This window comes from Macaca fascicularis, chromosome 10, assembly GCF_037993035.2.
Source record: "Macaca fascicularis isolate 582-1 chromosome 10, T2T-MFA8v1.1".
Classification (NCBI taxonomy): domain Eukaryota; kingdom Metazoa; phylum Chordata; class Mammalia; order Primates; family Cercopithecidae; genus Macaca; species Macaca fascicularis.
Window position 1 is genome coordinate 51396244 of NC_088384.1, and position 71669 is coordinate 51467912.

General features: G+C 45.7%; 2 protein-coding genes across 2 annotated transcripts; one reads left to right on the top strand and one right to left on the bottom strand.

Moving 5' to 3' along the window:
- Positions 1–9761: 9761 nt before the first annotated feature.
- LOC135964366 (kin of IRRE-like protein 2) lies at positions 9762–14678 on the bottom strand. The gene is given in 10 exon segments (XM_065521793.1): positions 9762–9877; positions 10162–10294; positions 10381–10508; positions 10744–10892; positions 11007–11112; positions 11734–11884; positions 12498–12658; positions 12805–12954; positions 13838–13987; positions 14153–14678. Coding segments are annotated over 10 exon segments (1770 nt in total).
- A 4635-nt stretch (positions 14679–19313) lies between these two features.
- Positions 19314–44317, top strand: LOC102120468 (NPHS1 adhesion molecule, nephrin). Its single transcript, XM_065522586.1, is given in 32 exon segments — positions 19314–19620; positions 19728–19943; positions 20016–20138; positions 20309–20437; positions 20952–21033; positions 21751–21854; positions 22041–22168; positions 22257–22428; positions 22613–22770; positions 23007–23151; positions 23238–23362; positions 24574–24760; positions 24988–25117; positions 25242–25414; positions 26774–26914; positions 26990–27130; positions 27639–27788; positions 28679–28846; positions 28945–28971; positions 28974–29097; positions 29367–29473; positions 29476–29517; positions 31223–31334; positions 31422–31603; positions 35031–35087; positions 39007–39083; positions 39086–39131; positions 39246–39270; positions 39378–39450; positions 39600–39693; positions 39776–39888; positions 44080–44317. Coding segments are annotated over 32 exon segments (3744 nt in total). The 5' UTR covers positions 19314–19559; the 3' UTR covers positions 44212–44317.
- The last annotated feature ends 27352 nt before the right edge of the window (positions 44318–71669 follow it).

The following is a 71669-nucleotide window of genomic DNA, read 5'->3' on the forward strand; positions in this document are numbered from 1 at the left end:
AGAATGACTAGAATGAGGAGGACAGAAGAACACAGAAAGGGAGGAGGCCAGGTCGTGGATCAAGGCCAGGTCTGAAGGGGACAGCTGGTGGTACACATAGAAGCAAGAGGAAGGTCATCATGAGAAATTCTAGGACTGCAGAAGGAGGGTGTGTTTAGAGGTTCTGATTCCTCCAACAGGGGGAAACAGAAAAAGTCCAGAATCTTAAATAATGGGCTTGGGTCAGCCTCATGTATTCCATCAGGTCAGAGGGAGACAGGGTGTGTGTCTGAGGATCCAGGCAGAGTTTCAGGTGATGTAAATCAAGCCCAGTTGATAGTAGTTGAAGAAGATTCTAGAGAAGGAAACAGGAAATTGCATCTCTTGGTCAGAAATGGGCAGTCAGGTCTTTACTACTATACCCTCAAGAAATGACTGAATTCCAGAACGGCGTCTTCCTACCTCTGCCCTACCCATTACTTACTCTCTTGCAATGTATGAGATACTTCCTGTGCACCACCCCCCGTGCTCTTGGCTTTGCCTCTTACTTAAATGGCTGCTGCTGTGGCAATCAATCTATGCAGGCTTTGACAAGCTTCCTGCAGCCTGGGCCTCAGGAATTTTTGTCACACAGCGTGGCATGCCCAAAGAATTGCTCAATACTCACAAATGCTCAGCTGTGAAATGCAGGGGAGCTTATGTCTCTTGGGGGACCCCTGGACAAATGTGGGACAGGATCTGATCAATAAATGTCTTCCTTCCCTTTCTTACTCCAGAGACTTTGTTCTGACTTCTCAGGTGATTCCATGAGATGTAAGTGGTCCGAGTGAGGGCCCATTGAAGAATGCAAATGTATCCTGGTATTGGCTTGCTTTCCCTCCTGCTCTGTCTGTCCTCAGCCCTGCTGCCTAGAATCACCCTTCCAAAGAAACTACTGTCACATAAGCCTTTATCTCAGGCTCTACTCTGGGTAACCCAGGCTAGAAAAACAACAGACCAAGAGAGTGAGAAGGAGATGGGGATATCTTCCCTGGAGGGCTTCTTGAATTCAGCAAGTCGCTGCAGGGACCAGGGGCTTCTCAGAACAAATGGTGAGACTTTCCCCATCCTTTGCTTTGGAGGGTAGTGAATACCTGGGGCAGGTACCTCTCTGGCTAATGATACTCCTTTTATAGGAGACATTTTTCTGCTTTTCAGAGATCATTTCACATAAAACTCAGACTTTGGGACTTAAAGTCCTACTCTCTTTTCTAGAACAATGACTCCCTAATTCTCCATGGCTTCATTGTAAGATCCAGAGTGCACATTTGCCCACTGACTTGATCTTCTGCCCCTGAATGTGGATCTATTCTTTATTATTCCCCTGAAATCAGTTTCCTGAGAACTGGCTGCCCCAACCCAGGTGTGGCCTAACTGATGCAAATATAGGGGAATTCTTGCCTCTCGTAGTTTGAGATTCAGTCCTTGGTCAGTTAATGGGGACCCAGATTATAGAATGCAGGTCTTTGCTTTCAGGAAATTCAATGACTGTGTTGGAAGCACTAATTACCTGCCTTAAAAACTAACATTATTAGCCAAGAATAATTATTACTGCAAGGAAAAGGAAGACAATCAGGAAGGAGCACATCTTTAAAGCCACTTTCAATTTCAACTCACCTTCTAGCGGAGGGGGAAAGGTGCAAATCCTTATTCTCCTCTCTATTAAAAAGGAAGCCTTCAACTGTAAGCAATCTGCCACTGAATCCCATTTATATTTTTTACCTTTGGTGTGAATAGCAATTAGATGTAGTGACAAAAACACAACATGTGGAGGTTCATACAACTTTGGTATTTGTTATTTTAAGTTCCTTTTCAGGATATAAATGATTATTGGAGTTTGAGTGAGTTATGGTTGGTGGGTGAAGCGTGTGAAGTGTGTGTGTGTGTGTGTGTGTGTGTGGTGGGGGGTAGCATAGGGAGGCTTCATGGTTACTATGGCTACACCACACAACTCCCCTGGCAACTTGAACAGGGTGTAAGGGCAACAAACAGGGGGAGTTGGAAAAGCATACAAATGAAATCAGAGGGGGTTACAAATTTCCAAAATGGAAGACTGTATTTCCTTGAATACCTCTACCATCTGGGCACGTTCTCTTTTAAGATTCTGTACTCCAGATGCATTTTTGTCAAACAAAGCAGAGTTATCTTTAGTAATATAAAATTCAGGGAGCAATGGCTGAGCATAACAATTCTAAAGAAACCTTGGGATCGGCCGTAGAGTGATGCCTGATTTAACTGGCATTGTTGGGTCTCGGTGCTACATAAATAAAATAACCCCTGTAATGGGAGCTACCTTGTTGAACTAGGATGGATGAGTGGGTCAGTGGGAAGATTCTCTTTATTATTCTCCTTTAATCTGCCTCCAACGCTGCACCTGCCACATCTCTTCTAGGTCTGCCTTGGCCCCCAAACCCACCAAACTCTGTAGGGAGATAACAAAAGGAAGGATGTGAGGATGAAGGGTAACCTTGATGACTCTAATTCTGTTTTCCACTCTCCTCTCTCCTTCCATGCAGGCCTAGCTCGTGGGTAATTGGATGGAGGAGAGGATGAAAGCAAGTGAAACTTCCTCCTTCCTTCAGGCCACAACAGCCAGATAATCTCTTGCTTATGTGACATACAGTTTGTGGTTAATTCACTGCTTACCCCTCTTTGTCTATTGCTCCATCCTTTTCTCAACTCAACAGAGACTTCTATTTTTGTCTCTGTTTTTTAAAGTCTTAATTTTTAAAAGTTTTGTGGAGGTAAAATTCACGTAACATAAAATGAACCATGTGAAAGGACAGGTTGAGTATTCCTTTATTTGAAATACTTGGGACCAGAAGTGTTTCAGATTTTGAATGTTTTTGGATTTTAGAACATTTGTATGTATACAATGAGATATCTTGGGGATGGGACCCAAGTCTAAACATTAGATTAATTTATATTTCATATACACCCTATATGCATAGCCTAAATGTAATTTTTATAATATTTTTAACAATTTTATACAGAAAATAAAGTTTGTGGTAAGTACTTTATGTGTAGAATTTTCCACCTCTGGTGTCAAGGTAGCACTCAAAAAGCTTCAGATTTTGGAGCATTTCAGATTTTGAATTTTTGAATTAGGGATGCTCACCCTGTATAGCTTTCAGTTGCGTTTAGTATACTCTCTGTGTTTCACAATAAACATCTCTATTTCATTCCAAAACATTTTTACCACCTCAAAAGGAAGCCTGGTACCCGCTGAGCCATCACTCGCCACTTCCCCCCTCCTCCGCCCCTGCCAACCCACTAAAACTTTTAATTGTAGTATAAAATACGTGCAGAAAAATGTGCAGGTCATATGTGTGCAGTTCAGAGACTTTCAACAGGTGGTCACACCTGGGGTCCCCTGAGCTCAGATCAAGATGTAATCTTAGCAGCTCCTCCTGTGGCCCCTCTCACTTCTAGCCCAACTACCAGAGAAGCCACTATCCTAATCATGGATTGTGTGTGTGTTTTTGAGCTTTCATCACATGGGCTCCAACCTTATGTTCTCCTTTGAATCTGGCTTCATATCTTCATCAGTATGTTTGTATGGTTACGGTTTGCTTATTCTCTTCACATCTTCATCAATATGTATGTATGATTGTGTTTTGCTTATTTTCATTACTGCATTGTATTTCCTTGGGCAAATTTACTCTAATTTGTTTGCTGGGTGAATATGCTTCACTTTACTTATCCATTCTATTGTTTCGTGGTGCCTAGTTTCCCTCTTTAGGACTGCAGGACAAATTCCCCTGCTGTCTCAGTGGAGGAGAGCTGCTTTGCCCAGGTCACACTCCTTTGCTGGGCAGTCCACATCCAGTGCTGATTGACATGTGGGGTATGAAGGCCTAGCCCTGTCACTCTAACTTGGGACAACTAGGAAGCGCTATCCCAGATTCAGAGCTCTCCCGTGGGGGTCAGCTGAGGCCACGATGACCTGCATTGCAGCCCACCCGGCTTCTCTCTGCCCAATTCTACTCCCTCCCCTCCCGCCATGGATGACGATTCTTTAATTAATGTCCTGCATGTGAGCATTGCTTTCTGGGTAGGAGTGGGCTTTGGATCATTTGTAATGTTTTGCTTTCACGAAGTGGTGCTGCTATGAACATTCTGGTACAGGTGTTCTGGTGAAGATGTGTGTGCATTTCAGTGGGGTATGTATCTCAGAGTGGAACTGCTAGGTTTTAGAATTAGCACTCACTCAGCTTTAATAGATAGTGCCAAAGTGGTTGCACCAATTTACCTTCTTTTCAGGAGTCCTAGTTGTTTCACATCCTCACCAATATTTAGTTCTCTTTTACATGTTAGCTAGTATAATAGGGGTCATGATATTTCAATCAATGCGGTATTTTTTTTTTTTTTTTAGATTGAGCCTCTCTCTTGTGACCCAGGCTCGAGTGCAGTGGTGCGGTCATGGCTCCCTGTAACCACCACCTCCCAGATTCAAGTGATTCTCCTGATTCAGCCTTCCTAGTAGTTGGGATTACACATGCATGCCATCATGCCCACCTAATTTTTGTATTTTTAGTAGAGATGGGGTTTAGTTATGTTGGCCAGGCTGGTCTCAAACTCTTGACCTCAAGCCATCCACCTGCCTTGGCCTCTCAATGTGCTGAGATTACAGGCTTGAGCTACAGTGCCCCGCCTTCAATGTGGTTTTAATTTGCACCTGCATTGCAGCCTATATACTTTTTAGGTACCTCTCTTGAGCCATTGGGCAGATACCCCTTTTTTAAGACTATTTTTTAAGAGCAGCTTTAAGCCCACAGCAAAATTGACAGGAAGTATAGAGATTTCCCATATAACCCCTGCTCCTACATCTGCATAGCCTCCCCCCATTATCAACATGCCCCAACAGAGTGGCACATTGACACATCAGTATCACCCAAAGTCCACGGCTTACATCGGCATTCTCTCTTGGTGTTGTACATTCTATGGGCTTGGACAGATGTGTAATGACATGTATCCATTATTATAATAGCACGCAGAGCATTTTCACTGTCCTGAAAATCCTCCTTGGTCTGCAGACACTCTTTACAATGATCACATCCCCCTTTATCCATGACAGGCATACATTTTCTTGTGCACCATTGGGACCAACATTTATTAAGTTTTTTTTTATTTAGGAAAACTATAAATATAATTTACCACAATTATCATTATAAGTATAGAGTTCCATGGTAATAAATACACTTAAATACTTTTTTCCCCTTCATTCCTCCAAGATATTTATTAATTTTAATACCTTTCTACCTACTGGGTACAGGTAAGACCGGTATGGTTTTATAGTGGACTGGAATATTGTTGCCTTATTACATTGCAGCAGCTCCCTGTAGTAAGAAGCAGCTGAAGAGGCTGGGCGCGGTGGTTCACGCCTGTGATCCCAACACTTTGGGAGGTTGAGGCAGGCGGATCACGAAGTCAGGTGATCAAGACCATCCTGGCTAACATGGTGAAACCCCATCTCTACTAAAAATACAAAAAATTAGCCAGGCGTGGTGGCAGGCGCCTGTAGTCCCAGCTACTTGAGAGGCTGAGGCAGGAGAACCTGGGAGGTGGCTTGAACCTGGGAGGTGGAGCTTGCAGTGAGCCGAGATCACATCACTGCACTCCAGTCTGGGTGACAGAGCAAGACTCCATCTCGAAAAAAATAAAATAAAAAAGAAGTAGCTGAAGAGTAACAGAAACCCCTGGGGCATGCTATCCTAGAGCAAGAGAGGTATGGCTAGTACTAGAAAGGGGCCTGGGGCCAGGGGACAGGGTAAAGATACCAGAAGTTGGCTGAGGCAGAAGAAGGTCAAGGTTGATGCAAGAAAAAGAACATGAGTATACATAGAAATAGATGTAGGTCTACTAATCAGCTTGAGCCACTGAATTTAGACCTCAGTTTCTACATGTATAAATTAGCAGGTTTGGTATAAAAAACACTTCCAGATTGTTTGCTTCTCATTTTACATGTTCATTAATTACAAAAGTTATATATATAAAACTAGTAATTAGAGTCCCACTTCTGGCATGACAGCATAAGGAACTCCAGTGACCTGCTCACCAGTGAAAATCATCAAAAAAAAAAAAAAAAAAAAAAAAAGCCAAGCAAACTAAAGCCTCTATAAATGGTCCTAATGGCAAATGAAAAGAAAAATATCTTCAAGCAAGTCTATGAAGATTCAGCAGGAAAGGAGCGAGTCTCTGGTATCTGCCCCAAGACCTCTTCCTTCCTCTCCCCTCCCAGCTCAGTGAGGCTCTTTGCCTCATCCCTCCTGCTCAGCTGAGTGCAGAGACTCCACTCCAGATGGCTGCGGCCAAGAACACAGGGTTCTCTCTTCCCCCAGCTCCCACTGCTTTCTTCCTGGGAGGAGCAGGATATCAGCATTTCTCATCTTGCCCTCAGCTGCCTGTTGCCCAGGCTTAGTTCCAGGCAAGTGCTGGTGAGAGGTGAGGGCTCCCTTCTTCCTCTCAGCCTGTGCTATGCAACAGAGGAGGCTGAAAATACTAGGGTCCTGATCACTCTTGTGCCACCGCAGCTTGTGGGCTGATGGTTCCATATCAGAAGAGGTAAACCAAGAAGACCCCAGTCTGATGTCACACCCTTGATCCCCCAACTCCACTGAGCACTCAGCTAGAGCAGAAAGAAGCTTGTCATCATCCTCACCTCCAGCTTGAGAGCTGTCTCAGAGACTTTGCCTGGGGGAGAAGCAGGCCATACAACAAGTAGCTCCTAATCTCTTCCCAAAGGAACTGACTTCATTTGCGATAGAGAGTGGAGAAATTCAAACCTAAGGGCCCTCTCTGGTGAGAGGCAATTGATGCATATGGGTCTAGGTCTTAAGACAATACTGTCTACGTGGTAGGCCAACTTGTCTGCAGGAGAGAACTGGAGAATAAAACAGCTGGGAGAAATCCTGTTGGGGTCAGAACAAATCTCAAACATGAACCTCGGGAACTGTGTCTCCAAAGGAGTCATAATTTGATTGGATTACTTTATAAAGAAATTTATGCCCCAGGGAATTGCTGAAAACAACAGAATGATCAGCAGGCAATTAGCAGAGTTAAACAGCTAGGAGTCAACAGGGAAAGAAAGAGAACTGAACCAACATGATTCATCCTACGGTCATCTCAGGGTGACTGTGGTCATACCCAAGTCTGTATCTCCCTAAGGAGCAACATCAGAGGTTTAACACTATGGAGCAGGGATAGGGAGTAGGGGGTGGGAGAAATAGACTTCACTCAAATCTAATCACTGAAAAATAAACAAGAAAATAACAAACAAGTCTTAGAGGGGAATTCCAGTACCCAGCACTGCTACAATATATTATCTAAAATGTTCAGTCTCAAAAAATATTGCAAGCCACACACTGGAGGAACACTGGAGCAAAGAAGGCAATAGAAACTGCTTGTGAGAATAACCAGATATCGTATTTAGTAACAAAATACTTTAAGATAGCCATTATACAAACATGTTCACAGAACTAAAGGAAACTGTGATTAAAGAAGTAAAGGAAGGTAGCATGACAATGTGACATCAAATAGAGAACGTTAATAAACAGAAATTACAAAACAGAACCAAAAGCAAATTCTGGGGTTTAAAATTACATAACTGAAATAAAACATTTACCAGAGTGGCTCAACAGTGGATTTGAAGTAGTAAAAAAAAAAAAATTAACAAACCTGAAAATAGATTATAATTCTTTTATGTTCAAAATCTTATATGATGTTGGCCAAACTGATAACATTTAAACGTGAAGACCACAGCAAGACTTGTATTGGAACAGGTTTAATAGACTTTACCGTCATTTGTAGGGCATGGACCAGCCTAATTTGAATATTTAGGTGTGGGAGGTTATAGTGGGAAAGCAAGAAGCATGAAAAAGACTAACTTGTTCAATATATCATTTGGTTCAGCCTGATTGCCCATGTATCAAGTGAGATTTTGAAAAAGTTTTAGACTTTGATTGTGTTACTCAGAAAAATAGACTATGGATTTTGAGGTCTGGGTTTGACTTCTAACTTAGTCACTTTTCAGTTTACCTTGGCCAGAACCTAGTGCTAGGTAGTAACCAATCACAAAATTTCAGTGGCATACAACAGTAAGGACTAGTTTAGCTCGTGTGTTGGTGCGGCAGCCTGGGAGTTTGTTGGGTACGGGATAGATTGATCTAGGCATGGCTCAGTGGGGGTGGCTCTGTTTTATGTGTCTTTTTGGGACCGGAAGGCTAGACTGATGATGGCAGAGGGGCAAGAGAGCAGGTCCAACTGTAAAAGCACATTCTAAGCCTCTGTTTGCATCCCATCTGCTAACATCCCGTCAGCCAAAACAAGACACATAGCTAAATCCATAGTCAAAGGGGCACTGTGAATTTACACAGCAAAGAGTATAGACAGATGATCCTATTACTGGGGGAAAGTAAAGACTTGGAACCATATGACAGTCTACTGTAGTCAACTACTAGCAAGTTATTTTGTGTTATCTGAAAGAAGGAGATGATACTACCTAACCTTATAATTTTGCTGTGAGGGTTAATTGCAATATTTTATGTACCTCCCTTGACATATCATACATAATCAATGGCTATGAATTTCCTTCCTATACAAAAGCCATAATGGCCGGGCGCGGTGGCTCAAGCCTGTAATCCCAGCACTTTGGGAGGCCGAGACGGGCAGATCACGAGGTCAAGAGATCGAGACCATCCTGGCTAACACGGTGAAACCCCGTCTCTACTAAAAAATACAAAAACTAGCCGGGCGAGGTGGCGGGCGCCTGTAGTCCCAGCTACTCGGGAGGCTGAGGCAGGAGAATGGTGGGAACCCGGGAGGCGGAGCTTGCAGTGAGCTGAGATCCGGCCACAGCACTCCAGCCTGGGCGACAGAGCGAGACTCCGCCTCAAAAAAAAAAAAAAAAAAAAAAAAAAAAGCCATAATGGATATTATAATTCTTTTATGTTTGAAATCTTATACGACGTTGGCCAAACTGATAACATTTAAAAGTATGAAATAATTAATACATTATTTTTGTAACACGCTAATAAAATAATGGATTTCTATCTATTATGTTCCCACTAGGTTCCACTTGCAAAAATATTTTGGCATTGTTGAATCCAGAGTGTATGGCCATTCTGAATATTGCTATTTTGAATTTTCTTACATCAAAACATTATCTGAAGCTTCTACACTGCTTTTCTGTGAATCCCTTCTTGTGGTTGTATGAGAGTTTGTCATTTGTTGGACCATAATGGGGCAAACTATTTCATGGAGAGGTTTCAAGGCCTCTGGGCTGGGCATCCATTACCTGAGCTGGTGTCCTGTTGGTTTTAGAGTGTTGGCACCTGCTGAGTGATTGAGGCAAGGATCTTAGGGTGCAGGGCTCTCGAGCTCCATAAATCCTCTCTTCCCTGAGAAGAAAAGCTAGCATACTGGAAAAGCAACAAAGTCCTCCATGTTTTATTAGTGTGACTGCTGCCCGTGGGAGGAAAAACAAAGCCATCTGCAGGTGCTGTCAGTGTCAATGACACATGACACCAGGCTCCAACCCCACTGAGTTGATTTGGTGGTCTAAAATATTTTGGCCAGACATAGGACTGCATCTGTGGCTTTGTATATTTGTTGAAGGAGCTACCTAAGCTCATTTGTTAAATTTTTAAAAAGCAAATGAAGCGGACCTAGAATTGGTTTAATGAAGATGTGGCTCACAAGGGCAATGAGCAGCAGGTGGGCTCTGCTATCTGGGCAGGGTTAGTTCAATTAAGAAAAGCTTTGTCAGCAAGCTGTTGATCTCTTTGGGACCCAGATGACAACCCACTGTTGTCGAGACTAGTTCCATGGCTAGACTCAAGGGCTGTCACTACTGGGGGAGCTGGGATGGAGACGGTGGGTCACTCAGAGGAGAGGCCTTGCTCTCCCCAAAGGCTGTAACAAAGCCTGGTCTGGCCAGCGCACTCTCCGCTAACCTTAATCAATCAGGCCATGCTGCCTCCAAACTCTGATTCCTCTAAAAGCCTCGCCTTTAATAGGTCGGTCTCCAGGCCCCGCTGGGTGTAAGGCTCCTTCCAGGCCACTCCCACTGCATTAGCCCTTGCCCCCTCTGTCCACTCCCTATCCCAGGACGGGCTAGATCCCCTAGAAGCCCCGCCTTCTCACCGTTCACAGTCAGCGGAGCCTCCGCGGCGCTGCCCCCCTGGCCCGAGAGCCCAGGCTCAGCCCTGCACACATAGTCTCCTGCATCCTGTGGTCCCACCGACGGAAGGCGCAGTGCGTCTCCAGAGCCCAGCACCTGCGACAGGGAAGGGGCGTCAGAAGCCGGATTTGCAAGGAAGCCTGGTCCCCCGCCAGCCACCGCCTCAAGATTTAGGGCTGCACCTGCGCGCCACAGCGGCGGGTCCAGGTTACCCGTGGAAGCGGGTTCCCGCGCCAGGCACAGCTGAAGGAGGCGTCTTCCCCCACGTCCACGGACACGGGCTCCGGCTTTGCCTGCAGAATCGGCCCAACTGGACGAAGGAGATGAGGGGTCACAAGGCCGGAGAGGAATGCAGTCCCTGACCCGGGATCAGCCCCATAGAAACACCACACCCTCTAGGGGGCAAGAATATGCCCCAAGTCCACTCTCTTCCTCCTAATACCCCACGCCCACTCTCCTGACCCCGCCCCTCCAAGCCCCGCCCCTCAGCAACCCTGAAAGCCTCGCCCACCTTTGACCACACCCACAGCCCCGCCCCAGCTCACACAGCACATCCAGCGCAGTGCTGCGGTTGGCGCTGCCCACGGCGTTGCTGACCTCGCAGGACACGGGCTCAGTCAGGAACGAGGCGCCTGCCACGACCTCCAACCTTGGCCCGCGGGTCCCGAGCACCGAGGAGCCCCCTTTTGCCCACCTGAGGAAATGGTGGCGCTGTTACCGTTGTCCCTGCTCTCTGGCACACCTACTCAGGTCCCAGCCCTTCCCAAGCTCACTCTTGGGGCTAGGGAGAGGTGGTCTTCGTCCTCACCTGTAGCCTGTGACTGGAGGCTGGGCTGTGGCCTGGCACAGGAAAGTGACCTTCTCTCCCTCCTGCACAGTGCGTGGTGAAGCAGACAGAGTCACCTCTGGGGGGTCTGTGAGGGTGGGACAATGGTCAGGTGGGCAAGGACCAGGAACACCTCTGTCACTGGCCTAGGGGTCCAGTGCCTGATTCCTCCACCCCAGGAGTCTGGGCCCCTAATCCCCTTCTCCCTTTGAGTCAGGAGTCTGGGCTTTCAGTTCCCAATTCCCCCAGTTAGGGAGTCAAGGCCCAGCTTCCTCTTTCCCCAGGGACCCCCAGCCATCTGTCGTCTCCTGCTCGGAGTCTCACTCTGTTGCCGAGTGGCAGGATCTCAGCTCACTGCAACCTCTGCCTCTGCGGTACAAGTGATTCTCCTGCCTCAGCCTCCCAGGTGGCTGGGATTAAAAACGTGTGCTATCATGCCCGGCAAATTTTTGTATTTTTAGTAGAGATGGGTTTCGACATGTTAGCCAGACTGGTCTCGAACTCCTGAGCTCAGATGATCCGCCCGCCTCGGCTTCCCAAAGTTCTGGGAGTACAGGCATGAGCTACCATACCTGGCCCTCTCCTGCTCTCTTAGATCCAGGAATCCAGGTCCCAGTTTCCTCATTCCCCAGGGGCCACAGTCCCCTCCTTCCTCATACCCAGGAGTCAGGGCCCCACACCCCTCTTTCCCAGGGCCAGCTGCACTCACACTGCAGGCTCAGTGTGATAGCTGTGTCCCTTCCCGCAGGCAGGGCCTGGCTCCAGGCCCTGCAGACCAAGGTGGCTCCATCATCATGGCTGGAAGGGGTCAGGGTTAAGGTGCTCTCCACTGATCCAGGGGTCCCTTCCTTCAGCAGGGTCTGGAGGGATGGATAAGAATAATAATGCCATCTACCCCTTACATCAGGGGTGTCCAATCTTTTGGCTTCCCTGGGCCATATTGGAAGAAGAATTGTCTTAGGCCATACATACTAACACTAATGATAGCTGATGAGCTAAACAGTTACAAAAAAGTCTCATCATGTTTTAAGAATGTGTATGAATTTGTGGTGGGCCACATTCAAAGCCGTTCTGGGCTGCATGCAGCCCACAGGCAACAGGTTGGATAAGCTTGCCTTACTTATATAGGGTTCACTATGTGTTGGGCACTCTTCTGGGCATTTATAGGTATTTATTTATTTAATCCTCACCATACCCTATGACATGCATGCTATTATTATTCCAATTGTATAGATAAGGCAACTGAGGCACAGAGAGGTTAACTAAAGATCAATCAACTAGCAAGTGGCTGAGACATGATTTGAACCCAGGTAGTCTGGCCCTAGAATCTTGACCCTGCATCATATTTCAAGAGTCCAAACCCTTGAACCCCTGCCCTCCCATGTCTTCTTCTCCTCGGGATGAGCCTGTGGTCAGAGTGTACCCCAAGTTTTCCTGAATGGGCAATGGCTAGCACAGGAATTTGGACCTGACCTGATGGAAGGTGGTTCCATCCAACCAGACCCCATCTCGGAACTACAGCAATTCAGGGGTAGGGCGGGCATCCCCAAGGCTCCGACATGTCAGGTTCACAGGAACTCCAGCAATGAGAGACACAGAGGGGCCGCCCAGCACCTGGGGGACTTCTGGGGGGACTGCAAGGTGGATTTGGGGTCAGAGATGGATCCTGATCCTCTCAGCTCCAATTGACCACTCCCCTGGGCTCCCTGGACTCTGCTACTCACAGCTAGTACTGGCTGCCCCCTTGGGCTCCCAGGGGACAAGTGGGTGAGGTCCTTACCCAGCACGTGAAGTTGGGCTGGTCTCAAGCGGAGGCCTGCTTGTGTAGCCTGACATTCATATGATGCTTCATCCTCTAGCTCCACGGGCCTAATGTGGAGGTCATGCTGGCCATTGGCTGCATTCCCTGATATCCAGTACCGGGACCACCCTGGAGTCAGGGAGGAGGCAGCATGCCATGGTTCTGACCGGTCCACACATTTGGTGGTAAGACACTATTAAAGAGTGTGTACTGGGCCCATAGAGACTCTAACTCCCTCCCAACCCAGAGTCACTGCAAACTTGGTGGTAATAAATTCAGAAAGGAAAGCAAGAAAATGATTGCCATGAAAGTTAGGTTAGATACTACTTCTGGAGTGAGGGGGAGGGGGGCTATGATAGGGGAAAGGAATACGGGGGCTTCTGGGGAGCTGGCAGTGGACTTGGGTATTGGCTGTGTGAGTGTCTATATTATTTGGTAAACCTTCCATTTATGTTTACTGTAATTTTTGCATTTATGTTCTCTTTCTTTTCCTTTTCCTTTTTTTTTTTTTTTTTTTTTGAGACAGGGTCTCACCATTACCTGGAGTGCAGTGGCTTGATCATGGCTCACTGCAGCCTTGAACTCCTGGGCTCAAGCAATCCTACCACTTCAGCCTACTGAGTAACTGGGACTACAGATGCACATCACCATGCCTGGCTAATTTGTTTAAAATATATATATTTTTTTCTAGAGATAAGGTCTTGTTATGTTGCCCAGGCTGGTCTCAAACTCCTGGTTTCAAGCTATCCTCTGGCCTCAGCCTCCCAAAGCGTTGGGATTCCAGGCGTGAGCCACCGCACCTGGCCTGTTTACTATTTCGCAATAACATAATAATTCCAAAACTCTATGGGTCACCCTCAAAGCAGCAGCTCAAAAATCAGGACTCCTAAATGTTTACCCAAGCCCATCAATTTCCCAAACTTAAAATGTCAAAATAGAAACTGCAGGTACAGCCGAGCCCAGCAACTCTACCCCTAGCCAGCCCGTCCCAGCGTGGAGAGAACCGTCTTACCTCGCGGGTCCCTTTGGCCCCCTAGGGCCAGCCCACTCTTAGTCCACTGAACTAGCCCCCAGTAGGCGCCCAGAGCACACCGCAGCCGGGCTTCCTCCCCCAGCAGCACCACCAGGTCCTCTGGCTGTTGCAGGAAATGGGGCGACGGGTCTAGGAAAGTTGGGGGCAGCAGGGCTGAGCTTAGCACCTTCAAGAGCCCCCTCATTCAGGACCCAGGGGTCCCAGCCCCCAACTCCCTTCTCCCTAGTGAAGGGGCAGCCCGCAAGCAATCCCCCCACACCCACCCCATATTCATCCGCTCCCTTCGTGCGGTACCTGCGCTCCCTCTGAAGCAGAAGAGCAGGACGAGGAGGGCGGGGATCAGCATCCTGAGCGTGTGTCCCCCAAGGTTCACGAGATTTGCAGTCCCACGGGCCTCCCTGTCAACTTCTTCCTCGGAAGCACTCCTCCTGTCACCCTGGCCCGGAGCCCCCTTCGCGCTCGACTCTTCGCCCCAGCCTAGAGAACCCCTGTCTCTGGCCTGGAGTCCTCCAAGTGAGCTCATCCGCAGCCTCTGACGCTCTGAAACGCCTGCCAGTTCCGCGCCCTGGGTCTCTGAGAGACCCCAAGAGGGCCCAATCCAGCTCGCCCCGCCCGGGTCCGCCTCCTGGGAGCTCCGCCCTCTTCCCATTGAGAAACTCCCGGGGCTGGACGCGGATGAATGGGGGATGCAGGGCGGGGTCCCCCGGCGGGTGGACGCCCCCAGTTCAATTGGGGTCTGGGAGCCAGAACACCTGGGTTCCAGGAGGGGGTCCGGGCTGGGTTGGACACCTGCGCCCTGCCAAGGTTGAGGGGCAGGCATGGGGGTGAGGAGGAGGGAAGGGAAAGAGTGGAAGAAACTTGCTCAGCCCAGGTCCTGGAGGGACTGCGCTCAGTGGAAACCGAGCTATAAATGGGGGCCTCTGGGGCCTCGCCACTTTCCGCGCCCTGGGGAGGCGGGGTTCGGGGCTCCTCTGGCCTGCGGGTCGGGAAGAGGGCACGCCGATACCTGGGGGACAGTTGGGACCCCTGCCTTGACTCCCCCAGCCTCAAAACCCCTCCTCAAAGTGGGGAACAGAGGGCTGTTCCCTTGTTATGGCTGCAAACGTCCTAAGACCGAGGAATCCAGGACCCCGGCCCCTCCTTTCCCAGGACCCCGCAGTCCCGGCCCAGCCCCTCTCCCCACTCCGCTGGCCGGGCACCTCGGCCTGGTTGCCTGGCGACGGCTGGGAGGCGGCGGTGCCTGGCCAGGGCAGGCAGGGAGGCTGGGAACCGCGCAGCTTGTCCTGACGCTCCATGCAGCCCAGCTGGGGCGTTCCCACGCTGCGCAGCTGGCCAAGCAGGTGGGAGGGACCCCGAGCAGCCTGAAGGAGGGCTGGGGAGCTGGGACCCTGATCTGACATTCCTGGACCTGTAAGAACTGGGGGGTCCACATTCAAATTCTACGCTGTTCTTAGGCTCAGACTCTGTGTCCCTAAATGGCGGGGTGGGGTTGGGAGTAGGGGTTGGACTTACAGGATTGTAAGGGACTGGTGGTTGAGGCCTTTGCTGGCTGAGACGCTGATGGCCTGATCTCCTGGTTCCTTGAGAGGCTGGAGACTCAACTCCTAGGTCTCCTGCTTGCAGCATGGTGCACTTGGAAGAGGGTGACAGGGGTCAGAATATCTGGTCTTAAGTCTTAAGAGTCGGTGGATTTAACTGCCAATCTCTACCCACCCCCACATGGGCCCAGGAGGATTTGGAAATCAGACGGTGAACATCTGTCCTAAGTCGTGTGTGTGTGTGTGTGTGTGTGTCTGTGTGTGTGTGTATGGGGCTGGTGGGGGGCGGGGGGATGCAGGGGCGGGTAGGGTGGCCAGGAGGATCAGAGGCCCAAATTCCTGAGTCCTTGGAGAGAAGGGACTGAGACCCCAGGGTCTGAGAGGGGAGGGGTCTGGGGGCCTACACTCCTGGCTTCTATGTGGCATATCTAGTGCATGGATTTTGAAATAGGATGGCATGGGCCCAGAACTCCTGAGTCTTGGGGAGGAACTCAAGTAGTGGGACTGTTTTTCCAGGCACTTGGTGCAGCTTCCCCTTCCTGGCTCTCTGGGGCCATGTACATGGAAAGATGGAGAGCCCAAGGTCCCAAGAGCACTGGGAGAAGGAAAACAGACAAGGTGGAGGGTGGAAGGTTTGTGCTAATTAAAGGCCCCAGCAAGGGACAGCTCCATGCTCTGGCCCCTTGGGACACCATCTGGCAAGGGCCCCCAGGAAAGAGCCACCGCCCCCCCCAGCTCGGCATCCAGCCCATTTCCCAGGGGGTGTAGGGGGCAGTTGGGAGAGGGGAGGTGGGAGCAGGGCAAGGGGTCAAGCATGTGAGGGAAGAGGGAAGGCCAGCATGGAGGATGAAGCTGGGGGCTGGGGCCAGATGCCTCATCTGGTTCCTGGGGAACGAGACGCAGGTGGGGCCGAGTTCTTGGGGAGGCGGGGAGAAAACTAGCATTTCCGATTCCCGCAGGAGATAAGCAGGCAGAAGAAGCTTATCCCAGGCGAGTGTATGTGCACGCGGGGAGGGCAGGCCTACCAGCATATGGTTATAAAATCCAGGGATGTGATGAGGGGAGCCACTCAGAGATGGAGAGACACATAAGAGAAAGAGGCGTGGTCAGAGTGTGGCTAAGAACAAATATTTATGGAGCTCCTGGTGTGTGTGAGACAGAGTGTGGGGTGAGGGGAGTGACAGAAGTGAGAACAGAGACAGAGAAACAGAAGAACAGAGACATGTAGAGACGGAGAGACAGTGAAATAAAGATTGACTGAGACTTAACCACTTAATACAGAGAGAGAGAGAGTCTCAAACAGATGGAGAAACATAGAAAGATAAATCGGCTGGACACGATGGCTCACACCTGTAATCCCAACACTTTGGGAGGCTGAGGTGGGCGGATCACTTGAGGTCAGGAGTTCAAGACCAGCCTGATCAACATGGAGAAACCCCGTCTTTACTAAAAATACAAAAAATTAGCCAGGCGTGGTGGCGCATGCTCGTAATCCCAGCTACTAGGGAGGCTGAGGCAGCAGAATCACTTGAACCCAGGAGGCGGAGGTTGCAGTAAGCCGAAATCACACTACTGCACTCCAGTCTGGGCAACAAGAGCGAAACTCCATCTCAAAAAAAAAAAAAAAAAAAAAAAAAAAAAAAAAAAAAAAAACAGAAAGAAAACAAAACAAAACAAAAAGAAAAAAAGAAAGACAAATCAAGGGCTGGGTGCGGTGGCTCATGCCTGTAATCCTAGTACTTTGGGAGGCCAAGATGGGAGGATTGCTTGAGCCCAGGAGTTCCAGACAAGCCTGGGCAACGTAGCAAGACACTGTCTCTGCAAAAACATTTTAAAAAAATTAGCCAAGTGACCAGGCGCAGTAGCTCACACCTGTAATCCCAGCACTTTGGGAGGCCAAGGCAGGTGGGTTACCTGAGGTCAGGAGTTTGAGGCCAGCCTGGCCAGCATGGTGAAACCCCGTCTCTACTAAAAATACAAAAATTAGCCTGGTATGGTGGCTGATGCCTGTATTCCTAGCTACTCGGGAGGCTGAGGCAGGAGAATCGCTTGGACCTGGGAGGCAGAGGTTGCAGTGAGCCAAGATCGTACCATTGCACTCCAGCCTGGGTGACAGAGCAAGACTCCTTCTCAAAAAAAAAAAAAAAAAAAAAAAAAAAAACAAAAAAAAAAAAACAGAATGGTGATGTGGGCCTGTAGTCTCAGCTACTCAGGAGGCTGAGGCAGAAAGAACACTTGAGCCCAGGAGGTTTGAGGCTGCAGTGAGCCATGACCACACCACTACAGTCTAGCCTGGGCAATAGAGGAAGACCCTGTCTCTACAAACAAATTTTTAAAAGTTAGCTGGAGTGGTAGTGCGTACCTGTAGTCCCAGCTACTCAGGAGGCTGAGGCAGGAGGATCACTTGAGTCCAGGAAGTTGAGGCTGCAATGAACCAAGATCATGCCACTGCCCTCCAGCCTGGGCAACAGAGCAAGATTCCATCTCAAAAGAAAGGAAGATAAGTCAAGATGGATAGAGGGAGGAAGAGAGAGAGACATGGAGAAGGAAAGAAGAGATGGGGGAGATGGCAAGAAAAAGAGACAGAAGAAAGCTCATGCAGTCCTTGCCAAAGGGCGTCTACTCTGGGCTCACACTGCACCCATACTGGGGGCCGGCAGAATTGGACTCTGCCTTTTACTCCTGCCCACACCCTCTGCACTCCCATGTAGGACTCTACACACACACACGCTCTGTCACACACACACACGCTCTCCATGTGCTTATTACAGATCACAGTTCACTCTAACCTTCCCCACTCTCACACCCATGTACACACACGGATATCTTCCCTCTCTCCTACAGTCTCCCAGTCTCTCACACTCACTCTTGCATACTCCCCAGCAGAGATCCCTGACATCATTTAGTCGCTAATGTCTACTCAAGAAAGGAAGGGAGGCTAGGTGCGGTGGCTCATGCCTGTCATCCCAGCATTTTGGGAGGCCGAGGCAAATGGATCACCTGAGGTCAGGAGTTCAAGACCAGCCTGGTCAACATCAGGAAACCCCATCTCTAGTAAAAATACAAAAATTAGCCAGGCCTGGTGGTGTATGACTGTAGTACCATCTACTTGGGAGACAGAGGCAGGAGAATTGCTTGAACTTGGGAGGTTCAAGCCATGGGAGGTGGAGGCTGCAGTGAGCCGAGACCATGCCACTGCACTCCAGCCTGAGCAACAGAGCAAGACTACCTTGAGGAAAAAAAAAAGAAAGAAAGGGACTTCCCAAGGTCATGTATCAGGACAGGGAAGAGCTGGGGGCCCAGCTGGCTGCTCCCCTGCTGAGCTGGGAGACCACCTAGGTCTGACTTCTCCCATCCTCCCAGCCTAAGCCAGGCCCTGGGGCCATGGAGGCTGGGGAGGCACCGAGGAACACGCCTGGCCTGTGCTGACAGGGGATTTTGTGCTCCAGCCCAGCTGGCTGGGAGGAGCCTGCTGGGCAGAGGCCAGAGCTGGGGGCTCTGGAGGGCACCTGGGGGAGGTTGCACTGTGAGGATGAGCTCAAGTTGGGTCAGAGAGCAGGGCCAACTCTGCCAGTGCCTGCATCAGCCTCATTGCTCTCCTGGGCTCCTGGCCTGCTAGACTCTGGGCTGCAGGTCCTTCTTGAGAGGCCGTGAGTAGTGAGACAAGGAGCAGGGGTGATGGGTGGCAGGAGAGAAGATAGAGACTGAGAGAGAGAGAGAGAGAGAACGAGACAGAGAAAAAATGAGAGAGAATGCCTTAGACAAAGAGAGAAAGATGAAAAGATAAAGAGACAGTCTAGGGACACTGGCTCATGCCTGTAATCCCAACACTTGGGAAGGCCATGGTGGGAGGATGGCTTGAGGGAAACAGTCTGAGATCAACCTGGCCAACATAGTGAGACCCTGTGTCTAAAAAAAAAAAAAAAGAAAAAAATTATTTTAAAGGGACAGAGAAAGAGACTCAGAGATTGAGACTGAGAGAGCAAGACAGAGATAGAGAGACACTGACAGGAGGAGAGGAAAACAGAGAAAGGGAGGAGAGTAATGGAAAGAGAGATTAAAAAAAAGCAGATGGCAGAGACACAGAGAGAGGGACTCAGAGAGAGCCAGACAGACGCAGGTGGCTGGCTGTGGGCACTGTGGGGGTAACAGTAGGGGGACCCATGATGGCCCTGGGGACGATGCTCAAGGCTCCTCTCCTGCTCCTGGGGCTGCTGACTGAAGGTGAGTGGGATCCCAGCCTTGTACCCAGTGCCAAGTGGCCCCCATTTCCCACTTACCTTCCCTAGACAAACCCTCTGCCCTTTCCTTGCACCCTGCTGTGTCCCCAGGCCTGACACAGTTGGCGATTCCTGCCTCCATCCCCCAGGGCTTCTGGGCCCTGCCTGAAAACCTGGCAGTGGTGAAGGGGGCCTCGGTGGAGCTGTGGTGTGGGGTCAGCACCCCTGGCAGTGCGGTGCAATGGGCCAAAGACGGGCTGCCCCTGGGCCCCGACCCCAGGATCCCAGGCTTCCTGAGGTACCGCCTGGAAGGGGACCCTGCTAGAGGTAAGGGATCAGAGCCTGAGACCCTCAGCCACCAGCCCAAGTTGCAACCCTGACCTCCGGCTCCCCCTGCAGGTGAATTCCACCTCCACATCGAGGCTGGTGACCTCAGCGATGACGTGCAGTATGAGTGCCAGGTCGGCCACTCCATGATGGGGCCCGAGTTTGTGTCTCCCAGAGTGATCCTCTCCATCCTGAGTATGGGTGACAGACCCCCAGGACCCACGAGTCTGGGCTTCAAGCCCTCCCTTACCCCAGGACCCAGGAGTCCAAGCCCCCGGTTTCTCCTCTCCCAGACCCTTGGTACCAAGCTCCAATCTTCAAATCCTTCTCAGTGCTGGAAGCTTACCCCAGACCCTTCTCACCAGTTCCTCCCACGCTGCTCCACCTGACCCCGGAGGCAGGCACCATGGTCCCTTGGGTAGCTGGGCAAGGGTACGTGGTCAGCTGTTTGTCTGGGGACGCAAAGCCAGCACCTGACATCACCGTTCTCCTGAGTGAGTGAGGGTGAACTGGGTGGCAGGGGGCAGCATGAAGCCTCTGGAGTGGGAAGGGTGTGTGTCCCTGACCAGTGCCCTCCTAAGGGCCCCAGAAAAGATGTCATCCCTGGGATGGGGACCCAGGAGAAGGTGTGAGGAGATGCTGAGGCCAGTGTGGGACACAGTGGATGGGAGGGCACATTGAGGAGGCGGCATCCAGCACAAGACTGAGGACCAGATAGAGATATGGGCAGTAGCGCTGGTGCAGACATGAGAAGCTGAGGGATGGGGTACATGGTACAACCCAGCAAGGAGTTGAGAGGAGTGGGGAGGCCCAGGACCCAGCACTGAAGATTGCAGCCTTCAGGCAGTCCAGAAAGTCGGGAGGGGATCCAGCTGTGCCCCAGGCCCTTGTCCTCTAGAACCAGGAAGGAGGGGGCATCACATCCACTCTGAGGACTTCCAGGCCATGCTCCCCAGAATCTATCTTGTGGGGAGCCCAGAACCCCTCTAGCCCTCTTGTTGCCCCAAGGTGGACAGACAATATCCGACATCTCTGCAAACATGAACGAGGGCTCCCAGCAGAAGCTCTTCACTGTGGAGGCCACAGCCAGGTGTGGAAACTGAAAAAAAACCCCAACCATGACCCCTAATTTTCCCCATGGGAACCACAGACCCCAGGGATGAAAGCATGAAGCTTGGGCTACGTATGAACATCTGCGACCCAATGCTTCTTCGTGGGGAACTCTCAAAGCTGACTCTCAAAACTTCTTCACAGGGAACAGGGGTGGTGGCTCATGCCTGTAATCTCAACACTTTGGGGGGCTGAGGTGGGTGGATCACCTGAGGTCAGGAGTTCAAGATCAACTGGTCAACATGGTGAAACCCTGTTTTCACTAAAAATACAAAAATTAGCCTGGCGTGGTGGCACATGCCTATACTCCCAGCTCGTCAGGGGGCTGAGGCAGAAGAATTGTTTGAACCCAAGAAGTGGAAGTTGCAGTGAGCTGACATCGCACCACTGCACTCCAGCCTGGGCGACAGAGCCAAATGCTGTCTCAAAAGACAAACAAATAAACAAAAAAACTTCATGGGAACCTCAGTTCCAGAGTCCCAGGCACTAAAGTTTGATCAGATGTGGGTCTCTCTAGGCTCCAGTTCTCGCTGCTCACTCCCAGAATCTCTCCCATGGAACCCCGGATCCCAGAGGAGATCGCCATGGGGACTTAGACCAGGTGTGGGGACCAGAGGTGGCATCCCCGCCTCTTCTCCCTGACTCCCCAGATTTCGGATGATGACTCTGACTCCAGAACCATGAATTCTCATCCCAGGGTGACACCCCAGAGCTCGGATAATGGGCAGTTGCTAGTCTGTGAGGCGTCTAGCCCAGCACTGGAGGCCCCCATCAAGGCCTCATTCACCGTGAATGTTCTGTGTAAGTGGAGAACTGGGCCAACTAGGGCGCTGAGGATGGGGAGCAGGCACTGGGGGGTGTAGGGGAATCACAGGAATTATGGAAATTCAGGCACTCAGAGAAACATGGGGTTTCAAAAGCAGGTTGTGGGGCCTGGAAAGAGTGGATGGGCTACTCCAGGCCCATTGAGTGACTGATATCTCCCAGTCCCTCCAGGACCCCCTGTCATCGAGTGGCCAGGCTTAGATGAGGGGCATGTGCGGGCAGGACAGAGCTTGGAGCTGCCATGTGTGGCCCAAGGGGGGAATCCCTTAGCCACACTGCAGTGGCTGAAGGTGAGGGCAGTCGCGGGCATGGGAACTGTGGGGAGAGTGGAGGCCGGGAGCTGGTCCTGAGCTGGCCCAGGCCTGTCCCTGTCTCCAGAATAGCCAGCCGGCGTCCACAGTGTGGGGCACAGAGCACACCCAGGCCGTGGCCCGCAGTGTGCTGGTGATGACCGTGAGACCAGAAGACCATGGAGCGCGGCTCAGCTGCGAGGCCCATAACAGCGTGTCTGCAGGGACCCAGGAGCGCAGCATCATGCTGCAGGTCACCTGTGAGTCCTGGTGCCAGCTGCCCACCTGTCGGTCTGTGCCTCAGAGAACCATCTATGTGTGCCCCCAAATTATGCCTACTGGATGCCAAAGATCTCAGCATGTGTCTCCAGTCCTGTTGTTCTCTCTGGGCTGGTATGTGAGAAATTCAGCTCAGCTTAATGTCTTCCCTCTCTGTCCCTGCAGTTCCCCCTAGTGCCATTACTATCCTGGGATCTGCATCCCAGGTTGAGAACAAGAACGTGACACTCTCCTGTGTCAGCAAGTCCAGTCGCCCACGGGTCCTGCTACGATGGTGGCTGGGCTGGCGGCAGCTGCTGCCCATGGAGGAGACGATCATGGATGTGAGGCGGGGGCCAGGCTCCTGGGTCTGAGCATGAGGGGTGCAGGGCATGACTCGTGGATTGGGAAGGGGATGGGTCCAGCAGCCTGGGGGCTTTCTCCTTGAGGACCATGGGTCCAACAGAGGGGTGTTAGAGATGGCTCATGTGTCCCTGCTGGAGACTGAGATGGACTCAGGCCTCTAACACAATGGATGGGGGTGCTGCAGTCCCCACATCTGAAGCTCATTCCCTGCCAGGGATTACATGGTGGTTACATCTCCATGTCCAACCTGACATTCCTGGTGCGGCGGGAGTACAACAGTCTGACCCTCACATGTGAGGCCTTCAGTGAAGCCTTCGCCAAGGAGACCTTCAAGAAGTTGCTCACCCTGAACGTAAAATGTGAGTGTCTGCCCTTACCCAGCAATGCCCCCAAGCCTCAGGACCCAGCCCAGAGAAAAAGTCACTCTTCCTGCCTCTCCTCTCAGATCCCGCCCAGAAACTGTGGACTGAGTGTGCCCCAGAGGGGCAGAAGCTCCGGGCTGGGACCCGGGTGAGGCTGGTGTGTTTGGCCATCAGGGGCAACCCAGAGCCCTCCCTCACATGGTACAAGGTTGGTGCCACCAGGGCTATGGGGGTGGCCAGGAATGTGGGGGAAGGACGAGGCCCCCTTCTTTCCTTCAGAATCTTGGGCAATCTTGGAAAAAGATTAAATTTCTGGAAAAGTACTAGAGATTCTGAGGTTTGGCAGGGAATCAGGAAAGACAAAAAATGCCATGAGAATTAAATGGAATCCTAGGAAAATTCTGGGGAAACAGAGTTCTAGGATAAAAATTGGAATTCTGAATCAAGATTAGGTATTCTAGAGAAAAGGTAATTTCGTTAAAATTAAGGAAAATTCTAGTGAAAAATCTCAGAATTCAGCTGAAATGTCAGGAATTTTAGGGAAAGACTTGAATCCCAGAAAAAAAGAAAAAGAAAAAGAAAATTTGGAGAAAAGCTAGTAATTCCACAGACTATCGAAAACTCATTAGTATTAAATCAAATTCTTGGGATTTGGAGGTAAGAAAATGAAATTTCGTTAAAATGAAAGAGAAGCCTAATTCTAAGAAAATCCTGAGAAGTTAGGGAGCTGGTTGAAAATGTTGGGGGGAATACTAGGAATTATAGAAATGACAATGGAATTTCATTTTAATAGGATGGAATTCTGGGGAAGTGCTGAGAATCTGGGCAATATAAAGGAATCTGTTAAAAGACTGGGATTATAAGATATAATAGCGGGAAATATTCAGAATCTATGGAAAGTTTAATTTGTGCAGCAGCAACAATAAAAAAAAAAGAAAGTAATCTATGGAAATGCACTGGAATTAAGGAAAATTTCAAAGGAAATCTTTGGGGACAGTGGGAATTTTAAGAAAAGGAATTGAGGCATTCTGGGAAAGGCCTGGGAATTTCAAGGGAGTTTCCTGCACTTGGTGTTGGGTAAACAGAGCAGAAATAGATTTTGAGGAGTGCGCTGACGGCCCGCAGGTGGCTGCAGAGGCTGAGCGGGGGTTTGGGTGTGGTACAGAAGAGGGATTCAGATCCCCAAAACTGCCGTGCACAGGGATCCGGGGAGGCGGGAGAGACTCCAGGGCAGGGGTTACTCAGTTCCACTCCCCACTGCTTTGCCCTAGGGGGGTGGCGCTGATGGGGGTGTTTCTCCGTATCACCAAAAGGCTTTGTCTGGGCTGGCAGCACCAACCCAGTGGGCAGGGTGCGGGAGTTGGGGGTTGGTGGAAGCAGCAGGGCTGCCTGTGGCCCCCAGTCACTCCCGCCCCATAGGACTCGCGCACTGTGACTGAGTCGCGGCTGCCGCAGGAGCCGCGGTGCATGCAGCTCCGCAACGTGGAGAAATCTGGGAGCACCTTCTCCCGAGAGCTGGTGCTGGTCACAGGGCCGTCGGACAACCAGGCCAAGTTCATGTGCAAGGCTGGCCACCTCAGCGCGTCCAGGTAGCTGGCGGTGCAGTGTGAGGGCGCGCACGGCTGAGGCCCGGGGGCGGACTCCGCCGGGGCAGGACAGGGTGGAGGACAGAGCCAGGTGGGGCAGGGACCCAGCCAACCCTGGACTCGGGGGGTGCGGGCGGGGGCGGGGTGGGGCACCCGAGACTGGACGGAGCCTGGGGTGCAGGCGGGATGGACGCAGACCAGGCCGCCCCTAACCTCTGAGTCTCGCTCCTCCAACCCCCTCTCCCAGTTCCCCCAACTAACGTGACCATCCTGGCCAACGCATCCGCACTGCCCCCAGGGGACGCCTTAAACTTGACATGCATCAGCCTTAGCAGCAACCCGCCGGTCAACTTGTCCTGGGGCAAGGAAGGCGAGAGGTGGGAGTGTGAGGGACCCCGACCCTCTCTGGCCTCGCCCCGCTCCACGCATGTCCGGCCGGTGCCTAGCCCCTCTCCAGCCTCTGGCTCTGCTCGCAGCCCTGGCCTCACCCCGGGTCCACAGGCTGGAGGGCTTGGCCGTCCCGCCCCGGAGAGCCCCGTTCAAAGGTTCCGCCACGGCCAGAAGCGTCCTTCTGCAAGTGTCATCCCTCGATCATGGCCAACGCGTGACCTGCCGCGCCCACAGCGCCGAGCTCCGCGAAACCGTGAGCTCCTTCTATCGCCTCAACGTCCTGTGTATGTGCCCCGGCTGGAAAGGTCCTCTTGATGCCTTCCTGACCCTAACCTACTCCTTGAGTCTCCGCCGCGCCCCCTGCCCCCCGCCCCGCCTTTTTTTTTTTTTTTTTTTTTTTTTTTTTTTTTTTGATGGAGTCTGGCTCTGTCACGCAGGCTGGAGTGTAGTGGTGCGATCTGGGCTCACTGCAAGCTCCGCCTCCCATGGTTCACGCCATTCTCCTGCCTCAGCCTCCCGAGTAGCTGGGACTACAGTCGCTTGCCACCATGCCCAGCTAATTTTATTTTTGTAGTTTTGGTAGAGACGGGGTTTCACCGTGTTAGCCAAGATGGTCTTGATCTCCTGACTTGGTGATCCGCCCGCCTTGGCCTTCCAAAGTGCTGGGATTACAGGCGTGAGCCCCCACGCCCGGCTGGCTGGCTGGCTGGCTTCCTTCCTTCCTTCCCTCCCTCCCTCCCTCCTTCCCTCTCTCCCTCCCTCCTTCCTTCCTTCCTTCCTTCCTTCCTTCCTTCCTTCCTTCCTCTTTCTCTCTCTTTTTTGATGGAGTTTCCCTCTGTGGCTGGGGCTGCAATGCAGTGACGCAATCATAGCTCACTGCAGCCTCCAGCTTCTGAGCTCAAGTGATCCTACCTCAGCCTCCTGAGTAGCTGAAACTACAGGTGTGCACTACCACTTTTGGCTAGTTTTTGTTTTTTTTTTTTTTTTTTTTTTTTGTAGCAACAGGGCCTCACTATGTTGCCCAGGCTGGTCTTCAACCCCTGGGCTGAAGCAATACTCCTGCCTTGGCCTCCAAAAGTGCTGGCATTACAGGCGCATCCCACTACACTAGGCTGATTTTTTGTACTTTTAATTTTAAATAGAGATGGTATCTCTCTAAGTTGCCCAGGCTGATCTTGAACACCTTGACTCAAGTGATCCTCCTGCCTTGGCCTCCCAAAGTTCTGGGAGCAGAGGCGTGAGCCACTGAGCCTGGCCTGGAAGCTTTGACACTATCACTCTATCATTAACCCCATCCTGAAACTTGAAACTCCCTACCTTCATCCTGACCAGTAGTCCTGGGCCAAATCCTATCCTGTCCACTCCCATATTGCCTTTGTCCTCTCTCCTAACCCCGATCCCTATCATGACCCCTCTTTCCATCCTTCAACCTGATGCTGGCTTCTACTCTTTTCCTAAACTGTATTCTAATTTCTATCCCAAACTTTACCCTTGAATTCAGTTCTGAACTTGTTGCCTTGTCCACAACCTTAAACCCGTAGTGATCTCCCCACTTTAACCCTTGAACCTGTGCCTGATCTCCAATCTGTCCTTGATCCTGACCTTGACAACAATCTTGACTCCCTGTGGCGCCCCCTCTGAAGACCGTCCAGAGTTCCTGGGGGAGCAGGTGCTGGTGGTGACCGCGGTGGAGCAGGGTGAGGCGTTGCTGCCCGTGTCCGTGTCCGCTAACCCCGCCCCCGAGGCCTTCAACTGGACCTTCTGCGCCTATCGCCTCAGTCCAGGTGAGGGAAGTGGGCATGAGGAGGGGTCCCGGGAATGGGAGGGCCTGCCAGATCCTTTATTCTGGCCTTCCCCAGCGGGCGGCCCCCGGCATCGCATCCTGTCCAGCGGGGCTCTGCATCTGTGGAATGTGACCCGCGCGGACGTCGGCCTCTATCAGCTGCACTGCCAGAACTCCCAGGGGACCTCGGAAGCGCTGCTGCGGTTGGACGGGCACTGTGAGTCCCGCCCACCATGGAAACCACACCCACCAAAGGAACCTTGCCCAATGTGGAGTCTCCTCCTTGTGGGAGCTCCGACCATCCAGGGATAGCCACCCATCCTGGAACCCTCCCGCTCTGGCTCTGGTAGTCCCCGCCGCGGTGTAACCACGCCCACGGCGGAACCCCTTCCACTAGAGAGACCCAGTGTGGAATCTCTGCCCAGAGAGGGGGCCGACGTAGACTCGGAAGCTGCTCCCGTCAGGAATGGGAGCCCATTGTAGAAGGCCCCCCCTCACAATTCTGGAAGCCCACCCAACCCACTCTATCACAGAGGCATAGTGGAGGGTGGAGACAACCTCGCTAACCTTGAGAACTCTCCTCCAACTCTTTCGTATTAAGGGCAGATTGGGTCCACATCTATAACTTTCCTGGAACTCCTAAGACATCCCTCCCACCTGGGGCCCTCTCAAACGGAGACCTGTCTGGTCCCAAGTGCCTTCCCTAAGCCTCTGCCTTCCACCAGATGCTCCCACCATCCGTGCCCTCCAGGACCCCACTGAGGTGAACGTTGGGGGTTCTGTGGATACAGTCTGCACGGTTGATGCCAATCCCATTCTCCCAGGCATGTTCAGCTGGGAGAGACTGGTGAGGACCCAGCCTTTGGTGAAAGGAGGTGGGGTCCAAGGGTTGTGGTTTCTTGACTGTGAGTTCCTTGGGAGTGGGGACCACCTACATCTGTATGATCCTGTATAACTATATACTCGTCAGGGAATGCTCCCAGAACGAATAACTGTTGGTGGCAAAATGAATGGATGGATGAATGGTAGACAGTCAGGCGAGTGAGTGGGTAGATGGATAGATGGGTCGATAGGTAGGTAAGTGGATGAACAGGTGGATGAATGAGTGAGTGGATGGAGGAACAGATGGACAAATGAAAGGATGGATAAATGGGTGAGTGGATGGGTGAGAAGATGATTGAAGGAGAAAAATCAGTGGATAGAGGGTAGATGGATGAATGGATACACCAGCAGAGGAAAGATATCTATGGAAGGATGATGGATGAATTGATGGATGGATGGGTGGAAAGATCAATGGAGAGATGAATAAATAAGTAGCTGGGTAAATATCTGAACAGATGCATGCATTTATGGGTGTGCAAGCATGAGTGAATAGTTGTGTGAATGGGTGCAGAGCTACAAGGGTGGATACATGGGTGCAGAGAAAGAAGACAAATGGGCGGAGGAATGAGTGAGTAAACCGATGAGTGGATGGAAAGATAAATGGATGAATGGATAGATAAGCAGATGGATAAATGGATGGATAGATGGTTGCAAGCATAAGTGGTTGGGTGAATGGATGGGTAGGTGGTTGCCTGGATTGGTGGATAAAAAGATGGATTGGGTAAATGGACAGATGGATGACAGGAGAATTTTTTTTTTTCTTCAGTACCTCTGTGGAGGGTGATTGTGTCTAGGAGAATGAGGCTACAAAAGGGACAGTTTGGGCAGTGATGGATCTGGGGCTAGACTGGGAGGACAATTCTTGACTCGGGCCTCCGGGGAGAAGAGGAGGAGGACCAGAGCCTGGATGACATGGCGAAGATATCCAAGGGACCCACGGGGCACCTGCAGATTCACCAGGCCAAACTGGCCCAGGCTGGTGCTTACCAGTGCATCGTGGACAATGGGGTGGCGCCTCCAGCACGAGGGCTGGTCCGTCTTGTTGTTAGATGTGGGTATCACCCAAACACCTGACTTTAAGACCTGCCACTGAACCCACAGCCCTCATGCCTCCCACATAGCTCATGTTGACCTCCCATCCCCTCCCAGTTGCCCCCCAGGTGGAGCACCCCACTCCCCTAAGGTGGCTGCAGCTGGGGACAGCACCAGTTCTGCCACCCTCCACTGCCGTGCCCGAGGTGTCCCCAACATCGTTTTCACTTGGACCAAAAATGGGGTCCTTCTGGATCTCCAAGATCCCAGGTGAGCCCAGGCCCAGCCAGGCAGCACTCCAGCCCCAGGTCTGGACCTCCAGCCTCATTTCCCCTCCCTGAGTCCCTGCAGAGAAGGGTGCAGAGAAGGAAGATTAATGCATGGAGGAATGAGTGAGTGAATGGATGAGTGGATGAAAAGATTAATGGATGAATGGATAGATAGGCAGATGGTTAAATGAATGGATGTCTGTATAGATGATTCCAAGCATAAGTGGTGGGGTGAATGAAAGGATGAGTGGTGCCCTACCTTCTCTCTAGGTACACAGAGCACACATACCACCAGGGTGGTGTCCACAGCAGCCTCCTGACCATTGCCAATGTGTCTGCAGCCCAGGATTACGCCCTCTTCACACGCACAGCCACTAACCCCTAGGCTCGGACCAAGCCAACATTCAATTCGTCAGCATCAGTATGGAGGGGCTGTGAGGGTGTTGGGGAGGGGGTGCTCCTTGGATCCATTCTCACATCCCTGATTGGCCCTGGGCTGCCCATGTTTCTGAAACCTGAGAATATGTGTATATGTGAGGCTGGAGTTTTTGCCTGCCCTGAAAATCCTAGTGGAGACTGGATCTTCAGGGAGACCCACAACAAAGGCAAAAGAAAAAGAAAAGAAAAGAAAAAAAAAGATGGAGAGGGGGTACTTATTAGCTCAAGTAACTGAAAAATAGATTTTCAGGGGTTTCTGGAGCTAGGTTCAGCTGTCATCAGCAACTCTCCATTCTTTGTTGTTGTTGAAACAGAGCTTTACTCTTGTCACCCAGGCTAAAGTGCAATGGTGCAATCTTGGCTCCTTCTGGAGCCAAGCCTACCAAGTAGCTGAGATTACAGGCGCCCGCCACCACACCCAGCTAATTTTTGTATTTCTAGTAGAGATGGGGTTTCACCTTGTTGGCCAGGCTGGTCTCCTGACTTCAGGTGATGTGCCTGCCTCAGCCTCCCAAAGTGGTGGGATTACAGGTGTGAGTCATCACACCCAGCCCTCTCCATTGTTATGTTTGCATACCTCTGTGTTGGCTTTATTCTAAGGGCCCTCATAGTGGTCTGTTAGATTCCCAGAGGAAACAGAATTCTTTCTCTTCCTAACAGTGGTATAAAAATACTAGGATTAGCCAGGTGTGGTGGCTCACGCCTGTAATCCCAGCACTTTGGAAGTCTGAGGTGGGCAGATCACAAGGTCAGGAATTTCAGACCAGCCTGACCAGTATGGTGAAACCCCGTCTCTACTAAAAAAAAAAAAAAAAAAAAAAGCTGGGCGTGGTGGCGCGCACTTGTAATCCCAGTTACTCGGGAGGCTGAGGTAGGAGAATTGTTGAACCTGGGAGGTGGAGGTTACGGTGAGCTGAGATCAGGCCACTGCACTCCAGCCTAGGCAACAGAGCAAGACTCCATCTCAAAGAAGAAGAAAAGAAACCTAACCAAGCCAGGCGCGGTGGCTCATGCCTGTAATACCAGCACTTTGGGAGGCCAAGGTGGGTGGATCACCTGAGGTCAAGAGTTCGAGACAAGCCTGGCCAACATGGTGAAACCTCATCTTTACTAAAAATACAAAAAATTAACTGGGCATGGTGGCGGGCACCTGTAATCCAGCTACTTGGGAGACTGAGGCAGGAGAATTGCTTGAACCCAGGAGGCAGAGTTTGCAGTGAGCCAAGATTGCACCACTACACTCCAGCCTGGGCAATAAGAGTGAAACTCTATCTAAAAAAAAAAGAATGAAAAAAGAAAGAAACCTAACCTTCATTTTCCATAGAAGCAACCATTCGGTCTTGAATTTTTTTTGCTGTTTCTTTTGGTTTTGTTTTCACTTACTTCTTTTTAACATTATTTTTAATTGTAATGTTTAATTTGAGAAAGAGTCTTGCTATGTTGCCCAGGCTGGTCTCGAACTTCTGGGCTCAAGCAATCCTCCAGCCTTGATCTCACAAAGTACTGGGATTTTAGGAACAGTTTGATGTTTGCCAGAGGAGTGTTCACAGTGACCTTATAGAACATGACTATACCGTGAACAATGAGAAGCAATTGTATATTTAAAATCATTCCTAGGGAAAACTTGGACAGAATCTTCTGGGATTCTTCTGTATCCTCTGACTGCTTTCCCATCTTTCTCCCCATAGGCCGCCCTGACCCTCCATCAGGATTAAAGGTTGTGAGTCTGACCCCACACTCTGTGGAGTTGGAGTGGAAGCCTGGCTTTGATGGGGGCCTGCCACAGAGGTTCTGCATCAAGTGGGTCCTTGTCGAGGCAGGAAGGAAGGGGAGGCAGCCAATGGGCTGGGGCACTTCCCTGAACTTACTATCCCCCCTGTCCTGCAGGTATGAGGCCCTGGGGACTCCAGGGTTCCACTATATGGATGTCCTACCACCCCAGGCCACCACCTTCACACTGACTGGTCTGCAGCCTTCTACACGATACAAGGTCTGGCTGCTGGCCAGCAATGCCTTGGGAGACAGTGGACTGGCTGACTAGGGGACCCAGCTTCCCATCACTACCCCAGGTGGGAAAGAAGGCTTGAGCAGGTTGGAGTGTGCCTCAGAGGATGTGTAGGGTAGTACAGTGAAGTCAATACAATTCCCTTTTTATGATGAGTTACTGAGGCCTAGAGCTGTTAAACAAATTGTCCAAGGTCACACAGCTAGTAAAAGATAAAGACGAGACTGAAACTCGGGCAGATGAACTGGAGACCAGCCGTTAACCACAACCCATACTGTCTGAATGTGATTAATGACCAAGGGAAATTAGAAAACAGTTTGAATTAAATGAAAATGAAAACATATAAAAATTTGAGGTTGCAGTTAAAGCAGTATTTAGAGGGAAATATATAGTATTAAGTGCTTATTTTAGTTATTTATTTTTTATTTATTTTATTTTTTTGAAACGGAGTTTCACTCTTGTTGCCCAGGCTGGAGTGCAAAGGTACGATCTTGGCTGACTGCAACCTTCATCTCTCGGGTTCAAGCGATTCTCTTGCCTCAGCCTTCCGAGTAACTGGTATTACAGGCATGTGCCACCATGCCTGGCTAATTTTGTATTTTTAATAGAGACGGGGTTTCACCATGTTGGTCAGGCTGGTCTCGAACTCCTGACCTCATGATCCACCTGCCACGGCCTCCCAAAGTGCTGGAATTATAGGCCTGAGCCACCACGCTCAGCCTTATTTTTTATTTTTGAGATGGCGTCTCACTCTGTCACCCAGGCTGGAGTGCAGTGGTGCGATCCTGGCTCGCTACAACCTCCGCCTCCCTGGCTCAAGCAATTCTCCTGCCTCAGCCTCCTAAGTAGCTGGGATTACAGGCATGTGCCACCACGCCTGGCTAATTTTAGTATTTTTAGTAGAGACGGGGTTTCACCATGTTGGCCAGCCTGGTCTTGAACTCCTGACCTCAAGTGATCCACCTGCCTTGGCCTCCCAAAGTGCTGAGATTACAGGCATAAGCCACCATGCTTGGCCAGTTTTTGTTTGTTTGTTTTTGTTTTGAGACACAGTTTTGTTCTTGTTGCCCAGGCTGGAGTGCAATGGTGCCATCTCAGCTCACTGCAACCTCCGCCTCCCAGGTTTGAGCAATTTTCCTGCCTCAGCCTCCCAAGTAGCTGGGATTACAGGCATGCGCCACCACGCCTGGCTAATTTTTGTATTTTTAGTAGAGACGGGGTTTTACCATGTTGGCCAGGCCAGTCTTGAACTCCTGACCTCAAGTGATCCACCTGCCTTGGCCTCCCAACGTGTTGGGATTACAGGTGTGAGCCACCACGCCTGGCCTAGTTTTTTTTTTTTTTTCTTTTGAGAATCACCTCGAATGCATATTCTAAGTTTTCATCTTAAGAAAGCATGGCTCATGCCTGTAATCCCAGCACTTTGGGAGGCCAAGGCGGGTGGATCACCTAAGGTTGGGAGTTCGAGACCAGCCTGACCAACAAGGAAAAACCCTGTCTCTACTGAAAATACAAAATTAGCCGGGCGTGGTGGCACATGCCTGTAATCCCAGTTACTTGGGAGACTGAGGCAAAAGAATCACTTGAACCTGGGAGACAGAGGTTGCAGTGAGCGGAGATCATGCCATTGCACTCCAGCCTGAGCAACAAGAGCAAAACTCCATCTCAAAAAAAAAAAAAAAAAAAGAAAAAATAAAGAAAGAAAGAAACTAATAAAAACAAATTAAACCCAAAGTAAAAAGAAAGAAGAAAATAATAATGGTAAGAGCAGAAATGAATGAATTAGAAAACAGAAAAACAATTGGGAAAAATCAATGAAACCGGAAGCTGGTTATTTGAAAAAAAATCAGTAACATTTATGAAGCTGATTAAGACAAAAAAAGAGAGAAGATACAAGTTACCAATAACAGGAATGGAAGAAGGGATATTACCACAGACTCCACAGACATTAAGAGGATAATAAGGGAATATTATGAATGACTTTATTCCAATAAATTCAGCAAGTAGGATAAGAAGGACAAATTCCTTGAATATGATGAATATGTTACAATTCTGATAGGTACAGTATTGCAATGGTTAATCCTTACAGAGCCTGGTTCAGAGAAGCTTGGGTTCAAATCCCCTCTCTGCTACCTCCTAGTTGTGTGACCATAGGCAAGTGTCTCAGTTTCTAAAAATATATTATATAGCACAGATCTTTGTGGCTCAGTTTCTTTTTCTTTCTTTTTTCTTTCTTTTGTTTTTTTTCCCTTTCTTTCTTTCTTTTTTTTTTTTTTTGTGTGTGTGTGTGTGTGACGGAATCTTGCTCTGTCACTCAGGCTGGAGTACAGTGGCATGATCTCCGTTCACCGTAACCTCTGCCTCCCAGGTTCAAGCAATTCTCCTGCCTTAGCCTTCCAAGTAGCTGGGATTACAGATGCATACCACCCCACCTGGCTAATTTTTGTATTTTTGGTAGAGACGGGGTTTCACCATGTTGGCCAGACTGGTCTCAAACTCCTTACTTCAGGTGAGCCACCTGCCTCAGTCTCCTAAAGTGCTGGGATTACAGGGGTGAGCCACCACTCCCGGCTGCAAGCTTCTTCTTTCTGTTTTCCTCTTCCTGACAGAGCAGGCTTTTTCTCAATGTAAGGAAGGACACTTTCTCATCTCTACAATCTTCTCTGCTCTTCCCCCTACCCCATTCCTGTCTTCCCTTTGAACACTAAAACATAAAGTATGACACTTGCCTCCTTTGCTTTAGAACTTATACTTCTATTAAGGGATCGAGAGCCCAAAGTCTTTTTTGGTTAACTCAACAAATTGATAATTCAGGTGAAAAGGATCTTGTACACTGAAAGTGCTCATCAACAATTAATTTTTGGGCCAGGCGTGGTGGTGCATGCCTGTAGTCCCAGCTAGTCAGGAGTCTGAGGCAGGAGGATAGCTTGAGCCCAGGAGGTCAAGGCTGCAGTGAGCTATGATCATGCCATTACACTCAAGCCTGGGCCACAGAGTGAGACTCTGTCTCTTTAAAAAATAAAATAAAATAAAAAATAAAAAAATCGGCCAGGCACAGTGGCTCATGCCTGTAATCCCAGCACTCTGGAAGGCCGAGGTGGGTGAATCACAAGGTTAGGAGTTCAAGACCAGCCTGGCCAACATGGTGAAACCCCATTTCTACTAAAAAAGTTAGCCGGGTGTGGTGGCGGGCGCCTGTAGTCCCAGCTACTTGGGAGGCTGATGCAGGAGAATTGCTTGAACCTGGGCGATGGAGGTTGCAGTGAGCCAAGATTGCGCCACTGTACTCCAGCCTGGGTGACAGAGCAAGACTCTGTCTCGGGGAAAAAAAAAATTATCTGGGCGCAGTGGCTCAGGCCTGTAATCCCAGCACTTTGGGAGGCTGAGGCAGGCAGATGGAGTCTTGCTCTGTCAACCAGGTTGGAGTACAGTGGTACAATCTCAGCTCACCGACTTAGTGTTAAGTTGTAATCTCTATATCCACCCCCCAGGTCTGGACCAGCCTTCCAGAGAACCTGAAGACCAGTTGCCCATAGAGCCGCCTGCAGGCAAGTCCTCTGTCCCCTGATCCCTCCCATCTCCCCAAAGGAGACGTCTCTTTGTCTTTGACCCTACCTGCTCTGCTCATAGTCACAGCTGCTTAACAACTTAGTTCTGGCCGAGCTCAGTGGCTCATGCCTTTGGGAGGTCAAGGCATGTGATCTCTTGAGCCCAGGAGTTGAGACCAGCCTGGGCAACATGGTGAGACTCCATCTTTGCAAAAATAAAAAATAGCTGGCTGTGGTGGCATGTGCCTGTAGTCCCGACTACTCAGAAGGCTGAGGTGGGAGGATTATGTAAACCCAGGAGTTGGAGGATGCAGTGAGCTATGACTGAGCCACTGCACTCCAGCCTTGGGAACAGAGGGAGACCCTATGTCAAAAAAATAAAATAAAAAAGGCTTAGTTCTCTCCCTGCAGACTTGCAGACCCCTTAGAGCTTCCTCTTTTTTCTTTCTTTCTTTTTTTTTTTTTTTTTGACACATAGTCTCGTTCTGTTGCCCAGGCTGTAGTGCAGTGGCAAAATCTTGGCTCACTGAAACCTCCATCTCCCAGGTTCAAGCAATTCTTTTGCCTCAGTCTCCCGAGTTGCTGGGATTACAGGCACCCGCCACCACACCTGGTTAATTGTTGTACTTTTTTAGTAGGGACAGGGTTTTGCCATGTTGACCAGGCTGGTCTCAAACTCCTGATCTCAAGTGATCTGCCTGTCTCAGCTTCCCAAAGTGCTGGGATTATAGGATTACAGGCATGGGCCATGGCACCCGGCTTTTTTTCTTTTTTTTTTTTTTTTTTTTTGAGACCGAGTCTTGCTCTGTCACCCAGACTGGAGTGCAGTGGTGCGATCTCAGCTCACTGCAACCTCCACCTCCCAGTTTCTTCTCTTGCTTCAGCCTCCTGAGTAGCTGGGACTACATGCATGTGCCACCACAGCCAGCTAATTTTTTGTATTTTTAGTATAAATGGGGTTTCATCGTGTTAGCCAGATGGTCTCTAACTCCTGACCTCGTGATTCGCCCACCTCAGCCTCCCAAAGTGCTGAGATTACAGAGGTGAGCCACTGCATCTGGCCACTTTTTTTTCTTTGATCTTTCTCTTGCCTGGAGTGATACATTTTTCTCTCTTCCAAATTTTGTTTAATTCTGAAAAAATTAGCTCACTCCATGTCCTGTAAGAAGCCTGCATCAGTTAGCATTTGCTGTATAACAAACCACCCCAAACATGGGTGCTTATAGCAACATTCTTTCTCATGATTCTAAGAGTCTGGCAGAACGGTGCTGGTCTGGGCTGGCTTAAGTAATCTCTGCAGTCAGCTGGCAGCTCCACTGGACTGGGTGGTCTAGGGTTGCCCCCTTCCCACATGTCTGATGGTCATCTGGCCTCTTGGTTGGAACAATGGAGATAACTGGGCACGTGTCTCTTCTTGACTTTTTCACATGAAGGTGGTCACAGGGGTCAAAAGCAGCAAGAGAGTACATTCCAATTTACTAGCTGATTCTGTCCCAGTTACTATTGTCTCATTGGAGACATGGCTCAACACAGAGTCAGTGTGGAAAGGCCCTGTACTCAAGGATGTGACTACCAGGAGAGGATTGCAACCGTTTGGCAAACAATCCCCTTCAGAGCCTGAGAAAAAGGTTGCAAGTGACAGAAATACAGCTGTTTTGTTAACACATAAAAGAATGACTTGGCTGGGCACAGTGGCTCATGCCTATAATCCTGGCACTTTGGGAGGCTGAGGCAGGTAGATCACTTGAACCCAGGCATTGGAGACAAACCTGGGCAACGAGGTGAAACCCCATCTCTATAAAACAAAAACAAAAAAATTAGCAAGTCATGGTGGTGCACACTTGTAGTCCCAGCTACTCAGGAGGCTGATGCGGGAGGATTTCTTGAGCCCAGGAGGTTGAGGCTTCAATGAGCCGAGATCACGTCACTGCACTCCAGCCTGGGCAACTGAGTGAGACCCTGTCTCAAGGGGAAAAAAAAGGCTTGGTACATGAAATAAAACTTCCAAGTGTGGCCACTTTCAGGTGCTCAAAAATCTCACCAGCGATCTGTTTTTCACCCTCTCTCAACTTTGTCTTCATCTGTGCTGGCTTCTTTCTGAGTTTCTTCAATCAGAGGGGCAGAGAAGCCCTCCCCAGCCTCTGTCTTCTTGACAGCTAGTAGAATTGTCCTAAACGTTTTGTTAAAAACACACGTTGGGTCAAATGCCTGTGTCTAAACAATCACTGTGGAGAGAGGAATGGAGACTCTTATTGTTCAGGCCAGGCCATGTGCCCACTATGGAGTCCTGCCTGGGCCCAAGACTGAGAGTGGTGAGTGGCTGTTCTCCCCAGGGGAAAAAAGTGCTGTTAGTAGAAGATAGGGGAGATGGCCACCTAACAGATGCCTACTTAGAGGGATTCAGACTTGTCCTCAGGGATACAGCAGCCAAGTCAGCCTGATATTGACTGGGATGGAAGTTAGTGGAAAGAAGTCATTTGAGGCTGGGCGTGGTGGCTCACGCGTATAATCTCAGCACTGTGGGAGGCTGAGGTGGGCAGATCACTTGAGCCCAAAAGTTCAAGACCAGTCTGTCCAACATGGCGAAACCCTGTCTCTACTAAAAATCAAAAGCAAAACTTTAGCTGGGTGTGGTGGCATGCGCCTGTAGTCCCAGCTACTTGGGAGGCTGAGGGAGAAGAATCACTCAAACCTGGGAGGTAGAGGTTGCAGTGAGCTGAGATTGTGCCACTGCACTCCAGTCTGGGTGACAGAGTGAAACAAACTCTTTTTTTTTTTTTTTTGAGACAGAATCTCACTCTGTCACCCAGGCTGGAGTGCAGTGGTGTGATCTCGACTCACTGCAATCTCCACCTCCCTGGTTCAAGTGATTTCCCTGCCTCAGCCTCCTGAGTAGCTGGGACTACAGATGCCTGCCACCACACCTGGCTAATTTTTTGTATTTTCGTAGAGACGGGGTTTCACTGTGTTGGCCAGGCTGATTTTGAACTCCTGACCTTGTAATCCACCTGCATCGGCCTTCCAGAGTGCTGGGATTATAGATGTGAGCCACCACGCCCAGCTAACTCTATCTTAATTAAAAAATAAAATAAAATAAAGAAGTCCTTGAGATGGGATTTTTTTTTTTTTTTTTTTCCAGAGACAGGGTCTTGCTCTGCCGCCCATGCTGGAGTGCAGTGGTGCAATCATAGCTCACTGGAGCCTTGAGTTACTGGGCTCAAGCAATCCTCCTGCCTCAGTCTCCCGAGTAGCTGGGACTATAAACATGCACCACCATGCTGCTAAACTTTTAAATTTTTTGGAAAGAAGTGGCCTTGCTATGTTGCCTAGGCTGGTCTTGAGCTCCTAGGCTCAAGCGATCCTCCCACCTTGACCTCCCAACATGCTGGGATTACACGCATGTGCCGCAGCGCCTGACCTTGAGATGGAATTTGAAAGGCAAACAGAAGTTTGCTTGAGAAGAAAGGACATTTGAGGACAAACACTTAGCTATTCCAAAGCTCTAAGGTGCGAATTTGCTTCAGTGATTCCGGAAACAGCTAGTGGTTGGTTTGGTTTGTGTGGCTGGACAATCCAGTACCAGGGTCTAAGTTCAGTGGACATGGCTGGAGGCGTTGGAAGAGGCTGGACCACAGAAAGTCTTCAGTGCCCAGCTAAGGAGCTGAAGCTCCCTCCTGAGTCCGGAGTTCAGTTCTGAGTTTGCAGAGTTCAAGCAAAGGGAGGACATTTTGTTAATGGCTTGACTTAAGAGGCCACCTGCCCTTGGGTGGCAGAAGGGTTGGACACAGAGACCCCTCCCCATCTGTTTCTCTGACCCTGGGGGAGGGACTTGGTTCAGGGGTAGGCTTTCTCGGGGAGACCCACTCCTGGCCTACAGCCTGTTGTCTGGGATTCACTGAGGGGTATCTTCTACCCCTAGGACCCTCGGGGCTGCCCCTGCTGCCTGTGCTGCTTGGTCTTGGGGGACTTCTGCTCCTCTCCAATGCCTCCTGTGTCGGCGGGGGGGGGTCCTCTGGCAGCGGAGACTCAGGCGTCTTGCTGAGGGTGAGGAGAGACCTTCCCTGCGGGGGTGGAGACCTGAGGGTGATGGGGAACTTCCTGGGGCCAGGGGAGGGGCTTGTATGGGGTCACTGAGCCCTTTATTCCTGTTTCCTTCAGGCATCTCAGGGAAGACAGAGGCAGAGTAAGTGGGGATATTTTTCTGTAAAGAAGGCTCTGAGGGAGGAGGTTTGGGGGAGATGGGTGGCGGGGGGCAGCACTCAACTGCCCTCCACACCTCCATCCTGGAAGGTCAGAGGACCGAGTCAGGAACGAATATGAGGAGAGCCAGTGGACAGGAGAGCAGGACACTCGGAGCTCCACGGTGAGTGGGGGTGGCCCTGGAGACCCCACAGTCAGGGCACCAACGGTGACTGAAACCCTGCCGTTAGCATCAGGTTGATCACTGCCCTTCCTGGGACCGTGGGGTCAGAGGATGGAAAGGGCTTTGTCTGTTTTGCATGTGGGGAACAGGTCAGCACAACAGAGGCAGAGCCGTATTACCGCTCCCTGAGGGACTTCAGCCCCCAGCTGCCCCTGACACAGGAGGAGGTGTCTTATTCCCAAGGTGAGTTAGGACCCCACTCAGAGGTACCCCCAACGCCTGGACCGGGTGCCTTGATCATGTCTCCCTTCCACTCCAACTCCAGGTTTCACAGGTGAAGATGAGGATATGGCCTTCCCTAGGCACTTGTATGTTGAGGCAGAAAGAACGTACCCCCTGTCTGGAGCCTGGGGACCCCTCTACGATGAAGTGCAGATGGTGAGGAGCTTTGCATCAGCAGCCATCCTTCCTGGCTAGTGCTGGGAGCCTACCTCCTACTGCTTGTATTAAGTTAGGGCCAGCTAGCTGCTGTAACAAAGAGGCCTGACCATGATCCAGTGGTTTAAAGAAGACAGTTGGCTGGGCATGATGGTTCATGCCTGTAATCCCAACACTTTGGGAGGTCAAGGCAGGAAAATCGCTTGAGCCCATGAGTTTGAGACAAGCCTGGGCAATATAGTGACTTGTCTCTACAAAAGATTAAAAAAACGAGCCAGGCATGGAGGTGTGCACCTATAGTCCCAGCTACTCAGGAGGCTGAGCCAGGAGGATCCCTTGAGCTCAGGAGTTAGAAGCTGCAGTGAGCCATGATGGCACCACTGCACTCCAGTCTGGGCAACAGAGCAAGACCCTGTCTGTGAAAAAAAAGATGGCAGTCTATTTCTTTTTCATAGTCAGACACAAGCGGCCCTGCTCAAGTCATCTGAATCTAAATGAATGGGCTAGTTCACTGGGGGTTCAACCCATGGGAAAAGGTGAAAGAATGTGGAGAAGGCACAACCTTGCCTTGTGGCCCAGGCCCAGAAATGGTGCACACCACTCTGCTCTCACTCCCCTGATGAGAAGAGAGTCACACGGTCACACCTGATGGCAAAGGAGGCTGTAAAATATGGTCTAGCTTGGCAGTGATGTGCCTTGCTGCAATTCTGCTGCTGTGGAAGGAAGTAGACATGAATATTTTTAGATAATTAGCCGTATCTACTCCACTGATTAAAGGGAGAGAAAGAGAAAATTTGGGGGCCCATTCAACTGAAAAATCAAGGCATACAATTGTCATCAGGCCCAGCTGGGCCCAGAATTTTCCTCCCCAAAAATGCTATTATGGCTAGGCATGGTCACGGCTCACATCTGTAATCTCAGCAGGCTGAGGTAGGTGGATTGCTTGAGCCCAGGTGTTGGAGACCAGCCTGGGCAACATAATAAGACCCCATCTTGAAAAAAAAAAGAAAGCCGATCATGGTGGCTCACGCCTGTAATCCCAACACTCTGGGAGGCCGAGGCGGGTGGATTACCTGAGGTCAAGAGTTCGAGACCAGTCTGGCTAACATGGTGAAACCTTGTTTCTACAAAACATGCAAAAATTATCTGGGTGTGGTGGCACACACTTGTAATCCCAGCTACTTGGGAGGCTGACGCAGGAGAATTGCTTGAACCTGAGAGGCGCAGGTTGCAGTGAGCGGAGATCATGCCACTGCACTCCAGCCTGGGCAACAGAGCAAGACTCTGTGTCAAAAAAAAAAAAAGTTTAAAAAACTAACTGGGCATAGTGATGCATGCCTGTGGTCCCAGCTACTCAGGAGGCTGAGGTAGGAGGAACGCCTGAGCCAGGGAAGTTGAGGCTGCCGTGAGCCCTGACTGGGCCACTGCATTCCAGCCTGAGAGACCATGTTTCAAAAAAGAAAGGGAAAAAATGTTCCTAGAAAATCTAGATTTGTATCCTACGAGATTAGAAATCTTCAAAGAAAGAGAACGCCTATTTTCCAGTGGCCCCAAATGCCCAATGCTGACACTTATTGGTCTAGTTTGGGTCACATTCTCATCCCTGAACACATCCCTGAGTCAGGGGATGGAATATGCTAACAGGAGAGGCCTGGGTCAGTTCACCATGCGATCAGGGAGTAGGGGCCAGCCCCACTCAGTTCACTGGGCTGAGAATGGGAGAGGGACAGAGAGCTCGCAGGGAAGTGAGGATGGTGGCTGTACAGGCAAAAACAACAGACAGGCACTTTGACCACCAGCCAACCCCCACCCATTGCTGCACAGTTAGGGAGATGGGACAGAACCCCTGATTTCTTGTGTGGCCTTGGCTGATGCTCTGGCACCTCTGGTCCAAGGATTTCCTTCTGTCTCTGTGAACGACCTCCGATACAAGGCACTGTTATCAGATCCTAGCTCCTCACCAGCATGGTGCAGAGCGCTGTCCATGGTGCTGGACCATATGCGCTCTCTTTAAGAGATCCGCAGATGGAGGCTGCAGGCTTTTTTCGAAAAGGGCCAGATAGTAAACCCTTTGGGCTGTGTGAGACATACGGTCTTCCTCAAACTCTACACAAACTCTGCCACTGTAAAGTAAAAGCAGCCATAGACGATGCATAAATGAATGAGTGTGGCTATGTTCCTACAAAACTTTATTTTTGGACACTGTAATCTGAACTTCATGTAATTTTTCTGTGTCACAAATGTTATCTTTTTTCATTTTTCCTCAACAATTAAAAAATGAAAAACAGGGCTGGGCACGGTGGCTCATTCCTGTAATCCCAGCACTTTGGGAGGCCGAGGTGGGCGGATCACTTGAGACCAGGAGTTTCAGACCAACCTGACCAACATGGTGAAACCCCATCTCTACTAAAAATGCAAAAAGTTAACCGGGCGTTGTGGCGGGCGCCAGCAGTCCCAGCCACTCGGGAGGCTGAGGCAGAAGAATTGCTTAAACCCAGGAGGCAGAGGTTGCAGTGAGCCAAGATTGCACCACTGCACTCCAGCCTGGGCAACAGACAAAGACTCTGTCTCAAAAAAAAAAAAAAAAAGAAAAGAAAAGAAGAAAAGAAAAAAGAAAAATAAATGAAAACCATTCTTAGCTCTTGGGCAGTAAAAAAAAAGCAGATGGCAGGCCATATTTGGAGTATGGGCCAATTTGCTCTGAAGTCTGCTGAACTAAAATAATCATTTTCTCCCAGCCCTAGAACAAAACACATCCCCAGTTAGGGCCACCTTTCATGTTTTTGGTTTGTTTGTTTGTTTTGTTTTGTTTTGTTTTTCTCTTCTATTATGATTAGGGAACTGTTTTGGAAATTCATAGGACAATAGAATCATAACTTACATTCCATAGTTGCCATAGCTGATAACATGGACTTTTAAAGTGTTCATTTTTAAAAATTTTAATGGAGGCTCGCTCTGTAACCCAGGCTGGAGTGCAGTAGCACAATCTCAGCTCACTGCAACCTCTGCCTCCCAAGTTCAAGCGATTCTCCTGCCTCAGCCTCCCAAGTAGCTGGGATTACAGGTATGCACCATCATGCCTGGCTAATTTTTGTATTCTTAGTAGAGACAGGGTTTTTTTGCCCATTGCCCAGGCTGGTCTTGAACTCCTGACCTCAAGTGATCCGCCTGCCTTGGCCTCCCAAAATGCTAGCATTACAGGCATGAGTCACCATCCTCAGCCTAAAGGTTTTATATTTCTGACATTTACATTATTTTTCTAACATGAAATCACTGGATATCTTGGGCTTGCTTCAAAATAATCCAGTTAGTGTGGGAGAGGAATAAGATAGAAATATAGATAAATCAATTGAGCAAGGGTTGCTACTGGTTTTTTCTTTTTTCTTTTTTTGAGACAGTCTCACTCTATCAACCAGGCTGGAGTACAGTGGCATAATCATGGCTCACTGCAGCCTTGACCTCCTGGGCTCAAGCGATCCTCTTACCTCAGCCTCCTGAGTATCTAGGACTATAGGCACTCGCCACCACACCTAGCTAATTTTTTTAAAAATCTTTTTTATAGGCTGGGTGCAGTGGCTCACAGTTATAATCCAGCACTTTGGGAGGCTGAGACAGGTGGATCAATTGAACTTAGGAGTACAAGACCAGCCTGGGCAACAATGGAAGCCTCGTCTCTGAAAAAAAAAAAATTCAAAAATTAGCTGGGTGTGGTGGTGTGTGCCTGTAGTCCCAGCTACTTGGGAGGCTGAGGCAGGAGAATGGATTGAGCCCAGAAGGTGGAGGTTGCAGGGAGCAACCATTGCACTCCAGCCTGGGTGACAGAGCCAGACCCTGTCTAAGAAAAAAAATATATATATATTTTTTGTAGATGCAGGATCTCACTATGTTGCCCAGGCTGGTCTTGAACTCCTGGTCTCAAGAAATCCTCCTGCTTTGGCCTCCCAAAGTGCTGGAATTACAGGCATGAGCCACCGTGCCTGGCCTGATATTATTGAAGTCAGGCGATAATCACATGGGGTTCATCATAGGCGTTCATTATAACGCACTCCTTTTTTGTATATTTTGGGGGTTTAGTAAAAGCTAAAACAGTTTTTGTCTGGAAAGTTAAGCAGGGGCGTGTATCCCCCAGATCTTCAATGAAGGCCTACAGGGCATCTCTCCATGGTTCTAACTCCACTTTTTGCCTGTCAGGGCCTCTGGAACCTCCGCTGGCCTGAAGACGCATATCAGGATCCAAGAGGAATCTATGACCGGGTGGCAGGAGACTTGGACACTCTGGAACCTGATTCTCTGCCCTTCGAGCTGAGGGGACATCTGGTGTGAGAGCCCTCTCAACCCCCTTGTCCTGCACCTGCAGGAATTTACACTCCACTGGTCCCTTTCATTACAGCCTGAGCCGAGCTGGTTAGGTGAGCTCTATAAAATGCAAAGGGACTCGGCTTTGTCAGGAGAGGACATGGAAGGGGCTGAGTGACAGAAGCTGGTACCAGACTAGAAACAAGGTATATCCTGGGGTTGGCTTTAGATTCTAAACTTTTCCGAAAGGACAGGGCAGATTGTAAATGGCATCTCAGAAATGAAATGCTGCCAGGTGCGGTGGCTCACGCCTATAATCCCAGCACTTTGGAAGGCCAAGGCAGGTGGATCACCTGAGGTCAGGAGTTTGAGACCAACCTGGCCAACATAGTGAAACTCCATTTCTACTAAAAATATAAAAAATTAGCTAGGAATAGTGGTGCATGCCTGTAGTCCCACGTACTTGGGAGGCTGAGGCACGAGAATCGCTTGAACCCAAGAGGTGGAGGTTGCAGTGAGCCAAGATCATACCACTGCACTGCAGCCTGGGTGACAGAGTGAGATTCTGTCTCAAAAAATAAAAATAAATAAATAAAATGCTATTCTGAGGGTCCCTATGTGCTTCATGAAGTAAAGTTTTCAGAAGTGGGAAAAGACAAAAACTCTGTTCATTTTGCATTCCATGACATCTAAAATAGCTAATAAGAAGTAGAATTTATGAACCCATGTTGTATCCTACCTATTATTTTATTATTTCCCACAGTTACCTAACACAGGAGACATAAACTATGGCACATGTAAACATAAGTTTGCTCTATAATCATTAAAATAAACAGACAATCAAAAGAAGCTAGAGGAAAATAATACATACTGTATGCTTTCATTTATAGAAATTCTAAAATAGGTGAAACTAATCTATGGTGGCAGAGAGCAGAGCAGAGGTTTCCTGGGGCCATGAGAGGAGGGTTGACTGCAAAAAGGCATGGGAGAACTTTCTGAGGTGATGGAAATATTCTATATCACGATTGTGGTGGTGGTTGCATGGATGCACAGATTTGTCAAAACTCATTGAACTGTACACTTAAGATGGGTGCATTTTTATTGTACATAAATGCTGTCTCAATAAAAGTGATTTTAAAAACAGGCTTCATAATAGAAGCCCAGTAAGAGGATTCCTCCCTCCTTCCCTTCCTCCCTCCCTCCCTTCCTTTTCTTTTCTTTCCTGTCTCTCTCTCTCTTTCTGTCTATCTCTCTCTCTTTCTGTCTCTCTCTCTCCCCCCCGTCTCTCCATCTCTCTCTCTTTCCCCTTCCCTCCCCTCCCTTCCCTTCTCTTCTCTCCCCTCCCTTTACTTTCTCTTCTCTTCCTTTCTTATCTCACTTTGTCACCCAGGAGTGCAATGGCATGATCTCAGCTCACTGCAACCTCCACCTCCCAGGTTCAAGTAATTCTCTTGTCTCAGCCTCTAGAGTAGCTGGGATTGCAGGCGCCTGCCACCAGGCTCAGCTAGTTTTTTGTATTTTTAGTAGAGATGGGGTTTCAACCAAGTTAGCCAGGCTGGCCTCAAACTCCTGGCCTCAAGTGATCTGCCCGCCTCAGCCTTCCAAAGTGCTGAGATTACAGGCATGAGCCGGTACTCCCGGCTCCATCTTTCTATTGAATAGCAGGATAGCTGAGAAGTCTACCTGTTTCCATGAAGAACGGACTTTCTTCACACTACCACTTCTACTTGATTAACCATATTATCAAAATTTTCTAGTTCACGTTTTTGTCAATATATTTATTTTTCTTTGGTTTTGTTTTTTACAAATACACCCCAACTGTTGAATGATAATGCTATTTTTTATCAGCACAGACTAAAATAAGTTTTTACACCACAGCACTGGAATACACAATACATTAAGATCTAAATGATTTCCCTGTAATTAAGAGGTGACTTCATTCCTAACAGTAGAATTTTTCCAATTGTATATTTTTTCTTTTTTTTTTTTCAAATAAATCCACAGCCAACAACATGTAATTGTATATTTTCCTTTTCAAAAAAAAAAACCTACAACATTTTTTTATTTTATTATTATTTTTTTTGAGACAGAGTCTCACTTTGTCGCCCAGGCTGGTAGTGCAGTGGTGCGATCTCAGCTCACTGCATCCTCTGCCTCCTTGTTTCAAGTGATTCTCCTGCCTCAGCCTCCCGAGTAGCTGGGACTACAGGTGCTCACCACCACACCTAGCTAACTTTTTGTATTTTTAGTAGAGATGGGGTTTCACCATGTTGATCAGGCAGGTCTCGAACTCCTGACCTTGTGATCCACCTGCCTCATCCTCCCAAAGTGGTCAGGAGTTCAAGACCAGCCTGGCCAACATGGTGAAACCCCATCTCTACTAAAAATACAAAAATTAGTTGGGCGTGGTGGTGCATGCCTGTAATCCCAGCTACTCAGGAGGCTGAGGCAAGAGAATCTCTTGAACCAGGATACAGAGGATGCAGTGAGCTGAAGTAACGCCACTGCACTCCAACCTGGGCTGTGGACTCTGTCTCAAAAATAAAATAAAATAAAATAAAAAAGAATAAAAATACAAAAATTATCTGGGTGTGGTGGCACACACCTGTAGTTCCATCTACTTGGGAGGCCAAGGTTCAAAAATTGCTTTAACCGAGGAGGTGGGGGTTGCAGTGAGCCAAGATCGTGCCACTGAACTCCAGCCTAGGTGACAGAGATAAATTCTGTCTCAAAAAAACAAAGAAAGAAAAGGCTGGGCATGGTGGCTCATGCCTGTAATCCCAGCACTTTGGGAGGCCGAGGTGGGCATATCACCTGAGGTCAGAAGTTCAAGACCAGCCTGATCAACATGGCAAAACCCCGTCTCTACTAAAAATATAAAAATTAGCTGGGCGTGGTGGCGCGTGCCTATAATCCCAGCTACTCGGGAGGCTGAAGTGGGAGACTTGCTTGAACCCAGGAGGCAGAGGCTGCAGTGAGCCGAACCCATGCCACTGCACTCTAGCCTGGGGGACAGAGTGAGACTCTGTCTTAGAAAAAAAAAAAAATAGGGAGAAGGATACAACCACATGTTACTAATACTACTGACTATAAAAGTGCATAACCTGAGCCGGGTGTGGAGGCTCATGCCTGTAATCCCAGCACTTTGGGAGGCCAAGATATGTAGATTGCTTGAGACCAGGAGTTTGAGAGCAGACTGGGCAAATTGGTGAAACCCCATTTCTACAAAATAATACAAAAATCAGTTGCACATGGTGGTTTGCAACTGTAGTCTCAACTACTCAGGAGTCTGAGGCAGGAGGATTGCTTGAGCCCAGGAATTCAAGGCTGCAGTGAGCCATAATCACACCACTGCACTCCAGCCTGGGCAACAGAGCAAGACCCTGTCTCAACAAACAAACAAAGAGTCTGGTTACCTTTGGGAGAGAGGGGAATGGTTATTGAAACTGACACCAGGAAGGCTTGGGGTGAGAATGTTCATAATGTTGTTTTCTTTTCTTTTTCTTTTTTTTTTTTTTGATATGGTGTCTTGCTCTGTCTCCCAGGCTGGAGTGCAGTGGTGTGATGATGTCTCACTGCAGCCTCCAACTCTTGGGATCAAGTGATCCTCCCACCTCAGCCTCCTGTGTAGCTGGGACTACAAGTGTATATATATATACACGTATATATACACACACACGCACATATATATATACACACACATGCATATGCATATATATACATATATACACACACACATATATATGTATATATGTATGTATAAATATATGGCAGTTGTTGGAAAAAGGATTAAGTTCTTGATTTGATTCTCAGCTTGGTTGTTGCTGGTATATAGCAGTGCTAATAATTTGTGTACATTGATTTTTGTGTCCTGAAACTTAACTGAATTTATGATATCTAGGAGCTCTTTAGATGAGTCTTTAGAGTTATCTAGATATAATAGTATCATTAGAAATCAGTGACAGTTTGACCTCCTCTTTACTGATTTGGATGCCCTTTCTTTCTTTCGTCTGATTGCTCTGGCTAGGACTTCCAGAACTATGATTAATAGATGTGGTGAGCAGGCATCATATTCTCAGGGGGAATGCTTTTAAACTTTTCCCTACTCAGTATGATGTTGACTGATGGTGGGTTTGTTATAGATGGCTTGTATCACCTTGAGGTATGCCCCTTCTATGCCAATTTTGCTGAGAATTTTAATCATAAAGGGATTCTGAATTTTGCCAAATGTTTTTTCTGTGTCTATTGAGATGGTCATACAATTTTTGTTTTTAATTATGTTTATGTGATGTATCACATTTATGACTTGTATATGTTAAACCATCCCTGCATCCCTGGTATAAAACCCACTTGATATCATTAGATTATGAATTTGGCTGTTCTTTCTAGATATATAAAATTTTACTTTATATAATTTGAAGTTATATTATTAAGAGCATATGCATTTCAAATTGTTTTGTCTTTTAAATGAATCAATTATTTTATCATTATAAAAAGTTTCTCTTTCTCTTTTGTACTGATTTTCCTGTGAAGTCTACTTTGACTGGTATTCACATTAGACTTCATATGTTTTTTATAACACTGGAACTTATTCCAGACACATGGCACAATAAGGACTAGGTTTGCATTCTTGGCTTAAATAAACTAAGAAATTTTTGATAAAATATACGTATCAATGGTCTTCAGACAGTGAACATCAGATAGGATAGGACGGTGACCTCGAGACAGGGAAAATGAAGGTATGAACTAAATCATCCATCCATCTTATTGCCTTTATTGAACACAGAATAATTTTTCTGAGATTGGATCTATGGAAGTATAATCACAAACGCAAGCAAATGGATATAGTACATTGAAGAGGTATTAAATTTTTTATGCATAAGAAACAATATCAAAATGAGTTAAATTTACATTTAAGTCTTCAATTCATCTTGAGTCAATTTTTTTGTATATGATGTAAAGAAGAGGTCAGTTTCAATTTTCTATATGGCCAGCCTCTTATCCCAGCATCAATTATTTAATAGGGAGTCCTTTCCCCATTGTTTGGTTTTGTCTGGTTTGTCAAAGATCAGATGTTTACAGATGTGTGGTCTTATTCCAAATTCTCTGTTCTGTTCCACTGGTTTATATGTCTGTTCTTGTACAAATACCATGCTGTTAGGATTACTGTAGGCCTGTAGTATAGTTTGAAGTCGGGTAGTGTGATGCCTCCCGCTTTATTCTTTTTGCTTAGGATTGCCTTGACTATTTGGACTCGTTGACGGGTCCATATGAATTTTAAAATAGATGTTTCTAGTTCTGTGAAGAATGTCAGTAGTAGTATAATGGAATAACATTGAGTGTATAAATTGTTTTGGGCAGTATGACCATTTTAACAATATTGATTCTTCTCATCATGTTTTTCATATTTGTGTCATCTCTGATTTCCTTGGGCAGTGGTTTGTGGACTGTAAAAGCTTTGGAAGACCACCTAGGCTATACCATTCAGAACATAGGCATGGGCAAAGATTTCATGATAAAGACACCAAAAGCAATTGTGACAAAAGCAAAAACTGACAAATGGGATTTAATTAAATTAAAGAGCTTCTGCACAGCAGAAAGAAAAAACAAACTATCATCAGAACAAACAGATACCTACAGAATGGGATACAATTCTGGCAAAATATGCATCTGACAAAAGTCTAACATCCAGCATATACAAGGAACTTAACCAAATTTACAAGAAAAAAAAAGGCCATTAAAAAGGGGGCAAAGGACATGAACAGACACTTCTCAAAATATGACATACATGCGGTCAACAAGCATATTTAAAAAGTTCAACATCGCTGATTAGAGAAATGCAAATCAAAACCACAGTAAGATACCAACTGATGCCAGTAAGAATGGCTATTACTAAAAAGTTGAACAGCAGATGCTGGTGAGATTGTGGGGAAAAGGGAACACTTTACACGGTTGGTGGGAGTGTAAATTAGTTCAACCATTGTGGAAGACAGTGTGGTGATTCCTCAAAGACCCAAAGACAGAATTAACATTCCACACAGCAATCCCATTAACGGGTATATGCCTAAAGGATAATAAATTGTTCTACTGCAAAGACACATGCATGCATATGTTCCTTGCAGCACTATTCACAACAGCAAACACATGGAATTAATCCAAATGCCCACCAATGATAGACTGGATAAAGAAAATATGGTACATATACACCATGGAATACCATGCAGCCACAAAAAAAAAAAAAAAAATGAGATAATATCTTTTGCAGGGACATGGATGGAGTTGGAGGTCATTATTCTAAGCAAACTAAAGCAGGAACAGAAAACCAAATACTGCATGTTCTCACTTTTAAGTGGAAGCTAAATGATGAGAACACGGCCACATAGAGAGGAACGACACAGACTGGAGCCTATCAGAGGATGGAGGGTTAGGGGAAGGAGAGAAGCAGGAAACATAACTAACGGACACTAGGCTTAATACCTGGGAGATGAAATAATCTGTACAATCAACCCCCATAATGCACATTTACTTATGTAACAAACCTGCATATCTTACACATGTACCCCGATCTAAAAATAGAAGCTTAAAAAAGAACAAAATGAGTTAAATTCTTGGAAAATTATTTCAAATCAAATTACATATAGCAACGTGTTAAGATCTACTCACTGTAAAGAACTCTTTTACTCATCAGACAAGCATTTAGTGTAAGTGTTCTACTTGCTAGGCAATAGGAACTAGAGGCTGGAAAAAGAATGCTGAAGAAAATGCCCATGCCATTAAGAAATTTGTATACATATGTGTGTATATATATATGTATCATGTACTTATTAGAACAAATTAAGACATGATTGAACAATAGTGCAAACAGCAATTAACAATAACAAAAGGCTAAAATACAAAATTATTAAAATAATAATAACCTAACAATTTTTAAATTGAGAGGCAATATAAAAGATACTGAAAAGATCCAAATGTCAAAATGTGTGTGTGTGTTGAGGGGGATAGAGTTACGGGGTAAATGTTTATATCTTTTCATTTCTCTCTTTTTTGTTCTTTGCAATCAAAGTTAAGTTTTCTTCAGTTTAAAATCACTTGTTACAATGATATTCCTTAGCCTCATGGTAACTGGAAAACAAAATTCAGTAATAGACACCTTAAAAATAACAGACACCTAAAAAGCAAGGAATTAAATCACACTACCAGAGAAAATTACCTCACTATAAATACAGACAGTAAGAAAGGGAAGGAGGGAAGAAAAGGAAGGAAGAAAGAAAGAAGGAGAGAGAGAAGAGAAAGAGGAAGAAATGAGCAGAGAAATAACAAAAGACAAAAGAGAGTAGCAAAACGACCAGAAAACAAGTAAAACTGACAGTAGTACATTTTTACCTGTTAGTAATAACCTTGAATATAAATTAATTAAATTCTCCAATTGAGACAGAGTGGCCGAACGGATTTAAAGACAAGATCCAACTATATACTGCCTACAAGAAACTCAGTTCACATATGAAGATATACATAGACTGAAAATGAAGAGATGATAAAAGATATCCCATACAAATGGAAACAAAAAAGCACAGTAGCTATACATATATTCGATAAAACAGAAACACAATTGTATAATGAGAAAGAAATCAACACAGCAGTATCACCATTATAAGTGCAAATGCAACCAACACTCGAGCACCTAAACACAGAAGCAAATATTAACAGATCTTAAGAGACAGATGGACTGTAATGCAATAATAGAGCACCTCAACACTCTACTATAATCAACACCCCACTATCATCAATGAACAGATAATCCAGACGACAAAAAACCAGTTAAACTGTAATCTCTACTGAATGGACCTAACATTTCACAGCTTTCCACTCTGCAAATGCGCAATGCACATTCTACTTAGCAGCACATGGTTCATTCTCCAGGACAGACTATGTGTTAGGCCAAATAACAAGTCACAGCACATTTTTAAAAACTGAATTCGTATCAAGCGTCTTTTCTAATCACAGTGGAATAGTGTTAGAAATAAGTAACAGAAGGATCTTTAAAAACTGTACAAACATATGGAAATTAAAATACATGTTCATGAACAACCAATAAAAAATAACAAAATAAATTAAAAATTTATTGAAACAAATAAAAATAGAAACACAACATAACAAAACCTGTGGGATGCAGCAAAAACAGTTGTAATAGGAAAAGTGCATAGCTGTAAATGCCTACATCAGAAAAGCAAAAAGATCTCAAATAGTCAGCCTGACAGTATACCTCAAGTAATGAGAAAAACAAAAAAATCAAATGTTAAAATTAGTAGAAAGAATATCATAAAGATTACAGAAGAAATTTTAAAAACAGAAAAAAAATACAAAATGCAAAAAAATACAGTCAATGTAACAAAGAGCTGGGGGATTTTGAAAAAAAATCAAAATTGACAAGTTTTAACTAGACTAAGGAAAAGAGAAAGAAAGCTGAAATAAAATCATAGATGAGGCTAGGCATAGTGGCTCTCACTGGGATCCTAGCACTTTGGGAGGCCGAAGCTGTTTGGATCACTTGAAGTCAAGAGTTCGAAACGAGCTTGGCCAACACAGTGAAATGCTCTCTACTAAAAATACAAAAAAATTTACCCAGGTGTGTTGGCAGTTGCCTGTAATCCAGCTACTCAGGAGGCTGAGGGAGGAGAATGGCTTGAACCTAGGAGGTGGAGGTTGCAGCGAGTCAAGATCATGCCACTGCATTCCAGCCTGGATGAGAGAGGGAGACTCTCTATGACATGCTTGAACTTTCTGACTTGTCCTATCTTTCCCTATTTCCTAAATAATTAGTCATTCTGCTTTAGGATGACTAATTTATTCTAAGAATTTGCCATACAAGATCCTCTCTCACATAAAATTTCTTTTTTTCATAACATTTCTAACCATAAACACATCTTCATATCCACAATTTTCTTTGTATCTCTCCTCCCTACTAATTTCTTATGCCTACCCAAATCAAAAAAGATCAGGTAATGTAAGGCAAAACAGTAGAGCCTTAGATTTTGACAGGGACCTGTCTGCTTACAGTTCTTGGGATTCCATGAGGAAAAGAGAAGTTTCTCTTAAAAAGGGGTCTGTGGCACCTTCTGTTTTTCCCGTGGAGTCCCAGGCTGTCAGAAATTATCTCAGGTCCTCTCATGTGGGCACTGAGAGTGGCAACAAGACAAGGAAAATAATTCAGACATCTAAGAAGAAAAAGGAAACTTAGTACTATCTTCATTGTAAAGGCAGATAAACTGAGGCACCATGCAGTTTAAAATTTTATGTTCACATAGCGTTAGACTCCACAGCTCTCTCTTTTAACCATCCTGTAATTCTGCTGACTCTATGTCCAGTCACTGATGCACTTGTATGGTAGCTCATGGCCCCTTAGAGCTTGGAACCTGGGTTTCATTTCCTGCTCTACAGGTGTATAAGTTAACAATTTTCCTCCAGGTTTGTTGGATTCTAATTCTATATATCCCAAATTTTATTAATATTACTGAATATTAAAGGGGGCTGTGATATCTTTAGTCTGTAGAAATATTAAACGACCTACAAACAAAGGACTGTATGAGGTTAAACAGTATAGAAATTTCTATATGCTTTAAAACATCGAGGCAATGTCTTGAGAAACACACCTAAGAAACTGCAACCAATCCACTCTGAACAAAATTTAGACACTATTCTTCAATATAAGCTATCTAGTGGCATTTTTACATATCCTTACGTATATCAGAGTAGTTTACAAGCACATAACCTTAAAAATAAAAAGTGTCAAAGTTATAGACCCTATGCATTTCTGTGGGCTTGAAAAATGATACAATATAGATTGTTTCTTTAAAGTAGCCAATAAAATGTATACACTTCTAGAGTAATCACTAAAACAAAGATTTCATACCAAAGGTAGTAATACCATAAATAAAACAGGGTTCAACACTGCAGTTTCTTAAAGGCAAAAGTTAATACTTTGTTTTGGTTCTGAATCTTGGCCTTAAAACATTGTACACATGATTCTCCCTGTCCTTTTCCTTTGCAAAGATGCGATGAACCAGATTTGCTCATGCAGATGACAATACTCTCGAAAATGGTGGCAGAAAGATAAAATGAAGGGAATATAGTTCACTTAATAACCTCATAAATTGGAACTAATTACCCCCGTGGCTCTTGCATAGCTCCAGACTAAGTGAGAGAGATGAAATGGCTGTTTGCTAGCAATATTTTATTTGATGCTTCATTTTTGATTCCTTGCATAACTACTTACATCACATTAACAGGATCATGAAAGTATAGCTATTCAAGTAACCATAATTAGGCAATCAATGTTCTTCCTCATCTCTAAAGCACAGTAATGGACAGATTATTTTATGAATACAACTCAGTGACAAGTAGTTTATTTTTAACTCAGTTTTGGTTTGTTGTTTGTTAAGGCCATTGCTTAGGATAATGAAAACAAGAGGAGGAGAAACAAGAATAGAAACAAGAAACTGAAGCAGAAGCATAAGAAAATGAAGACGAACAAGATGATGATTAGATGAAAAAAAAAACAGAATGAAAGAAAGGAAGACGAACAGGTGCGGGAATTAGAAAGCCCATTATGATACTTTATTTCCCCTCCTGATTTATGAAATTTGAAAAAAATCCAAGACTTTTCACAACAAAACCAAGCTAAAAGATACACCAATAATTCACCCCCTAAATTCTGTTAAGAATAAGACAATGTTGCCACTCACACCTGGGCCAGGCACCAGCAGGAGGAGGGCACCTCCAGATTCTGCAGGAGAAGAAGGAGGACTCCTCATTGCACTGGCTGTGCCTCCCCTGCTGCCAGCACCTGCAGTACAGCACCTGCAGCTTCCTCCCCACCTCAGGCCGGGCTGGGCCTGGTGGGCTCCACAGCATTCCCACTCCAACTTCTCGGATCCCAGACTTGCTGCTGCTGCCACCACTAACGCCAACACGATCACCGCTGCTGTTCCCCTCAATGCACCACCCTACAAGCCTCCTACCACCTGGCCCCCGTCGATAATCTCCTACCATTGCAGTCGAGCTGCAGTCTCTGTCTCCGCCACCAATTGCAGCGAGGCAAGCCACAGAACCACACCGTCTGCAAGCTCCTGCCTCCAGCACGCAACAGGTGACTCCTCCATCTTCTGACTCGAAGCATCTGGGTGGTCAAAGCCAGACATGCCTAGAACAGGACGCAGGGAGTGGGAGTGTTAGAGGCTCACCTTGTCATGCTGGCCACTGGGTGGCAGGGGCTGGTTTCAGCGAAGGCACAACTGGGGTGGGTGTTACTGCCTTTGCTGAAACCGGCCCCTGGTTAGGTACAGCTGGCCAGGAACTGCTGGTCTTACCCTGGCTGCACTCCTTGTTGTACAGGAGAAGCAAAAACTCAGACCCAGCCAGCCCTCTCCAACCAAGTGCTAGTTCCTGTTTCTGATGCCTCCACCCACAGGGCCCTGTTTTCCCGTGGTGCCCACTACTCCCAGGTAGGGAGACCCAGGTTGTCTCTGCAACACAGTGAGAGGCTGCAGACCTGGGAATCATGGCGGGTGTTGGGGCCTTACCGTGCTCAGGATTCCCTGGGAAACACTGCGTGCCTGCCACGCTCCAATATGAGCAGAAGGAGGTTGCCCTCTAGAATCTAGAGTCTGGGAAGAGGAAGACGGCCCCTTTCTCGGAGGCCACAGCTATGGCTGCCACCTCTGTAGACCGCTGCTAGCAGCAGCAGTGCAGTGCAACCCCCAATAGAGCTCCCATGCTACAGGGCACGTAAACCTGATAGTGCCCCCAAATCACCTCACTGCCCCCATCTGTGCAGCCAGGGATAGTGCCCCTAACGAGCTGGGGGTAGTGACAGCCCAGATAGCGCCCCCAACCTGCCCCCTGTCATAACAGTGCAGGAGCTGATACCGCCCCTAACCCTCTTCCCAGCTGGTGGTGCGGCCCCAGTAGCACACGCAACCACCCCCACCACCAGGCAGTATAGCCAACCCCGCCGTCCCACGCCCCCAACACCCCACCCGCAACGTGACCTTGATAGGACCCTATCCAGGGTTGTGCATCCCTGGAGAGCTCACCTACCCTGACACCTTTCTACCATGCTGGCCGAGCTGCAATCTCTGTCACCTCCACAAACCTCAGTGAAGCGAGCCTAGGTGCCACAAGCTCAACCCTCCAGCTTGTGGTATGTGGATCCCACTTCTGGTTCTCTAAGCTGGGCTCCCAGCTTCAATTCTGATTGGATGAGAGCAAGTCTCAGGACAACCAATCACAGCATGAAAATAAAGTCCAATCAGGATAGGCCTAGAGGTTTCTCTCATCCAATCAGAATATGTAGTCCAGGAACCTTATTTGCATAACGTCAGTATATAAAGCATGCAGCGGGGACATCCCACCATTTCAGGCTTTTACGTGGCTGTCTGCCCGGCTGCTCCGTGCAAGGCTTAGAGGACCAGGAGAAGGAGTCGTCACTTGCCACGGCTAGAGGCTGGAGCGGCACCACAGCTCGCCTCGCTGTGGTAGGTGCTGATGACAGAGACAGCAGCTCCGCTGGAGCGGTGGGAACGGGTAAGTAGTTTTGGGGTAGTTAGAGGGATAAAGAGAGTGGTTAGCGGCAAAGGGAAAAATAGGATGGCGATCAGGAAAAGGCATTGCAAAAAGACGGTGGGGAAAAGATGGTTGGAAAAAAAGTTTTTGGGTAGATATTGGGGGGAAAGAGGGTCGGAAGTGGGAGGAGGAAAGAGAGGGGGGTGGGAAGGAACGGGCAAGTAGGAAGGAGAGAAAGTTTGCAGTTTTTAGGTATATGGAGGGGGAAAAGAGGGTGGTAAGCGGGGGAAGGAAAAAGAGGGTGGCGAGTGGGAGGGAAGCAGGGTTTTGCCAAAAGACAGTGGGCGGAAAAGACAGATGGTGGGGAAAGAAAAGACAGAGACGGTGGGTAAAAAGCGGGTAGATGCAGTGGGAAAAGAGGGTGGCAAGTGGGAGGAGAAAAGAGGGTGGTGAGAGGGAGCGGGGAAAGAGGGTTAGGAAAAAGATGATGGGGAAAATAGTTTTGGGGTAGATGGAGGGCAAAAGGAGAATGGTAAGGATTAAGGAAAGAAGAGGGTGAATGGGAAGAGGGGGAAGGATTTGTGAAAGTTTGGGGGTGTAGATGGAGGAAGAAGGAGTGGCGAGCAGGAGTGGGGAGAAGGCTTTGAAAAGACAGTGGGGAGATGTTTTTGCATAGATGGAGAATGTAAAGAGGGTGGCAAGAAGGAGGAGGGGGAAGACGATGGGGAAAACAGTTTTTAGGTAGATGGAGGTTGGAAAAGAGAGTGGTGAGCAGCAGGAGTGGGGAGAAGGCTTTGGGAAAAGACGAGGGGAAAGTTTTTGGATAGATGGAGGAACAAAAGAGGGGAATGAGAGCAGAAGGGAGAAAAAGAGGGTGTCCAGTGAGTGGGGGAAAACAGTGGAGAAAAGTTTTGGGGTAGATGGATGATGAAAAGAGTGGTGAACGGGAGAGTAGAGAAGGCTTTGCGAAATGACAGTGGGGAAAAATAGTGGGAAAAAAGCTTTGGGGTAGATGGAGGAAGAAAAAGGGTGGCGAGAGGGAGGGGGTCAAAGGTGGTTGGGAAAAGAAGGTGGGGGACAAAGTTTTTGGGTAGCTCTTTTTTCTGATGTCTTAAATCAGGTTATTCATATTTTTGCTTTGAGTAGTTTGAGTATTTTATATATTTTGTGTTGCAATAACCCCTTGCCTGATGCATAGTTTGCAAATACTTTCTTCCATTCTGTGGATTGTTTCTTCATTCTACTGATTGCTTCCACTACTTTGCAAAAGCTTTTAAGTGTAATGCAATTGTATTTTGTCTATTTTTGCTTTTTGTTGCTTGTGCTTTTGGTGTACATATTTGGAAATCCCTTGTGCTAGCCAGTTTCACAAAGCATTTTCCTATGTTTTCCTCTCTAGTAGTTTCATAGTTTCAGGTCCTACATTTAAATATTTATTTTGAGTAAATTTTTGTGTATGGTAAGATAACAGCCTAGATGGATTATTGTACATGTGGGTTTTGGGTTTTCCTAGCACAGTTTATTGAAGAGATTGTCCTTCCCCAATGTGTGTTTTTGGTGCTTTTGTTAAAAGTTGACTGTGAAAGCTTGAATTTATTTCTGAGTTCTCTATTCTGTTTCATTTGTCTATGTCGGTCTGTCACTCGTCTGTCTCTCTGTCTCTCTTGTCTCTTCTCTAATTTTTTTTTTTTTTTTTTTTTTTTGCCACTACCATGTTGTTTTGGTTACTAGATTTGTGGTGTATTTTGAAATTAGGTAGTATGATGCCTCCAGTTTTTTTTTTCTTTTTATTCAAGATTCTTTTGTCTGTCTGAGATATTTTGCATTTCCATGTGAATTTTAGGAATTTTTTTTTTTTTTTTTTTTTTTTTTTTTTTTTTTTTTTGAGACGGAGTCTTGTTCTGTCGCCCAGGCTGGAGTGCACTGGCGTGATCTCGGCTCACTGAAAACTCTGCCTCCTGGATTCAAGCTATTCTCCTGCCTCAGCCTCCTGAGTAGCTGGGATTACAGGCATGCACCACCATGCCCAGCTAATTTTTGTGTATATAGTAGAGAAGGGGTTGCACCATGTTGTTCAGGCTGGTGTCAAATTCCTGACTTTGTGATCCAAGTGGTTTGGCCTCCCAAAGTGCTGGGATTACAAATGTGAGCCACCGTGCCCGGCCGTTTTTTGTTTTGTTTTGTTTTGTTTTTTGTTTTCTATTTCTATGAATAATATCTTTCCTAATTTAACATGGATTCCATTGATTCTGTAGATCACATAGGGTGATATAGATATTTTAACAATAATCTAGTGCTTGAACATGGGATATCTTTACATTTACTTGTGTCTGCTTTAATATCTTTCATGTATGTTTTATAGTTTTAATTGTGACATCTTTCACCTTTTTGGTTAAGTTTATCTCTAGGTATCTTTTTTGGGAGGCATTGGGTAACTACTGCAATGAAATAGCTTTCTTGATTTCTTTCTTAAGTATTTCACTATTGGTACATAGGTGTGCTACTCATTTTTATATATGGATATTGTATCTTGCAACTTTATGAAATGTTTATTATATCTAGTAGGATTTTTGTGGAATTTTTAGGGTTCTCCATATATATATGATCGTGTCACCTGCAAACAGTGACAATTTGACTTCCTTTTATTTCCAATTTGGATGCCTTTTGTTTCATTCTCCTAAGTGCTCTAGCTAGGACTTCAAGTACTGTGATGAATAAAAGTGGTAAAAGTAGCCACACCTGTTCCAGATCTTAGATGAGGAGCTTTTAACTTTTCCCCATTGATTATGATGTTAGTTGTGGGTTTGTCATATATGGACTTCATTGTGCTGAGATGAGTTCTACTGTTGAGGCCCTCTCATGCATTTTTCAGTTCATCCATTGCATTTTTCAGCTTTGAGGTTTCTGTGGCCTTTTAAAATTACTTCCATTACTTCTCTATATTTGAATTTCATTGAGTATCCTCAAAACAGCCATTTTTACTTCCTTGTCTGGAGAATCTCACATTTTTTTTTTTTAAGATGGTGTCTTATTTCATCACCTATGCTGGAGTGCAGTGGCACAATCTTGGCTCACTGCAACCTCCGCCTCCCAGGTTCAAGAAATTGTCCTGTCTCAGCCTCCCAAGTAGCTGGGACTACAGGCACCTGCCACCACACCCAGCTAATTTTTGTATTTTTAGTAAAGACGGGGTTTCACCTTGTTGGTCAGGCTGGTCTTGAACTCCTGACCTCAGGTAATCCACCCACTTTGGCCTCCCAAAGTCCTGACAGGTGTGAGCCACTACACCCAGCCAAGTCTCACATCTTGAGCTCTCCTGGGTTAGTCACTGGTGACTTATTTCTTGTTTGGTGAGGTCGTATTTCCTTGAATGTTCTTAATGCTTTTGAGCATATGTTCATGCTTGGGAGTTGAATAAGTGGGTATTTATTCCAGTCTTTGCAGTCTGTTCTTGTTGTACTTGTCCTTCTTGAGTCTTCCAGAAATTCCAAGAAATTCAAGACTGTTGAGTTCCTCAAGCCTGTGGTCACTGCAGCTGTTTCAGCACCAGAGGGCACCTTAAGCTCAGGTTCACTGTGACTTCTGCAGACTGAGGTCCCTGGTGGCCATGACAGACTTGGAGTAGATAAGGGAGTGGCTCCCTGGGTTCCCAGGCAAAGCTCTTTATTTACGTGCCTCCTCTTCTCCTTGCAAGGAATCTGGGCACCAAGCTTTGTGGATCTGGGAGAAGTGTGATTTGGGCACTCTCATGGCCACTGCAGCTGGCATCACACACCCAAAGCCCACAGCCTCCCAGAACAGAGCAGCACTGGGGCTTGTCTGAGTCCTGTGACCAGTATATTGCCTCACTGCCGCTTACTGACTTAGGTTTCTAAGCCAGGTTAGTCTGCTGGTCAGGGTTTGGGTCAATCCTGCCTGGGATCAGGGCCACAGTGTTCTGCCTGATACTGTGTCCACTGTGGTAGGGCTTGATACTGGGTTCTCCTCTTTCTTGCATAGGGAAGGAATTCTCTCTGCACTTCAGTGCCTGGAGTTGGGATTGGGGTAACACAGGCAACCCTGTGGCCACTGCAGCTGATGTCATATATGAAGCCCACAGCCTACCTGACCAGCACATCGTTGGTTACTGGAGCTCACCCAAGGACCAAAGTGACTGTGGCCTGCCTGTCACTGACATTTATTTGGGGCCTGAGGCCACTTGAATCAGCTGGTAGTGAAGCAAGTCAGGACTCAGGTTTGTCCCACCAGGGCAGTGGATTCCCTTTTAGGCCAGGTCATATCCAAATGCTCTCTCTGTGCGCACTGGCCTGGAATCAAAGGCCATGGGGTTCTGCCCAGTGCTGTGCTTTACTATAGCAGAGCTGGCATTGGGCTCCAAGGCAAAGTCCTATGGACCCTTCCTTGTTCCTTTTGCTAGAAGTGGACACATTCTCTGTACTGCACTGCCTGGGGTTGAGGGAGGGGCAGTGCAGGTACTGCAAGACTGTCTTTTCACCCTCTTTAATGTGTCTTCTCTTGTTTTTAAGGTAAAACCACGTTCCGTAATCTGTCACCTGATTTCTTTAGCTCTTGTGAAGGTATTCTCTGGCTTAGATTGTTGGACAGTGGTTGAATTTAATGTTCCAGCAGAGACACAATCACTGAGATTCTATGTTCCATCTCCCTCCACCTCTTCTCATTTATTTAGTTCTTCTTCAATTTATTTCAACAATATTTTGAAGGTTTCAGAGTATGAGTTTTGAACTGCTCTTTTTAGTTTCTAAATGTATTACTTGTTTTGTTGCTATTATAAATGGGATAGTTTCTTTAATATTTTAAGGCAGTTCATTGACAGTATGTAGAAATAAAATGAATTTTTAGTATTGCGTTTATATCTGGAAACCATGCCAAATTTATTTTGAATACTGTTTTACTGAATTTCTTAGAATTACATATGTATAAGAGATCATGTCATCTGTAAACATAATTTTATTATTTTATTTTCAACCAGTATGTTTTCAATTTTCTATTCTTTACTAACTACACCTTACTAGAATCCACACTATAATGTTAAGTAGAATTTGCAAGAGTGGACATTCTTGTAGTTAGTCTTACCAGGAAAGGATCCAACCTTTCATTGCTGAGTGTGATGATAGCTGTGGGTTCTGTAGATAACTACCACTAGTTTCAGGAAGTTATCTTACTGTCCATAACTGGAGTGTTTTCATGATGAAAATATCTACTATTTTCTCAAATGCTTTCCATCTGTTGAGATGCTCATCTATTTTGGTCTTTTACTATATCACTATAGTGTTTGCATTCGTTGATTTTTCAAATATTAAATCAATGGTGCATTACTGGGGTCAATCACATCTGCACACAGTGCATAATTTATTTTATATGTTGGTGGATTCAACTTGGCAGTATTTTGTTGAAGATGTTTGATTTTATAAAACAAAGATACTGGTCTATATTGTTTTGTTATTCAGTTTTAGTGTCAGAGTAATCCTGTTTGTAAAATGAATTGGGAAGTGTTCTCTCCCCTTTTATTTTCTGCAACAGTGGGTGAACGATTGATATTTGTCAAATATCAAAGCAAGTGTAATAATTTGTGTATTACTGACATTTAATTTATGTTAATATGCTAATATTTTAAATATATCAAGCAATAAAAAACATTTTATATTTGTTTATATTATAATATATATGTGATAAAATAGGAATTACTTAGGAATCTTTTAGAATATATTACATGCTAGAAAATATTTCAGGTTAAATTTCCCACTTAGGAGTAAAGACCATTGGCAACATTATTATCAAAAACATGACAGAGGAAAGAAAGGATTACAGGATATGGTTGCTTTTTTTCTTAAGTGCAGTTTTAGGTTCACAGCAAAATTGAGAAGGTACAGAGATTGCTCATATCCTTGCCCACAGATGCATAGTCTTTAGCATTATCAGCATCCCCCACCAGAGGGTACATTTGTTACAACTAATGAACCTAACACATCATTATCACTCAAAGTTCACCATTTACATTAGGGTCCACTTTTGGTGCTGTACATGCTATGTGTTTGCATATATGCATAATGACATGTATCCACCATTATAGTATCACACAGAGTAGTTTCACTGCCTGAAGAATCCTCTGTGCTCCACCTAGTCATCTATCCTTCCCCCTCAACCCCTGGGAACCACTAATTTATTTCTGTCTCCTTAATTTTGCCTTTTAAAGGATGTCACATAATTGAATCACACAGTGTGTAGTCATTTTAAATTGGCTTCTTTCACTCACTATTATGGTTCTCTTTTCTTTATCTCTTTCTACGATTTGATGGTTAATTTCTTTTTAGTGCTATACAGTATGCTATTGTTTGGATGGAGCACCTTTTACTGAAAGACATCTCAATGCTTCCAAGTTTTAGACATTATTAATAAAGACGCTATAAACATTCATGTGCAGATTACTGTGTGGAAATACGTTTTCAACTCATTTGAGTAAATACCAGGAAGGATGATTGCCAGGTTGTATTGTAAGACGCTATTTCATTCTGTAAATAAACACCAAACGTCTTCTGTCATTTTGCATTCTCACCACCAATTTTTGAGAGTTTTGTTGTTCTACATCCTCGTGAGCATTAGGTATTGTCAGTGTTCTAGACTGTAGCAATTAGTTATCTTATTGTTTAAATTTGCATTTTCCTGATGATCTATGATGGTGAGAATCTTTTTATATGATTATTTACCATCTGAATATCTTCTTAGGTAAGGTATTTGTTTACGTCTTTGGCCCATTTTAAAAATCTGATTGTGTTCTCCTTGCAGAGTTTTAAGAGTTCTTTGTACATTTTGGGTGTCAGTCCTTTAGAAGATATGTATTTTTTTGGCAAAGATTCTCTCCAAGCCTGTGGCTTATATTTTCATTCTCTTGACAATGTATTTTACAAAGCAGAAATTTCTAATTTTAATCAAGTTTCATTTATCAACTGTTTTATTCATAGATTGTACCTTTGTCATCACATCTAAAAAGCTATCACCCAACCCTAGAGCATCTAGATTTTCCCCTGTATTATTATGGAAGAGTTTTATGCTTTTATACTTTACAGTTAGGTCTGTGATATACATTGAGTTAAGGTTCATGAGGGGTGGGTATAAGGTCTAGATTCTTTTTTTCTTTTTTTTTTTTTTTTTTTGCATATGAATGTCTAGTTTTTCCAACACCATTTGTTGAAAAACTATCTTTTCTCCATTGCATTGCTTTTGCTCATTAATCAAAATCATTGGACTATCTGTGTGGATCTATTTCTCCATAGTCCATTCCATTAGTTCATTTGCCTCTTTTTTAACCAATACGACACTGTCTTCATTACTGTAACTTTAAATACATCTTGAAATTGAGTAGAGTCAGCCCTTCAGCTTTGTTCTTTTCCTTCAATATCGTGTTTTCTATTCTGGATCTTTTGCATCTCCGTATAAACTTTATAATAAATTGGTCTTATCTGCAAAATAACTTTCTGGAATTGTGATTGGTATCTCAATGAATCTGTATGTCAAGTTGGAAGGAACTGACATGTTGATAATATTGCATCTTGCTTTCCATGAACGTAGAATATCTTTCCATTTATTTAGTTTTTTGATAACTTTGGTTAGAGATTTGACATTTTTCTTTATTATATCTTATACATATTTTGTAACATGTTTACCTAAGTATTTTTATTTGGGGGGATCCTAATAGATGATAATGTCATCTGTGAACAAAGACAGCTTTCTTTTTATTTCAGACTGTATATCTTTTTTTTGTTTTTACCATATTGAATTACTAGGACTTCCAGTATGATGTAGAAAATCAGTTGTGAGAGAGGACATTCTTGCCTTATTCTTGATCTTAGCAATAAAGATTCAAGTTTCTCAATATTAAATATAATGTTAGCTGTAAGTTTCTTGTAGCTTTTTAATTTTTTTTGTATCAAGTTAGGATGTTTCCTTGTATTTCCTAGGTTTTTAGAGTTTTTACATAAATGGGTATTGGATTTTGCCAAATGCTTTTTTATCATCTATTGATATGATTGTGGGATTTTCCTCCTTTTGCCTACGGATGTGATGGATTACATTAACCGATTTTTGAATGTGGAGACAACCATGCATACCTGAGATCGATTAATCCCACCTCATTGTGGTTGAGTGATATTTTTATATATTTTTGTGTTTCATTTGCTAATATTTCCTTTTTAAAAATAGAATAGTTTTTTATTCCTATGCAGATTATTTCTTTATACAGTTGAGATTATCTTATATACGATTTTAACTATGGACAACACAGCACTCTTTACAAGTTTTATAAGTAAGTTGTTATGTCCACTATCCTTTCTTTTAGGCCTTTTGCATCTATGTTCATGAGAGATATTGGTCAATAGTGTATTTTCTTGTAATGGCTTTTCTGGATTTGGTATTAGGGTAGTGCTGGTTTCACTGAATGAATTAGAAAGTATTCCTTATAAGTTTCTCTTCTAAGAGAGATTGAAGAGAATTGGTGGTGTTTCTTTCTTAAATGTTGGTAGAATTCACCAGTGAACACATCTGGTTCTGATGCTTCCTTTTTCAGAAGGCTATTAAGTATTGATTTAATTTATGTAAGAGACAGAGGCCTATTTGGATTATCTATTTATTTTTATGTGTTTTGACAGAGTGTGCCTTTTAAGAAATTGGTCTGTTTCAAATAGTTTATCAGCTTTGTGGGCATGTAATTGTTCATAGTATTTCTTTGTAACTTCCTTATTTTTATAGATTTAGAGTTACAAATTCAGTTGTGTTATATGAATATATTGCATAGTGGTGAAGTCTGGGCTTTTAATATAGCCATTACTCAGAGTGTACATTCTACCCATTAGCTAGTATTTCATTTCTTCCTTCCCTTCCACCCGTCCACACTTTAGAGTCTCCAGTGTCTATTAATCCATACTATATGTCCATGTGTATCGATTGTTGGTGAGAAAAAGAAGTTATTGGCTGGGCGCGGTGGCTCAAGCCTATAATCCCAGCACTTTGGGAGGCCGAGACAGGCGGATCACGAGGTCAGGAGATCGAGACCATCCTGGCTAACACCGTGAAACCCCGTCTCTACTAAAAATACAAAAAACTAGCCAGGCGAGGTGGCGAGCGCCTCTAGTCCCAGCTACTCGGGAGGCTGAGGCAGGAGAATGGCGTAAACCCGGGAGGCGGAGCTTGCGGTGAGCTGAGATCCAACCACTGCACTCCAGCCTGGGCAACAGAGCGAGACTCTGTCTCAAAAAAAAAAAAAAGTTATTAATTTTCTGTTTCTGAGGCATTTCACTTAGGATAATGGTCTCCAGTGCCATCCATGTTGCTGCAGACGACATAATGTTATTCTTTGTTATGGGTAAATAGTAGTATATTGTGTGTGTGTGTGTATCACATATTTTCTTGTCCAATCATCTGTTAATAGACACTTAGGTTGATTCTGTGATTTTGCTATTTTGAATAGTGATGAGATAAACATGTAAGTGCAGATGTCTTTTGATACATTGATTTCTTTTCCTGAGTTAGATACCCAGTAGTGGAATTGCTGAGTCAAATGGTAGTTCTATTTTTACTTCTTTGAGAAATATCCACACTTTTTTTCATAGAAATTGTAGTCATTTATATTCCTACCAATATATATAAGTGTTTCATTTTCTCTGGTTTCTCACAAGTATCTGTTGTTTCTTAACTTTTTAATAATGGCTATTCTGAGTAGTGTAAGATGATATATCATTGTGGTTTTAATTTGCATTTCTCTAATATTCAGTGATGTTGGGCATTTGTTCATGTTTGGTGACTGCTCTATGTTTTCTTTTGAGACATGTCTGCTTATATTCTTTGCCAACTTTTTAATAAGGTTATTTGTCTTGTTTTATTTCTTGTTGAGTTATTGAGTTCTTTATCAGATGCATTATTTGAATATAATTTCTCCCACTTGTCATCATTTTCATGTCTATATAATTCAAAATGGCCCATTTTCATTTTATATATTAGTAATTTGTTTTTCTCTCTTTTCTTCTTAGTGAACCTGACTTCAGGCTCGGTGATTTTATGGATCTTTCCTAAGAACCAGCTTTTGGTTTTCTTGGTTTTCTGTATGATTTTCTGCTTTCGATTTAGTTGATTTCTGCTTTAATTCTTATTATTTATTCTCTTCTACTTACTTTGAGTTTAACTTGCTCTTCTCTTTCTAATTTCCTAAAGTGGAAGCCTAGATAATTGATTTTAGATTTTTTTTTCTTTTATAACATGTGAATTCAATGCTATGTATTCCCCTTAAGCACTGCTTTTACTGCATCCCACAAATTTTGATAAGTCATGTTTTATTAATGAGTTCATTTTTGTAAGTGTGGTGCTGAGTGAAAGCCAACTTACAACTGTTTATATTCAATCAGAACACCTAGAAGGGAGGAAGAGTGAGAATTTTTAAAAACTTTTAAGTTAGAAAATACACTTTAGTTTTATTTTATATAAGTGATGCTACTCTCATTAACCATCACCACTTTATCTCCTCCCTTGCTACCTTTCCTAGCCACTAGTAGCCATCATTCCAACACTGTACTCTCTCTGATATTGTTTGGATATTTGTCTCCATTCAAATCTGATATTTAATTGTAATCTCCAGTGTTGGAGATGGGTCCTGGTGGGATGTGTTTGGGTCATGGGAGCCTATCACTTATAGCTTGATACTGTCTTCATGATAGTTAGCGACTTCTCAAGAGATCTGATTGTTTAAGTATGTGGCATCTCCCCCAACTCACTCTTTCTCTTGTTCCTGCTTTTGCCAGGTGAAGTGTTTGCTCCTCCTTCTGCTCCCACCTTAAATAAAAACTTCCTGAGATCTTTCCACAGGCAAAGACTGGCACTGTGCTTCCTATAAAACCTGCAGAAATCTGAGCAAATTGAATTTACTTTCTTATTAGTTACCCAGTCACAGATTTTTTTTAATGCAAGAAACCGCCTAATAGAGTCTCCATGAGTTCAATTTTTTCACTTTTACCTCCCACAGATGAGTGAGAACGTGAAAGTGTTTTTGTTTTTCGTATGCTTGACCTATATTTCACTTAATATAATTTCTTTCTGTTTCTTTCATGTTGTTGCAAATGACAGGGTTTCATTAATTTTGCAGTTAAATAATACTCCATGGTATAATGTATAACATTTTCTTCATTCTTCTCTCCAGCGATGAGCACTTAGGTGAATTCCAAGTCTTAGCTGTTATGAATAGTGCTGCAATAAAGAGTGCTGCACTCTTATTAATAGTGCAGGTATCTCTTTGACATACGATTTCTTTATTTAGGAAATATACCTAGCAGTGGGATTGCTAGATTATATGGTAGTTCTATTTTTACTTTTTTGAGGAACCTCCATAGTGTTCTCCATAGTGACTGTATGATTATTTTAACTAGATGAGATGACATCTCCTCGTAGCTTTGATTTGCATTTCTTTGATGATTAATGATGTTCAACGTTTTCTTTTCATAGACCTATTGTCCATCTGCATATCTTTTGAAAAATTTCCATTCAGATCTTTAGCCTATTTAAAAAATCTGATTAGATAGAATAAATATAGTGTTTGATAACACAACAGGGTGACTATAATCAATAATAATTTATTGTATATTTTAAAACAACTATAAGAGTAGAATTGCCACTAACATAAAGAAATGATAAATTCTTGAGGTGTTAGCTATCCTAATTACCCTGATTTTATTGTTATACATTATATGCTGGTATCAAAACATCACATGTATCCCATAAATACATACACCTATTCTGTAACCACAATAAATTAAAATAATAAAAACTGATATTTCTCTCTGGACACTCTGCTTGTCAGATTTTAATTAAAAAATGAGATTTCTCTCTGGACACCCTGCTTGTCAGATTTCTTTTTCATTTTGTTAAAACCATAAAATGTTTTGCAAAGAAACTTAAAGAACTACTGAGAAACTCTTGAAAACGCTTTAAATCATTTCTAAACCCAAAGAGGACTCTGATAACTAAATACACTGAGCAGAAAAATAAATCTTAACAAGTAAACATCCTTCTTTATATCCTAAATAAAATTCTAGAATACTGCGATATAGTATCAAGCAGAAAGAGTGCATCTGGGAATTTCGAATAAGTATTTCCTAATGGTGATAAAAATTATTTCCTCATTATACAACTGGCCACGTATGATATTGAATGAAAATTTTCAAATTTTGGCTTATGGATTTTAATTAAATAATTTGAAGGACTGAACAAATTTGTTATTTAATTCTGAAGCTATCTCTGACCATTTCCATATTGATTTCTTGGAAGTATTCTAAGGGCTTTGAGAGGCATTGGGAAATTACAGACTAGAGAAATTCACTTTAGGCTTCACCTGCCACTTTTTTTCAGCTAGAACAGCACTTTTTGAACTTTGAATTGCTTTTCAAAACATTGAGATTTTGTGTTAGATGTCACTTTCAAATTTTAAAGACAAATGGTTCAGAAAATGTTGGGCGCAGACTATTTTGTAAAATTCAGTGATTTTTTTTGATAAGAAGTTCATGCTCATTTTCTACACATTTAAGATATTCTCTAAACAGATATTTCAATAAACTATTAGAACTCTCAGTGATATTTGGAAATAAATAATCTGTCGTAGGAATTATACATATTTAAATATTACATTTTTATTTTTAAATTTAAATTTATATATAAATGTATGTCTATATATGTAAATTTAATATTACATGGTGTCAATATTTAAATTAATATACACATAAATTTACAGGTATAAATTTATCATGTATTAAATTTATTCAATAGTATGTATATTAGTATTTAAATTAATACACTTAAATTCACATATGCATATATGTATATATCAGTTGTGGTAGAAGGAGTAATGATTCCCAAAGATGTCAATGTCTTCTTCCCTGGTACTTTGGTACTTGTGAATATGTTGTTCCATAGCAAATGAGAATAAATGGTGAAAAATTTATTCAGACTTGCTATTCAGCTGACCTTGAAATAAGTAGAATATCCTGGATTATGCAGGTTGTCCCTGTGTAATCACAAGGGTGCTTATAAGTGGAAGAGGGAGGTAATAGAGTCAGAGTAAGAGAAAGAGTTGTGGCAACAGAAGGAAAAGCCAGAGCCATCATTAGCTTTTGAGATGGAGGAGTGGGGGCACAAACCCAGGAATACAAGCATCCTCTACAAGCCAGGAAAGGCAGAGAAATGGAATCCCCTTGGAGTTTCCAGAAAGAATGCAGCCTTCTGGCACATTAATTTTATCTCAGTGACCCTCCTTTCAAACTCCCAGCATCCAGAACTGTAAGAGAACCTTTTTGTGTTGTTTTAAGCAGGGAAATCTATGGTGATTGGTTACAGCGGCAATAGGAAACTAATACACATTTAGATTACTTCTTTTTGAATTTTATATAAATTGAGAATACAATCTGTACTTTTTGTGTCCGATGTTCATCACATAACGTTATAATAGTGATAGTGATGTGTAGGGCTACTGTGTTCAATTCTCTGCTGTCTAGTATTCCATTATAATAAAACCCCAGAATACACTGGAAAAATTGTGTCTTTTCTAGTAATGTTGACCTTTGTAGTGTGTGATGGTTAATACTGAGTGTCAAGAAACAGAGTATTGATCCTGGGTGTGTCTGTGAAGGTATTGTCAAAGGAGATTAAGATTTGATACAGTAAGCTAGGAAAGACAGACCCACCCTTAATCTGGGTGGGCACAATCTAATCAGCTGATAGTGCAGCTAGACTACAAGCAGTCAGAAAAATGTGAAAAGAAAGACTGGCCTAGCCTCCCAGTCTACATCTTTCTGCCATGCTGGATGCTTCCTTCCCTCAAACATTGGACTCCAAGTTCTTCAGTTTTGGAACTCGGACTGATTCTCCTTAATCCTCAGTCTGCAGACAGCCTATTGTGGGACCTTGTGATCATGTGAGTTAATACTTAACCTCCCATGTATATATTCCATTAATTTTGTCCCTCTACAGAACCCTGACTAACACAGATTTTGGTACCAGAAGTGGTTCCAGAGGAACAGAATATTAAGGATGAAGTTATTTCTTTGGTTTTGGAGTTTCTGGGGTTGCCTGCTTAATATGATTAAACCCCAAACTGCTAAGGACTCTACTTCTAATACTATGGAGAACACGGATAGTCCCTGGCAGAGACTGTTTAGAGAGTTACGTAAAATAAATGCAATGGACGCTCCTGATGCACTGCTAGTGAGAGGCAAAGAGTTTAGTGGTGCCATACATAACACTTCTGACCATATGTGGAGAACTAAGGAACATAATGAAGGTGGTTGGTTGCTCCTAAGTGCTGAAAGAAAATAATGAACTCAGGGATTCTATCTCCTAGCTTCAGAGGCAGATACTGGGCCACAGATCTCCAAAACTTGCCCTGAGAGTCTTATCTCCTTTAGAGGAAGAGCTGAAATTGTGAAAAAATAGACACAAGCTCTTATCATGCTAGTGGCTAACCTACAACAAAAGGTGCATGAACAGCCTTGCCAGGTGTGTGCTGTTTCGTTTTGTTTTTTTGTTTTTTGTTTTTTTTTTTTTTGATGGAGTCTTGCTCTGTCATCCAGGCTGGAGTGCAGTGGCACGATCTCGGCTCACTGCAAGCTCCACCTCCCAGGTTCATGGCACCATGCCTGGCTAATTTTTTGTATTTTTAGTAGAGAAGGAGTTTCACAGTGTTAGCTCCTGAGGGAGTTGCCAGGCAAAATAATGTTGATTCTCCTCAGATGCCACCACCAACACCCCTGTATAATTCTTGACGTATAATTCGACTGAAGTCCTGGTGGGCCCCTAGAGCTGAGGCTGTGTGTGTGGCCCATGAGGAGGTGCACTACGCTCTTGAGTTTTCTAAGTTATATAAACAGAAATCTGAA